Source organism: Oncorhynchus mykiss, chromosome 16, assembly GCF_057628025.1.
Source record: "Oncorhynchus mykiss isolate SJ-2025 chromosome 16, ASM5762802v1, whole genome shotgun sequence".
NCBI classification, from domain to species: domain Eukaryota; kingdom Metazoa; phylum Chordata; class Actinopteri; order Salmoniformes; family Salmonidae; genus Oncorhynchus; species Oncorhynchus mykiss.
In genome coordinates, this window is record NC_143037.1 from 1,534,590 (window position 1) to 1,606,335 (window position 71,746).

General features: G+C 44.7%; 3 protein-coding genes across 4 annotated transcripts in view; 2 read left to right on the top strand and 1 right to left on the bottom strand.

The window, feature by feature from the left end:
* gng4 (G protein subunit gamma 4) overlaps positions 1-2,749 on the top strand; it is an 18,738-nt gene extending 15,989 nt beyond the window's left edge. Inside the window, exon 3 of the mRNA XM_036945921.2 lies at positions 2,369-2,749. Coding sequence (XP_036801816.1) covers positions 2,369-2,497 — 129 coding nt within the window. The 3' untranslated portion in view covers positions 2,498-2,749. The remainder of the gene's footprint in view (positions 1-2,368) is intronic.
* Positions 2,750-12,448: 9,699 nt separating this feature from the next.
* On the top strand, positions 12,449-39,475 carry b3galnt2 (beta-1,3-N-acetylgalactosaminyltransferase 2). Its single transcript, XM_090201718.1, has 12 exons — positions 12,449-12,742; positions 16,597-16,732; positions 19,400-19,500; positions 22,658-22,857; positions 26,668-26,763; positions 26,854-26,964; positions 27,285-27,363; positions 28,323-28,506; positions 32,167-32,292; positions 35,195-35,354; positions 36,144-36,200; positions 37,821-39,475. The coding sequence occupies exons 1-12, from the start codon at positions 12,640-12,642 to the stop codon at positions 37,959-37,961; spliced, it is 1,494 nt and encodes a 497-aa protein (XP_090057844.1). The 5' UTR covers positions 12,449-12,639; the 3' UTR covers positions 37,962-39,475.
* A 17,737-nt stretch (positions 39,476-57,212) lies between these two features.
* ggps1 (geranylgeranyl diphosphate synthase 1) overlaps positions 57,213-71,746 on the bottom strand; it is a 37,573-nt gene continuing 23,039 nt past the window's right edge. For both annotated transcript variants that reach the window (XM_021564559.3, XM_036945926.2), the window contains 3 exons: positions 60,979-61,143; positions 60,600-60,815; positions 57,213-58,285 (listed from right to left, as the gene is read on the bottom strand). In XM_021564559.3, coding sequence (XP_021420234.1) covers positions 57,884-58,285; positions 60,600-60,815; positions 60,979-61,143 — 783 coding nt within the window. In that variant the 3' untranslated portion in view covers positions 57,213-57,883. The remainder of the gene's footprint in view (positions 58,286-60,599; positions 60,816-60,978; positions 61,144-71,746) is intronic.

Below are 71,746 nucleotides of genomic sequence, written 5' to 3' on the forward strand. Positions count from 1 at the left end.
TGAACTATAACCTCTAACCTCCAGTCCAGTGGACTATAACCCTCCTCTAACCTCCAGTCCAGTGGACTATAACCCTCCTCTAACCTCCTGTCCAGTGGTCTATAACCCTCCTCTAACCTCCTGTCCAGTGGTCTATAACCCTCCTCTAACCTCCTGTCCAGTGGACTATAACCTCTAACCTCCAGTCCAGTGGACTATAACCCTCCTCTAACCTCCTGTCCAGTGGTCTATAACCCTCCTCTAACCTCATGTCCAGTGGACTATAACCTCTAACCTCCAGTCCAGTGGACTATAACCCTCCTCTAACCTCATGTCCAGTGGACTATAACCTCTAACCTCCAGTCCAGTGGACTATAACCCTCCTCTAACCTCCTGTCCAGTGGACTATAACCTCTAACCTCCAGTCCAGTGGACTATAACCCTCCTCTAACCTCATGTCCAGTGGACTATAACCTCTAACCTCCAGTCCAGTGGCAGTGTGAGGTTCCAAGGCCGTGATTCAAAGCAGTTTGATGTTTATTGTCATGAATCTTTCCCTGGAGGCATAACTGAGTGATTTCCGCTAGATGGGCCAGCTGCAAAGTTAAAATTGGCTGTATTTTATGTATGAAAACAAAAATGAGCTTTTTGGTCTTAATTTAAGGTTATGCATTAAGGTTAGCAGTGTGGTTAGACATTAGGGTTAGCAATGTGGTTAAGGTTAGGCGTTAAGGCTAGGTGTTGGGGTTAGCAGTGTGGTTAAGGTTAGGTTTTAGGGTTAACAGTGTGGTTAAGGTTAGTTATTATGGTTAGCAGTGTGGTTAAGGTTAGTTATTAGGGTTAGCCGTGTGGTTAATGTTAGGTTTTAGGGTTAGCAGTGTGGTTAAGGTTAGCAGTGTGGTTAAGGTTAGTTATTATGGTTAGCAATGTGGTTAAGGTTAGTTATTAGGGTTAGCAATGTGGTTAAGGTTAGTTATTAGGGTTAGCCGTGTGGTTAATGTTAGGCGTTAGGGTTAGCAGTGTGGTTAAGGTTAGTTATTAGTGTTAGCAGTGTGGTTAAGGTTAAGGTTAGCAGTGTGGTTAAGGTTAGGTGTTAGGGTTAGGGTTAGCAGTGTGGTTAAGGTTAGCAGTGTGGTTAAGGTTAGTTATTATGGTTAGCAGTGTGGTTAATGTTAGTTATTAGGATTAGCAGTGTGGTTAAGGTTAGTTATTAGGGTTAGCCGTGTGGTTAAGGTTAGGCGTTAGGGTTAGCAGTGTGGTTAAGGTTAGTTATTAGGGTTAGCAGTGTGGTTAAGGTTAGTTATTAGGGTTAGCAGTGTGGTTAAGGTTAGGCGTTAGGGTTAGCATTGTGGTTAAGGTTAGGCGTTAGGGTTAGCAGTGTGGTTAAGGTTACGGTTAAGGTTAGCAGTGTGGTTAAGGTTAGTTATTATGGTTAGCAGTGTGGTTAAGGTTAGGCGTTAAGGTTAGCAGTGTGGTTAAGGTTAGCAGTGTGGTTAAGGTTAGTTATTAAGGTTAGCAGTGTGGTTAATGTTAGTTATTAGGGTTAGCAGTGTGGTTAAGGTTAGTTATTAGGGTTAGCAGTGTGGTTAAGGTTAGTTATTAGGGTTAGCAGTGTGGTTAAGGTTAGTTATTAGGGTTAGCAGTGTGGTTAAGGTTAGGCGTTAGGGTTAGCAGTGTGGTTAAGGTTAGTTATTAGGGTTAGCAGTGTGGTTAAGGTTAGTTATTAGGGTTAGCAGTGTGGTTAAGGTTAGTTATTAGGGTTAGCAGTGTGGTTAAGGTTAGTTATTAGGGTTAGCAGTGTGGTCAAGGTTAGTTATAAGGGTTAGCAGTGTGGTTAAGGTTAGTTGTTAGGGTTAGCAGTGTGGTTAAGGTTAGGCGTTAGGTTTAGCAGTGTGGTTAAGGTTAGGCGTTAGGGTTAGCAGTGTGGTTAAGGTTAGTTGTTAGGGTTAGCAGTGTGGTTAAGTTTAGTTATTAGGGTTATCAGTGTGGTTAAGGTTAGGTGTTAGAGTTAGCAGTGTGGTTAAGGTTAGTTATTAGGGTTAGCAGTGTGGTTAAGGTTAGGCGTTAGGGTTAGCAGTGTGGTTAAGGTTAGGCGTTAGGGTTAGCAGTGTGGTTAAGGTTAGTTATTAGGGTTAGCAGTGTGGTTTAGTTTAGTTATTAGGGTTATCAGTGTGGTTAATGTTAGGCGTTAGAGTTAGCAGTGTGGTTAAGGTTAGTTATTAGGGTTAGCAGTGTGGTTAAGGTTAGGCGTTAAGGTTAGCAGTGTGGTTAAGGTTAGGCGTTAGGGTTAGCAGTGTGGTTAAGGTTAGGGTTATCACACCTGTTCCTTGCTATATCTTTAGCTATGGTATTTTACCATGGCAGATTCCTAACCATAATCCCTCCCCAGGTGTCCAAAGCAGCAGCGGACCTGATGGCGTATTGCGACGCCCACATACGTGAGGACCCCCTCATCGTGCCCGTGCCCGCCTCGGAGAACCCCTTCCGGGAGAAGAAGTTATTCTGCACCATCCTCTGATGCCCAGTAGGGGGCAGACCAGCCTTAGGCCGGGCCCTGGTTCAGGCATGGAATAACGCCTGGCGTCTCCTCTTCTGTCTTCACCGTACCTGAAGCTAACAACACGCTGTGAACGTAACCAGGAAGTGACTGCCCTTTCAGCCTTGTAGTTTTTCAACTTTTAGAGATTTTTTTTTCTTTTTTCTAATGGTCTTCAAGTGCAAATAAAAACCATGTGAAAATATTCTTCATTAAAATGTTCATGAAAAGGCATCTGATAGAAGTTTTTTGTTTTTGTTTTACACAATTGCAAAATTCAAGATGGTCTGATGCTGCACTCTGTTATCAGCCTGTCCCCTTGCTTGAGGAAACGATAGAGCAGTAATTGAGGACAAAAGAGAGCCGCCCCCCTACTGTCATGAGAATACCTGAAGCACCTTTCGAGATGTACCTTTTGTTAAGTAAATCATGTGATAAATGAGGTTCTAGGGAGGCTGGAGTCTTTAACGTCTTCTGTATCTTTGATAGGTTGGTTATTAGTGTTTTGGTTTGTAAAAGTCTGGTAGCTGTTCTCAAAATGTGCAGGTTTTCCAGAAATCCTGGTTGGAAGATTCCTGGAATTATGAGGGGAAAACAGGAAATCAATAGTGCTCCAACAACGATTCCTGGAATTATGAGGGGAAATCAGTAATGCTCCAACAATGATTCTTGGAATTTTGAGGGGAAAACGCAGGAAATCAGTAATGCTCCAACAATGATTCCTGGAATTATGAGGGGAAATCAGTAATGCTCCAACAATGATTCCTGGAATTATGAGGGGAAATCAGTAATGCTCCAACAATGATTCCTGGAATTATGAGGGGAAAACAGGAAATCAGTAATGCTCCAACAATGATTCCTGGAATTATGAGGGGAAATCAGTAATGCTCCAACAATGATTCCTGGAATTATGAGGGGAAATCAGTAATGCTCCAACAATGATTCCTGGAATTATGAGGGGAAAACAGGAAATCAGTAATGCTCCAACAATGATTCCTGGAATTATGAGGGGAAAACAGGAAATCAATAGTGCTCCAACAACGATTCCTGGAATTATGAGGGGAAAACAGGAAATCAGTAATGCTCCAACAATGATTCCTGGAATTATGAGGGGAAAACAGGAAATCAATAGTGCTCCAACAACGATTCCTGGAATTATGAGGGGAAAACAGGAAATCAGTAATGCTCCAACAATGATTCCTGGAATTATGAGGGGAAAACAGGAAATCAGTAATGCTCCAACAATGATTCCTGGAATTATGAGGGGAAAACAGGAAATCAATAGTGCTCCAACAACGATTCCTGGAATTATGAGTGGAAATCAGTAATGCTCCAACAATGATTTGTGGTAAACCAGCGAATTTGGGGAAAGTTTCCAGAATTTTGCAACCTTATTTGTTGGTTGTTAGAGAACAGCCTTAATTAGTGCTTTATGATGAGATGTTTTTATTATCAATGTGTATTTTCTGCTTATTATGCTAGATTATTTTATTTACATGCCTCAGGAAACAAACAAACGGTGGTATTCTTTATTTGATATAGTCTTTAAACTTAAATGCTCTTTGAGTGTATACCCATGATGTGCATAAAGCAGGTTAGTTCCCACTGACCATTCCCCCCCCCCCCCCCCCCACCTACCAATCTAACTACCGTTTCCCCCCCACCTACCAATCTAACTACCGCCCCCCCCCACCTACCAATCTAACTACCGTTTCCCCCCCCCCACCTACCAATCTAACTACCGTTTCCCCCCCCCCACCTACCAATCTAACTACCGTTCCCCCCCCCCCACCTACCAATCTAACTACCGCCCCCCCCCCACCTACCAATCTAACTACCGTTTCCCCCCCCCCACCTACCAATCTAACCACCGTTTCCCCCCCCACCTACCAATCTAACTACCGTTTCCCCCCCCACCTACCAATCTAACTACCATTTCCCCCCCCACCTACCAATCTAACTACCGTTTCCCCCCCCACCTACCAATCTAACTACCGTTTCCCCCCCCCACCTACCAATCTAACCACCGTTTCCCCCCCCACCTACCAATCTAACTACCGTTTCCCCCCCCACCTACCAATCTAACTACCATTTCCCCCCCCACCTACCAATCTAACTACCGTTTCCCCCCCCACCTACCAATCTAACTACCGTTTCCCCCCCCCACCTACCAATCTAACTACAGTTTCCCCCCACCTACCAATCTAACTACCGTTTACCCCCCCACCTACCAATCTAACTACCGTTTCCCCCCCCCCACCTACCAATCTAACTACCGTTCCCCCCCCCACCTACCAATCTAACTACCGTCCCCCCCCCCACCTACCAATCTAACTACCGTTTCCCCCCCCCACCTACCAATCTAACTACCGCCCCCCCCCCCCCACCTACCAATCTAACTACCGTTTCCCCCCCCCACCTACCAATCTAACTACCGTTTCCCCCCCCCCACCTACCAATCTAACTACCGTTCCCCCCCCCCCCCCACCTACCAATCTAACTACCGTTCCCCCCCCCCCCCACCTACCAATCTAACTACCGTCCCCCCCCCCACCTACCAATCTAACTACCGTCCCCCCCCCCACCTACCAATCTAACTACCGTTTCCCCCCCCACCTACCAATCTAACTACCGTCCCCCCCCCCCCACCTACCAATCTAACTACCGTTTCCCCCCCCCACCTACCAATCTAACTACCGTTTCCCCCCCCCCCACCTACCAATCTAACTACCGTTCCCCCCCCCCCCCACCTACCAATCTAACTACCGTTTCCCCCCCCCCCACCTACCAATCTAACTACCGTTCCCCCCCCCCCCCACCTACCAATCTAACTACCGTTTCCCCCCCCCCCACCTACCAATCTAACTACCGTTCCCCCCCCCCCCCACCTACCAATCTAACTACCGTTTCCCCCCCCCCCACCTACCAATCTAACTACCGTTCCCCCCCCCCCCCACCTACCAATCTAACTACCGTTCCCCCCCCCCCCACCTACCAATCTAACTACCGTTTACCGTATTAAACATCCTGCCATTTGACAGGTTGATTAAAGTCAGACAGGTTTATAACCTTTTGCCATATTATCTTTCTCTCAACACTCTGTTCTATTTTACTATTTTCTGAATACATACTCAATACTCTAAACAAGTGTGTGCTTTGACATTTAGGAAAAGTGTGGATGTTGTGAACGCGTCTGCATATTTATTCTGTTTTCGGGCTACAGGAACCCTGTGCTTGAGTCCCATCTGTTGATATAGTGTACCACACATCCCTTTCATATACAGACAAATCCCCCTATTTTAACAGCTTTTTATACCAGCTCTTTTGTATATCTGAAAGGGGTAGTGGGTAAAAAAAAACAAGGAGAAATAAAACCCACCTAAAGACCTAGTTGCGATTCCTGCATTTTCACAGACCCTGTAACCAACATGCAGGTATCAGGTCTGTGCGAATGCTTCTCTGCTTTTTTTGTAGGTAAATTCATTAACACTTCCATTGTTTAACACCTCCCTAACTTGAAAAGCAACCAGCCCCCATGGTTTAACAACTGCCCACCCCTCCCAGTTTGCCAGTTACCCACTGATCTGTATTAAAGGGGTGTACCTGAAGGAAAGTGGTCAATAAGGGGCTCATATAAACATTACCTTTTCTTTTTTACAGGCAATATACCACGTCTTCTGTCTGAAATGGATAGAATAGATGGAATAGTTGTTTCTCTATAGAGTTCACTATGGACAGCTGTCAACTCTGGGCCAACCCCTCTCATACACACCTGAGCCCCGGTTCACTATGTATGGTTAGACTCAGGTGTAACATCCAACGAGCAGTAATTCTAACCAGGCAACTAAAAATTAAGACACGTTTTAAAGACATTACACAGGATACAGTTATTATACTATATACATATTACATCTCACCCTTACTTACTCCTCATCATATAGGATCTTACTACTGGTGTCCCCCAGGACTATGTACTAGGTCCTCTAATATCTCACTACTGGTGTCCCCCAGGGCTCAGTACTAGGTCCTCTTTAATGTCTCATTACTGGTGTCCCCCAGGGCTCAGTACTAGGTCCTCTTTAATGTCTCATTACTGGTGTCCCCCAGGGCTCAGTACTAGGTCCTCTTTAATGTCTCATTACTGGTGTCCCCCAGGACTATGTACTAGGTCCTCTAATATCTTACTACTGGTGTCCCCCAGGGCTCTGTACTAGGTCCTCTAATATCTCACTACTGGTGTCCCCCAGGGCTCAGTACTAGGTCCTCTAATATCTCACTACTGGTGTCCCCCAGGGCTCAGTACTAGGTCCTCTTTAATGTCTCATTACTGGTGTCCCCCAGGACTATGTACTAGGTCCTCTAATATCTCACTACTGGTGTCCCCCAGGGCTCAGTACTAGGTCCTCTTTAATGTCTCATTACTGGTGTCCCCCAGGGCTCAGTACTAGGTCCTCTTTAATGTCTCATTACTGGTGTCCCCCAGGGCTCAGTACTAGGTCCTTTTTAATCGATCCTACATCAATCTGATGCCAAACCAGTCTATCCTGCTTTAACTGCAGAACATAAACATTTTGCCCAAATCTGTCTGATAATATTGACCTTTACTATTTTTGACATAACTTTTCTATGTTTCTTATTCCTTCGTTTTATTATAAAAACCGCTTCATTTGTTTCCTGAGCCTGTTTCTTTTTCCTATCTATTTGTTGCCTGTTGTGTCCTGAGTGAATGGTTGAATGGCAAGTTTTTATACCTTACAGCCAACCAACCCAAGGCCTGCATGTTTCTCTCTATGCTCCATCCAGGTCTAGGATTGGTCAATTACGGAAACTTCGCCAGGATTCCAGATTTCCTGCTGATTTCTTCCAACTGGGATTTCTGGGAAAAACCTGGGAATTTTGGGAAGGTTACCGGAAATGTCTTACAGTCTCCTCTTTTGCCGACAGGGTTCAAAGTGTTTTAGAGGGTGCGTCCGAAATGGCCCCCTATTTCCTATATTAGTGCACTACTTTAGACCAGGGCTCTGGTCAAAATAAGGGCACTATATAGGGAATGTGTGCAGAGTGTACAGTCAGTGTGTGGGTCATCAGTGGATGTCGGAGGCCTATTCTCTACGACACTGGCAACCCAAAGGCTTTTATTTTGTTTTCAAAAAACACAAGGTGTCAAAGTGTTTCCTGTTCGTGGTGGTAGATATCTATTTAGCACATTTTTTCAAAAACAAATACAAAAAATATTATTGGTATTATTAGTTGTATTTATTATTATTATTATTATTGTAATATATCTGTGGCACAGCACTGACGATGACAACACCATGGTGTGTAGTGCTACTGATTTGAGATTGTATGATGCTTAGGTTTAAACCATTTATAAAATGTGTGATTGATACTCCTGAGTATTTTTTTAACAAAAACTAATATAAGGGTCTGTTTACATGTTATATGATCCCTTTTTATGCTTCAGGTTTCATCTGCTTCAAACACTTTACATTCTGTAAAAAAGGTTATCTGCTTCAAACACTTTACATTCTGTAAAAAGGTTTCATCTGCTTCAAACACTTCACATTCTGTAAAAAAGGTTATCTGCTTCAAACACTTTACATTCTGTAAAAAGGTTTCATCTGCTTCAAACACTTTACATTCTGTAAAAAGGTTTCATCTGCTTCAAACACTTTACATTCTGTAAAAAGGTTTCATCTGCTTCAAACACTTTACATTCTGTAAAAAAGGTTATCTGCTTCAAACACTTTACATTCTGTAAAAAGGTTTAATCTGCTTCAAACACTTTACATTCTGTAAAAAGGTTTCATCTGCTTCAAACACTTTACATTCTGTAAAAAGGTTTCATCTGCTTCAAACACTTTACATTCTGTAAAAAGGTTTCATCTGCTTCAAACACTTTACATTCTGTAAAAAGGTTTAATCTGCTTCAAACACTTTACATTCTGTAAAGAATCAAATTAAAATGGTTTTGTTTAGGCTTGCAAAATTCAAATAACTTTTTTCATAATTCTCACGTTTTCCAGAAGTACCGTTGTAAAATGTACAAAAGTAGGAGGGAATACGCAGCAAATACAGACTTCACAAGGATTTCAGGAAAATCTGGGAATTTTTGGAAAGTTACCAGAATTTTGCAACCCTGTCTTTTGTTGTTGTCGTTGTTCTTGGTACTTGGTACAGTAGTAGCCTAGTGGTTCCTCATTAGGTATCATGCATCTTTCCTAGCCTGCGTACCAGTCTGTTTGTGCCATCCTGCCACTCTTTGATACCCAAGCTACACAATTCCTTGAACTGTCCTAGAACAGTCACTGAAACCAGATATTGGACTTAACTCAGACTTCCGTTTGTGTTTGTGTGAACTCTTCAGGGTCTCAAATCCAACAGACCTCAGTTAAAGGGTGGTGCCAAATCTGAACATGAAACATGGGCTACATCCCAAATGGCACCCTATTCCCTATATAGTGCACTACTTTAGACCAGAGCCCTATGTAATGCCCTATGTGTCCTGGTCAAAATAGTGCACTACTTTAGACCAGAGCCCTATGTAATGCCCTATGGGTCCTGGTCAAACTAGTGCACTACTTTAGACCAGAGCCCTATGGCACCATATTCCCTACATAGTGCACTACTTTAGACCAGAGCCCTATGTAATGCCCTAAGTGTCCTGGTCAAAATAGTGCACTACTTTAGACCAGAGCCCTATGTAATGCCCCATGTGTCCTGGTCAAAATAGTGCACTATTAAGGGAATCGGGTGCCATTTGGGACATATCCATGGATTTCATGTCTCAAACATTAACTTTGCACAAATTTATTTCTGACTGAAGAATCTTATGATGAGAAATATTGCCTATTTTAATGTCTTTGTTCCATATGGCACCTTATTCCCTATGGGCCCTGGTCAAAATAGTGCACTACTTTAGACCAGAGCCCTATGTAATGCCCTATGGGCCCTGGTCAAAAGCAGAGGACTATAAAGGGAATGGAGTGCCATTTGGGATCCAACAATGTATAGATTATGGGTGCTTTACTTAATGCACATATTGTGTAGAGGTTTGGTTGCTTTAGACGCGCAGCTGTGCAAATCAATGGAATTACTTATTTTAAAAATAAAATGTAGAAATTAATTGCAGGCTTTGTATTTACCCCGTAGCTGGATCAACATGAATTAAATGAAATGGCAACCCAAGTGGCTTGTGGTCCCTTTTTCTATCATCTTTTGTAGTATTTCAATTCATGCACAGTACCAGTCAAAAGTCTGGACACACCTACTCATTCAAGGGTTTCTTTATTATTATTATTATTGTTTTTACTATTTTCTACGTTGTTGAATAGTGAAGACATCACAACTATGAAATAGGGAATCATTGTTTACAAAAATATATATATTTCACCTTTATTTAACCAGGTAGGCTAGTTGAGAACAAGTTCTCATTTGCAACTGCGACCTGGCCAAGATAAAGCAAAGCAGTGTGAACAGACAACACAGAGTTACACATGGAATAAACAAAACATACAATACAGTATAAAAATATATATACAGTATTTGCAAATGAGGTAGGATAAGAGAGATAAGGAAATAAATAGGCCGTGGTGGCGAAATAATTACAATATAGCAATTAAACACTGGAATGGTAGGATGTACAGAAGATAAATGTGCAAGTAGAGATACTGGGGTGCAAAGGAGCAAGATAAATAAATAAATACAGTATGGGGATGAGGTAGTTGGATGGGCTATTTACAGATGAGCTATGTACAGGTGCAGTGATCTGTGAGCTGCTCTGACAGCTGGTGCTTAAAGCTAGTGAGGTAGCTAAGAATCTCCAGCTTCAGAGATCTTTGCAGTTCATTCCAGTCATTGGCAGCAGAGAACTGGAAGGCGAGGCGGCCAAAGGAGGAATTGGCTTTGGGGGTGACCAGAGAGATATACCTGCTGGAGCGCGTGCTACGGGAGGGTGCTGCGATGGTGACCAGTGAGCTGAGATAAGGGGGGACTTTACCTAGCAGAGACTTGTAGATGACCTGGAGCCAGTGTGTTTGGCAACGAATATGAAGCGATGGCCACCCAACGAGAGCGTACAGGTCGCAGTGGTGGGTAATATATGGGGCTTTGGTGACAAATGGATGGCACTGTGATAAACTGCATCCAATTTGTTTAGTAGAGTGATGGAGGCTATTTTATAGATGACATCGTCGAGGATCGGTTGGACGGTCAGTTTTACGAGGGTAGTAACCAAAAAAAGTGTTAAACAAATCAAAATATATTTTATATTTGAGATTTTTCAAAGTAGCCACCCTTTGCCTTGATGACAGCTTTGCACACTCTTGGCATTCTCTCAACCAGCTTCATGAGGTAGTCACTTGGAATGCATTTCAATTAACAGGTGTGCCTTGTTAATTTGTGGAATGTCTTTCCTTCTTAATGTGTTTGAGCCAATCAGTTGTGTTGTGACAAGGTAGGGGTGGTATACAGAAGATAGCCCTATTTGGTAAAAGACCAAGTCCATATTATGGCAAGAACAGCTTAAATAAGCAAAGTGAAACGACAGCCCATCATTACTTTAAGACATGAAGGTCAGTCAATGTGTAAAATTTCAATAACCTTGAACGTTACTTCAAGTGCAGTCACAAAAACCATCAAGCACTATGATGAAACTCTCATGAGGACCACCACAGGAAAGGAAGACCCAGAGTTACCTCTGCTGCAGAGGTAAGTTCATTAGAATTAACTGCACCTGTAAATGAGAACTTGTTCTCAACTTGCCTACCTGGTTAAATAAAGGTGAAATAAATAAAATAAATGATTGCAGCCCAAATAAATGCCTCAGAGTTCAAGTAACAGAGACATCTCAACATCATCTGTTCAGAGGAGACTGTGTGAATCAGGCCTTCATGGTCAAATTGCTGCAAAGAAACCACTACTAAAGGACACCAATAAGAAGAAGAGACTTGCTTGGGCCAAGAAACATGAGTAATGGACATTAGACCTGTGGAAATCTGTCCTTTGGTCTGATGAGTCCAAATGTTAGATATTTGGTTCCAACGGCCGTGTCTTTGTGAGATGCAGAGTAGGTGAACGGATGATCTCCACATGTGTGGTGCCCAGCGTGAAACATGGAGGAAGAGGTGTGATGGTGTGGGGGTGCTTTGCTGGTGACACTGTCTGTGATTTATTTAAAATTCAAGGCACACAACCAGCATTGTTACCACAGCATTCTGCAGCAATACGCCATCCCATTTGGTTTGGGCTTAGTGGGACTATCATTACTATCATTTGTTTTTCAACAGGACAATGACCCAACACACCTCCATGCTGTGTAAGGGCTATTTTACCAAGAAGGAGAGTGATGGAGTGCTGCATCAGATGACCTGGCCTCCACAATCACCCGACCTCAACCCAATTGAGATTTTTTGGGATGAGTTGGACCCCAGATTGAAGGAAAAGCAGCCAAGAAGTGCTCAGCATATGTGGGAGTTCCTTCAAGACTGTTGGGAAAGCATTCCAGGTGAAGCTGGTTGAGAGAATGCCAAGAATGTGCAAAGCTGACATCAAGGCAAAGGGTGGCTACTTTGAAGAATCTAAAATATATTTAGATTTGTTTAACACTTGTTTTGGTTAATACATGATTCCATATGTGTCATTTCGTAGTTTTGATGTCTTCACTATTATTCTACAATGTAGAAAATAGTACAAATAAATAAAAACCCTGGAATGAGTAGGTGTGTCCAAACTGTTGACTGGTCCTGTATATACATGTAACAATACTAGCAACGCTTAAATATCAGTAATAGCCTACTACTGTATGTTGAAATCTCAATGATAAAATAAGATCACAGGACAGCTCCCAGTTGTACAAATATTTTTTGTTTTAGCGACCTGTGGCGTGATGACTACAGTACTTCATATCCCAGAGAACATAGCGGTTCGATGTCTGCACTTCCATTGGTTGAATGACCATCATCATCATCATCTTCAGAACAGGAGCGGAGGCAGACATGAGACATTTAGCACAGAAATGTACAGGAGGCACATACCGTTTTATGCTACACACAGATAACACCACTACCGGATCCAGTTTATAGCCTACCCGTTAACCGTTGGAATCTCCACCAAGCGATCCGTCCATGCGAAGCCTAGCCTTGCTTCTAGTTCCGTGTGTTGTCGCGGTAGTGGTGCACTTCTGGTCGTGGACAAACAGAGCGACCATCTCGTTGGAGAAAGATTCTGGTACAGTAATGTTTTCTTCAGTCAACTTTTTATCTAGCTGTGTTGAAACCGCTCATTGGAATATACATGGTTTTGTTGGACTAGAAAAGTATAAAACTATACTGAAATTTTTTATACTGTATTTAGTCTCGTGGGTTTCGAGACCACGTCTTTATAACAATTTTAAATAGCGATGAGACCAGAATCACACTCACAAAATAAAAGGTTCATGGAGTTTTCTTTAGGGGTTCTGGGTGGGACACAAGTTCTACAAATAACCCCTTTTAATGGATCCTCGAAGAACCTTTTGGGGTTAACTACCCCCCCCCCCCCCTCCCCCCTCGCCTATTATAGTTCTTAATAATAATACGCACAACACCATATTTTAGTTCTCCGTTTTTATTATGATTTTAGTGGCAAAGCAGAATTAAAACAATGGCAATATGAGGTAGACTCCCAGCAGAGCCTGAAGTCCAATGGGTATATCCTCTGCCGTGTTTGATGTTAATGTTCTCCGTATCCACAGCCAGAATGATTTTGCGGTGCATGGTAATCGAACAGGTTTCCTGTTTATATTCATCAGAGGTGTAGGGAGGGTGAAGTCTGAATTCTAAAAATAGTAGTTGTACAGATGATTAACAAAACATGCACACAACAGTATTCATACCTTGGTTTTTGTGGTGAATGTGAAACTGTTTTGCTAATGGTTTTCATACACTTACCTCGTCCATAATGTAGAGGCCTATGGGATATTAATTGAAGAGGTGAGGGAGGAGGATGGTACATGTGATCTGCATTGCATACCAATAGACACACCTTTGTATACCTCCTCGTCTGTATACCTACAGACACAAAAGTGAGTAGTTCAGTCATCTGCACCCAATACAGCTAACCTTCAACATATTCGTGTAGCCTACATTTTCTTAACTCTTTGTTGATTGATATCCATTGAATTGTGTCCATTTGACTGTTTTTAGAAAGATACAGTGCCTTGCGAAAGTATTCGGCCCCCTTGAACTTTGCGACCTTTTGCCACATTTCAGGCTTCAAACATAAAGATATAAAAGTGTATTTTTTTGTGAAGAATCAACAACAAGTGGGACACAATCATAAAGTGGAACCACATTTATTGTATATTTCAAACTTTAACAAATCAAAAACTGAAAAATTGGGGGTGCAAAATTATTCAGCCCCCTTAAGTTAATACTTTGTAGCGCCACCTTTTTCTGCGATTACAGCTGTAAGTCGCTTGGGGTATGTCTCTATCAGTTTTGCACATCGAGAGACTGACATTTTTTCCCATTCCTCCTTGCAAAACAGCTCGAGCTCAGTGAGGTTGGATGGAGAGCACTTGTGAACAGCAGTTTTCAGGTCTTTCCACAGATTCTCGATTGGATTCAGGTCTGGACTTTGACTTGGCCATTCTAACACCTGGATATGTTTATTTTTGAACCATTCCATTGTAGATTTTGCTTTATGTTTTGGATCATTGTCTTGTTGGAAGACAAATCTCCGTCCCAGTCTCAGGTCTTTTGCAGACTCCATCAGGTTTTCTTCCAGAATGGTCCTGTATTTGGCTCCATCCATCTTCCCATCAATTCTAACCATCGTCCCTGTCCCTGCTGAAGAAAAGCAGGCCCAAACCATGATGCTGCCACCACCATGTTTGACAGTGGGGATGGTGTGTTCAGCTGTGTTGCTTTTACGCCAAACATAACGTTTTGCATTGTTGCCAAAAAGTTCAATTTTGGTTTCATCTGACCAGAGCACCTTCTTCCACATGTTTGGTGTGTCTCCCAGGTGGCTTGTGGCAAACTTTAAACAACACTTTTTATGGATATCTTTAAGAAATGGCTTTCTTCTTGCCACTCTTCCATAAAGGCCAGATTTGTGCAATATACGACTGACTGATTGTTGTCCTATGGACAGAGTCTCCCACCTCAGCTGTAGATCTCTGCAGTTCATCCAGAGTGATCATGGGCCTCTTGGCTGCATCTCTGATCAGTCTTCTCCTTGTATGAACTGAAAGTTTAGAGGGACGGCCAGGTCTTGGTAGATTTGCAGTGGTCTGATACTCCTTCCATTTCAATATTATTGCTTGCACAGTGCTCCTTGGGATGTTTAAAGCTTGGGAAATCTTTTTGTATCCAAATCCGGCTTTAAACTTTTAACGGACCTCTGAGACTATCACAGTGCAGGTGTATTTATACGGAGACTTGATTACACACAGGTGGATTGTATTTATCATCATTAGTCATTTAGGTCAACATTGGATCATTCAGAGATCCTCACTGAACTTCTGGAGAGAGTTTGCTGCACTGAAAGTAAAGGGGCTGAATAATTTTGCACGCCCAATTTTTCAGTTTTTGATTTGTTAAAAAAGTTTGAAATATCCAATAAATGTCGTTCCACTTCATGATTGTGTCCCACTTGTTGTTGATTCTTCACAAAAAAATAGTTTTATATTTTTATGTTTGAAGCCTGAAATGTGGCAAAAAGTCGCAAAGTTCAAGGGGGCCGAATACTTTCGCAAGGCACTGTAGATGGTGTCATCACAAAACAATATTGATTTAAGTCACACCTTACCTTAAATTGAGGAGATCTTTACATTTTTCATTTAAGTTACTGCACCTGCTGTCAATCCAAATGTTTGTTGGGCAGTTAGGTTCCTGCAAGAACCCCCCAACACAGAGTTACACATGGAGTAAACAATTAATAAGTCAATAACTCAGTAGAAAAAAAAGAGAGTCTATATACATTGTGTGCAAAAGGCATGAGGAGGTAGGCGAATAATTACAATTTTGCAGATTAACACTGGAGTGATAAATGATCAGATGGTCATGTACAGGTAGAGATATTGGTGTGCAAAAGAGCAGAAAAGTGAATAAATAAAAACAGTATGGGGATGAGGTAGGTAAATTGGGTGGGTTATTTACCGATGGACTATGTACAGCTGCAGCGATCGGTTAGCTGCTCAGATAGCAGATGTTTGAAGTTGGTGAGGGAGATAAGTCTCCAACTTCAGCGATTTTTGCAATTCGTTCCAGTCACAGGCAGCAGGAAACTGGAAGGAAAGGCGGCCAAATGAGGTGTTGGCTTTAGGGATGATCAATATTGTCCTCAAACACCGCAAGATTTTCCTCCGTCACGTGATCTTCATTCACTTCACTCGCTGACGTTTCACCAAGTTCGCGCATTTAGCAGTTTTTAATTCCCAAGTTTGTTTAATCACGTTGTTTTCTTGCTTTGATGTCCGTCTCAAATCATTTTCTTCCGCCCGTGACGATGCTAACTCTCTCTTAACTAGCTTGATTATGTATTTACCTCTGTTAGCAATACACTGTGCTATCAATAGCCTAGAGACTATACCACGGAAAACCAACTTCTTCCGGACAGAATTGTTCCAGTAGGTTCAGAATTACTCGTCGCCAATCTTTTGTGACGTCTCATGGGTTTCATAACCACGTCTTTATAATAATTTAATAATGTTGAGGCAGGAATCAGTTCAACCGTTTCCCAGTTAGCCACGAGCTATTGGCATGCAGGCGACCCTCCAAAGTGATAATGGTTCCCCGTCAGGAGACTAGCTCGGTGGACTTGCTGGACAGCTTTTAAGTCCAATTTGCCCCATTTTAGTTGCAAATCGACCCATTAGAGATGCAGATCTTGTCATAAGCGGCAAACTCTCCTCTCCCGCTGGTGGTAGGACTTCATAGCCATCTGCTTTAGGAATTTATTTTCCAGGTTTGAATATAATGTAGACTATGTGAAGTTTTAAAATGGACTGTCTATACATGGTTCACATTTTACATAAATCCCCCCCCCCTTCCCTTTCCCATTCATTTACCTGTATGGTGATGATTTTAACTTAACAGATGAGGACTCGGCAGCATCTCCCTGTGGTGAGGTGCTGGTGGGGGTGTTGTCTGCCAGACATCACTACGATCTCAGACAGGCTATAAGAGAGACGTGGTTGGGATACCTCCGGGACCACACACACTACCAACGCAGGTATGGACCATAGACACCATAGTACCATAGTACACTACATGTGTGTTTATATACATTGGTCTGAGTGGGGATACTGGTCAAAAGTAGTCCACTAATATAAGGGACAGGGTCCCATTTGGGATACAGGCAGAATTATCTATACATGTGTGATACAGAGGGAGTGAGATGACCTTTTAGCAAACCATAGTAACCATGGTAACTGAAGAGAAGTACCTTGGGAAATGACTGTGTCTGAAATGGCACCCTATTCCCTACATAGTGCACTACTTTAGAACAGAGCCCTATGGCACCCTATGCCCTATATAGTGCACTACTTTAGACCAGAGACCTATGGCACCATATTCCCTACATAGGGCTCTGGTCTAAAGTAGTACACTATGGCACCATATTCCCTACATAGTGCACTACTTTAGACCAGAGCCCTATGGCACCATATTCCCTACATAGGGCTCTGGTCTAAAGTAGTACACTATGGCACCATATTCCCTACATAGTGCACTACTTTAGACCAGAGCCCTATATAGTGCACTACTTTAGACCATAGCCCTATGGAACCCTATTCCCTATATAGTGCACTACTTTAGACCAGAGCCCTATGGCACCCTATGCCCTATATAGTGCACTACTTTAGACCAGAGCCCTATGGCACCATATTCCCTACATAGTGCACTACTTTAGACCAGAGTCCTATGGCACCCTATTCCCTACATAGTGCACTATTAGGGTCTCTGGCCAAAAGTTGTGTAATATACAGAGCATTCAGAAAGTATTCAGACCCCTTGACTTTTTCCACATTTTGTTACGTTTTAGGCTTATTCTAAAATTGATTAAATTATTATTTTTTCATCATTTATCTACACACGATACCCCATAATGACATCACGATACCCCATAATGACATCACGATACCCCATAATGACAAAGCAAAAACATGTTTTTAGACATTTTGGCAAATGTATTAATAATAAAAAACGGATATCTTATTTACATAAGTACTCAGACACTTTGCTATGAGACTCTAAATTGAGCTCAGGTGCATCCTGTTACCATTGATCATCCTTGAGATGTTTCTACAATTTGATTTTTTTATTTTTATTTTACCTTTATTTAACTAGGCAAGTCAGTTAAGAACAAATTCTTATTTTCAATGATGGCCTAGGAACAGTGGGGTTAACTACCTAGTCAGGGGCAGAACGACAGATTTGTACCTTGTCAGCTCGGGGGTTTGAACTTGCAACCTTCCAGTTACTAATCCAACGCTCTAACCACTAGGCTACCCTGCCGCCCCATTGGAGTCCACCTGTGGTAAATTAAATTGATTGGACATGATTTGGAAAGGCACACCTGTCTATATAAGGTCCCACAGTTGACAGTGCATGTCAGAGTAAAAACCAAGCCATGAGGTTGAATAAATTATCCGTAGAGCTCAGAGACAGGATTGTGTCGAGGCACAGATCTGGGGAAGGGTACCAAAAACATTTCTGCAGCGTTAAATGTCCCCAAGAACACAGTGGCCTCCATCATTCTTAAATGGAAGAAGTTTGGAACCACCAAGACTCTTCCTAGAGCTGGCCGCCCAGCCAAACTGAGCAACCGGGGGGACGGGACCAAGAACTCAATGGTCCCTCTGACAGCGCCCCAGAGTTCCTCTGTGAAGATGGATGAACCTTCCAGAAGGACAACCATCTCTGCAGCACTCCACCAATCAGGCCTTTATGGTAGAGTGGCCAGACGGAAGCCACTCTTCAGTAAAAGGCAGATGACCGCCTGCTTGGAGTTTGCCAAAAGTCACCTAAAGACTCTGACCATGAGAAACAAGATTCTCTGGTCTGATGAAACCAAGATTAAACTCTTTGGCCTGAATGCCAAGCATCACGTCTGGAGGAAACCTGGCACAATCCCTATGGTGGTGGCAGCAGCATCATGCTGTGGGGATGTTTTTCAGTGGCAGAGACTGGGAGACTAGTCTGGATTGAGGGAAAGATGAATGGAGCGAAGTACAGAGAGATCCTTGATGAAAACCTGCTCCAGAGTGCTCAGGACCTCAGACTGGGGTGAAGGTTCACCTTCCAACAGGACAACGGACCCTAAGCACACAGTCAAGACAACACAGGAGTGCCTTCAGGATAAGTCTCTGAATGTCCTTGAGTGGCCCAGCCAGAGCCCGGACTTGAACCCGATCTAACATCTCTGGAGAGACCTGAAAATAGCTGTGCAGCAACGCTCCCCATCCAACCTGACAGAGCTTGAGAGGATCTGCAGAGAAGAATGGGAGAAACTCCCCAAATACAGGTGTGCCAAGCTTGTAGCATCATACACAAGAAGACTCGAGGCTGTAATTACTGCCAAAGGTGCTTCAACAAAGTATTATTTATGTAAATGTGATATTTTGTTATTTATTTTATACATTTCCCAAAATGTCATTATGGGGTATTATGTGTAGATTGAGATGTTTTATTTTCTTTGTCAATTTTAGAATGAGGCTGTAACATAAAAGAAAAGGCTGAATACTTTCTGAATGCTCTGTACCATTTGGAAGCCTGTAACTCATCAGAGGAGCCAGAATAAGTGGAGGGATGACTGTTTTATATGGTGTTATGTTACAGGTATAGTGTTGTGGTGGTAATAGTGTTGTGTTTTACTGTGGTGGTGTTGTTTTTGTTTCAGGGTGCAAGTGAAGTTTATCATTGGGAAACATGGCTGTCCCATTCCAGAGGAGGACAGAGAGGATCCCTACTCATGTTCCCTCTTGAACCTCACAGACCCAGGTAGGACCTCACAAACCCCCCCCCCCAGGTAGGATCTCACAACCCCCCCCCCCCCCCCCCCCAGGTAGGATCTTGCAGACCCCCCAGGTAGGACCTCACAAACCCCCCCACAGGTAGGACCTACACCAGTACAGCTTTTAGCTACACCAGTACAGTAGATGACAAAACAGCTTGGATGAATATGTGTTATATAAACAGAGACTGACATCCTTTGCTCTGTCTGTCTAACCAGGTTTCCATCCACAGTAAAATCTCTTACCCTATAAAATAAAACAGGAAGTTTCCTTACCATTACATAAATGCTGACGGATCATTTGTTCGTTAGACATGGTGGGATCTTTTTGTGGTGGAAATGTCTTTATGCTCGAATGTTGATATAATACCCATCATACTGAAGTAACCTTGGGAGTCACGTGATGATGTGTTGTGTGGTCGTCCCACTAGGACTCAGGAAACCACGCAGTTTATTAGACTACAGATGAAACAAGTTCTGATGAACTTCACAGGGGGGTGAAAAGAGCCTGGTGATGATCTAGATGCTCCTTTATAATAAATATCTGGGGTCTTATTCTGGGGACATGATGATCTAGATGCTCCTTTATAATAAATATCTGGGGACATGATGATCTAGATGCTCCTTTATAATAAATATCTGGGGTCTTATTCTGGTGACATGATGATCTAGATGCTCCTTTATAATAAATATCTGGGGTCTTATTCTGGGGACATGATGATCTAGATGCTCCTTTATAATAAATATCTGGGGTCTTATTCTGGGGACATGATGATCTAGATGCTCCTTTATAATAAATATCTGGGGTCTTATTCAGGTGACATGATGATCTAGATGCTCCTTTATAATAAATATCTGGGGTCTTATTCTGGTGACATGATGATCTAGATGCTCCTTTATAATAAATATCTGGGGTCTTATTCAGGTGACATGATGATCTAGATGCTCCTTTATAATAAATATCTGGGGTCTTATTCTGGTGACATGATGATCTAGATGCTCCTTTATAATAAATATCTGGGGTCTTATTCTGGTGACATGATGATCTAGATGCTCCTTTATAATAAATATCTGGGGTCTTATTCAGGTGACATGATGATCTAGATGCTCCTTTATAATAAATATCTGGGGTCTTATTCAGGTGACATGATGATCTAGATGCTCCTTTATAATACATATCTGGGGTCTTATTCAGGTGACATGATGATCGACTGCTGTTGGACAAATACAAATATTATCTCTCTCGTCTATAATAATAGTCTTACAGGGGACTGATGAACATCACGGCTTTTAGAGATACTTTTGTAACCCTTTCCTGCTTTTTCAACAATTATTAATCTTAGGTCTTCTGAGATATATTTTTGTTCGAGGCCTGGTTCCCATCAGGCAATGCCTCTTGTGAATAACAAACTCACATTTTGTGAGGTTTTTTTTATTTTTATAGGGCAATGCAGCTCTAACCAACATCTCCAATCTCGTCTCATTGATTGGACTCCAGGTTACCTGACTCCTGACTCCAATTAGCTTTGGGATAAGTCATTAGACTAGGGGGGTGCACATACTGTTTCCAACCTACACTGTGAATGTTTTAAATGATGTATTCAATTATAGACAAGAAAGAAGTTAAAGCAGATTATGTTTGTCTATTGTTGTGACTTAGATGAAGATCAGATTCAACATGTTTATGTTCCTGTGATATTCAACATGATATTCAACACAATTTGAAACCAGTTTGCTACAGGAAATGTGGATTATAATTCATGGACATTTTACAGAGCATTCGGAAAGTATTCAGACCCCTTTCTTTCTTCCACATTCTGTTACGTTACAGCCTTATTCTACAATGGAATAAATGAAATGTTTTCCTCATCAATCTACACACAATACCCCATAATGACATCACAATACCCCATAATGACATCACAATACCCCATAATGACATCACAATACCCCATAATGACATCACAATACCCCATAATGACATCACAATACCCCATAATGACATCACAATACCCCATAATGACATCACAATACCCCATTAATGACATCACAATACCCCATTCATGTGCAAATAAACATCTTATTACATCAGTATTCAGCCCCTTTGTTATGAGACTTGAAAATGGGCTCCGGTGCTTCCTGTATCCATTGATCATCCTTGAGATGTTTCAACAACGTGATGGGAATCCGCCGGTGGTAAATTCAATTGATTGGACATGATTTGGAAAGGCACACACCTGTCTATATAAACTCCAAGCCTCGAGGGCAAAAGGATTGTTCAGTAGAGCTCAGAGACAGGATTGTGTTGCTTATGTTTGCATAAAACTATATCCCATAATGACAAAACAAAAACGGGTTTTTAGAAATGTAAACTGAAATATCACATTTAACATAAGTATTCAGACTCTTTACTCAACATAAGTATTCAGACCCTCTACTCAGTACTTTGTTGAAGCACCTTTGGCAGCGATTACAGCCTGGAGTCTTCTTGGGTATGACGCTACAAGCTTGGCACACCTGTATTTGGGAAGCTGTCAGGTTGGATGGGGAGCGTTGCTGCAGATATTTCCCCCAGATCTGTGCCTCGACACAATCCTGTCTCTGAGCTCTACGGATAATTTCTTCAACCTCATGGGCTGGTTTTTACTCTGACATGCACTGTCAACTGTGGGACCTTTATATAGACAGGTGTGTGCCTTTCCAAATCATGTCTAATCAATTGAATTTACCACAGGTGGACTCCAAATCAAGTTGTAGAAACGTCTCAAGGATGATCAATGGAAACAGGAGGCACCTGAGCTCAATTTCGAGTCTCATAGCAGTGTCTGAGTACTTAAGTAAATAAGGTATCTGTTTTTTATGTTTAATACATTTGCCAAAATTTCTAAAAACGTGTTTTCGCTGTTGTGTGTAGATTGATGAGGAACATTATTGATTTAATCTATTTTAGAATAAGGCTGTAACGTAACAAAGTCAAGGGGTCTGAATACTTTCCGAATGCCCTGTATAATAAACTTGCTCCCTTTCAGTGTTTTTGGGTGTGGGGTTGGGCTGTTCCTTATCTTCTCTGGGGGGAGTAGAGACAATACTTTAGATTCACCCTGTCTCTCTCCCTCCGTGTCTCTCTTTGTCTCTCTTTCTCAGCTCCAGGACAGGATAAGGAGATGGAGCTGGTGGAGGTGTCTGACCCGTCTGTCCTTGTCCCTGGGGAGGTCTCCTCTGTGGCCCTGGACTTTAAGGTCCTCCACCCCCTAGTCATCACCAGGTTGGGGGTGTTCCCTACTGGACCTCACATGGAGATAGAGGGGAATGTCACAGTCAGGCTGCTGCAGCTGGAACAACAGGTAGTGTGGAGGCTAGCAGCAGAACCCGACAGTAGAACACCAGAACCCGACAGCAGAACCCGACAGCAGAACCCGACAGCAGAAGAGTAGCACCCAACAGTAGAAGAGTAGCACCCGAGAACAGTAGAAGAGTAGAACCCAACAGAAGAGTAGAACCCAACAGAAGAGTAGAACCCAACAGAAGAGTAGAACCCAACAGAAGAGTAGAACCCAACAGAAGAGTAGACCACAGATCAAGGAGAATGTCACCATCAGGCTGTGAGTGAAGTCATACTGCATAAATCCTAATCACAACAGTTGTGATGGATACGGGTAGTTTCCGTACAATTTTATAAATGCCGACAGACAATTTGTTCGTTCGACATGTTGGGATCTTTTTGTGTTTAAATTAATTATGTTTTCGCTTTGTCATTATGGGGTTTTGTGTGTGTGTGTGTGTGTGTGTGTGTGTGTGTGTCTGTGTGTGTGTGTGTGTCTGTGTGTGTGTGTGTGTAGATTGCTGAGGATTTTATTATCCATTGTAGAATAAGTCAATGTTACAATGAGGGAAAAAGTCCAGAGGTCTGAATACCTACCGAAGGCACTGTACATACAGCATTGTACATGGTTTATATGCAGCATTGTACATAGCTAGTGAACTTGAGGTGGTTGACGGAGTGGCTTTTATTGGTAGACAGGAAGAGTTTGTATTGCCTTAAATCTAGTATTAAATCCATGGCAGAATAGTTCATATCTCCATGTTTGTTGATTAGTAATGTTGTGTTTCCAGGTCTAATTTAGCATGTCTGGTAAAGGCTCAAGCCTCTTCCAACTAAAATGAGCTCCAAAAAAAGTGAATTATGACAAAAACATTTGTTTGTGTGACTACCAATAAAACGTCAAAATATAGACCCGTTCCAATTCAGCGAGTTGTCAAAGGGGACAACCCGGTGTCGGTTGGGTCATTATAATGCAAAACAATGCATCCTAAAATATTAAACACACCTCTTGCACGCTCGCCTTTGGTGAGTTAAGGCCATTCTACTCCGTCGGTTTTTAGACAGAATGTCGCAGCCACACCCACCTTGTATTGCTTGTTATTACTACATTTTAGAAAGTACAGTATGTCTAAGGATGACTTTTAAACATTGGTTGCTGAGCATTCTCAGTAGAAACGTAATACTGTAGGGCTTCCCTCGTGACGGTGCTGGCGCCCAGGTCTTCCCTCGTGACTGCGCTATCAGCCAGGGCTTCCCTCGTGACGGTGCTAGCGCCCAGGGCTTCCCTCGTGACGGTGCTGGCGCCCAGGGCTTCCCTCGTGACGGTGCTGGCGCCCAGGGCTTCCCTCGTGACGGTGCTAGCGCCCAGGGCTTCCCTCGTGACGGTGCTAGCGCCCAGGGCTTCCCTCGTGACGGTGCTAGCGCCCAGGGCTTCCCTCGTGACGGTGCTGGCGCCCAGGGCTTCCCTCGTGACGGTGCTGGCGCCCAGGGCTTCCCTCGTGACGGTGCTAGCGCCCAGGGCTTCCCTCGTGACGGTGCTGGTGGCCAGGGCTTCCCTCGTGACGGTGCTGGTGGCCAGGGCTTCCCTCGTGACGGTGCTGGCGCCCAGGGCTTCCCTCGTGACGGTGCTAGCGCCCAGGGCTTCCCTCGTGACGGTGCTGGCGCCCAGGGCTTCCCTCGTGACGGTGCTGGCGCCCAGGGCTTCCCTCGTGACGGTGCTAGCGCCCAGGGCTTCCCTCGTGACGGTGCTGGTGGCCAGGGCTTCCCTCGTGACGGTGCTGGTGGCCAGGGCTTCCCTCGTGACGGTGCTGGTGGCCAGGGCTTCCCTCGTGACGGTGCTGGTGGCCAGGGCTTCCCTCGTGACGGTGCTGGTGGCCAGGGCTTCCCTCGTGACGGTGCTGGTGGCCAGGGCTTCCCTCGTGACGGTGCTAGTGCCCAGGGCTTCCCTCGTGACGGTGCTAGCGCCCAGGGCTTCCCTCGTGACGGTGCTAGCGCCCAGGGCTTCCCTCGTGACGGTGCTAGCGCCCAGGGCTTCCCTCGTGACGGTGCTGGCGCCCAGGGCTTCCCTCGTGACGGTGCTGGCGCCCAGGGCTTCCCTCGTGACGGTGCTAGCGCCCAGGGCTTCCCTCGTGACGGTGCTAGCGCCCAGGGCTTCCCTCGTGACGGTGCTAGCGCCCAGGGCTTCCCTCGTGACGGTGCTGGCGCCCAGGGCTTCCCTCGTGACGGTGCTAGCGCCCAGGGCTTCCCTCGTGACGGTGCTAGCGCCCAGGGCTTCCCTCGTGACGGTGCTGGTGGCCAGGGCTCTCCACTGCCGCCAGCGGAGCGTGTTTTGTTCCCTTGTTGAAATGTTTGTTGTTGCTTTCACAAGTTAAAATGGGTATTTGTTAAATCCATATTAGTTGCTAGCGTTTCACCATCCCTTACCTTTTGTATTTCAACGTTAAAATACATTTCATTTCTTACCTTCAGTGGGTTCAATGCTTATAGTGCACATGAGCGTTCGCAGCACTCACGACGTAGAAGGTCAGATTTTTATTTCGGGAACACGTAGGCCTATTTGTGTGCTGTTTAGTCCTGAGAACTTCTCCGTGTTCACTGAACGCAGGCGCGTAGATGTACCTGGTGAGGCCAAATGTTTCTAAGTTCCCATTTTGGGAAGTTCTGGTCAGTTCTGGTCAGTTCATGTTTGGTAACTCATTGGGAAGGCTGTGTTTGGGCCTAAGAGACCCCACCTTTGCCTTTATGGTTAGGACAGGTTTTTCCTTAATAAGAGGCCTTTTCTTTTGATTGCTGACATTTTAAAGTCAGAAATATAATATACTTTTATCACGAGCGCTGTGGAATTAAAGCCACCCACGTGTTGAACCTGGTCCCCTCCTGAATCGTTGTCCTTGGGACTGCTGTAAGGCCCCTGTTTTACAATTGGAAAGAATGTTTGTTTTTCCCATTTATGGGCGTGGTGGAGAAGAATTCCTTATGACGTGGATATGGACTCGGAGTGTAGCCGTCCGTGGACTCGGAGTGTAGCCGTCCGTGGACTCGGAGTGTAGCCGTCCGTGGGCTCGGAGTGTAGCCGTCCGTGGACTCGGAGTGTAGCCGTCCGTGGACTCGGAGTGTAGCTGTTCTCTGAGTTGAGGCTGTCCGCCAGATCACTTATTGAACTCCTGCTGGTGGAACTTATAGAGCTGAGGGATAGCAAAACATATCAAGCAGAGGAATAGTTTTGTGTACTGAGCAGTAGACCAGCAGAAGTAGATCACCAGCAGTAGACCAGCAGCAGTAGACCAGCAGCAGCAGACCAGCAGTAAACCAGCAGCAGTAGCAGACCAGCAGTAGACCAGCAGCAGTAGTAGACCAGCAGTAGACCAGCAGCAGCAGACCAGCAGTAGACCAGCAGCAGCAAACCAGCAGCAGCAGCAGACCAGCAGCAGTAGCAGACCAGCAGCAGTAGCAGACCAGCAGCAGTAGCAGACCAGCAGCAGTAGCAGACCAGCAGCAGTAGTAGACCAGCAGCAGTAGTAGACCAGCAGCAGTAGTAGACCAGCAGCAGCAGTAGACCAGCAGCAGCAGTAGACCAGCAGCAGTAGACCAGCAGCAGCAGTAGACCAGCAGCAGTAGTAGACCAGCAGCAGTAGTAGACCAGCAGTAGACCAGCAGCAGCAGTAGACCAGCAGCAGCAGTAGACCAGCAGCAGCAGTAGACCAGCAGCAGCAGTAGACCAGCAGTAGACCAGCAGCAGTAAGGCTCTAGAATAGTAGAGCGTACTGGATACAGAAGGTGAATCTCCAGAGTATGTTGTTGATTCCTCAACCACCTCCTCTGTGTGTGGCAGGAGGCAGTGGTGACAGCCTGCTTCAGCCCGCTCAGTCCTGGGACAAGTCTGAACGGTGTGTGGTACAAACCAGTGGAGTGGTTCATTCTGCCCAAGGTGAGGTTTATGTCATGGTAAAGTCTCTAAACAGAGAATACTAATAGGGAATTGTCTGACTGGACTGTCATGTCCTTCTCTCCTGTCCAGGGCTTTGAGGGGACTCTGGTCTGGGAGAGTCCTGACTTAGCTGGTCTGACTACGGCCAACACGTCCCGGGTGAAGCTGAACAACGGGGGAGGAGTCCTCAAGTTTTCCTCTGTACCTAATAGCTTCCCATTCTTTTTCACAGATATGCTACACTTTGTGTTTGTTCAATAGTCTTTAAAATATGACAATAGCTAAATCTAGCATTATTCCACAGTTAAATCTCCTGCAAATGTTCATGTGACAAATGTATCGTCTCCAATATATCTCTCTCTCTCTCTCTCCTGTGTGTGTCGACAATCTCTCTCTCTCTCTCTCCTGTGTGTGTCGACAATCTCTCTCTCTCTCTCTCTCCTGTGTGTGTCGACAATCTCTCTCTCTCTCTCCTGTGTGTGTCGACAATCTCTCTCTCTCTCCTGTGTGTGATGTTACAGATCGATGAGGGGACGTTGCCTCACAGGAGTGCTCTGGGCTTCCCAGGGTTGGCTGGAGGGTTCACCTTCAAAATCCATGGTGAGTCCAGTCCAATGGCATGTGACTTCAGAACCAAACAATATACCCATTCATGGTCTTTGTGTTTTAGACCAATCAATATATGAGCCACGGTGAGAAGCAGAAGAGTTCATGCAGAAAATAAACAGACATTGTTGGCCTTTGTCAAAAGTAGTGCACTATATAGGGAATAGGGTGCCATAGGGCTCTGGTCTAAAGTAGTGCACTATATAGGGAATAGGGTGCCATAGGGCTCTGGTCTAAAGTAGTGCACTATATAGGGCATAGGGTGCCATAGGGCTCTGGTCTAAAGTAGTGCACTATATAGGGCATAGGGTGCCATAGGGCTCTGGTCTAAAGTAGTGGACTATATAGGGCATAGGGTGTCAAAGGGCTCTGGTCTAAAGTAGTGGACTATATAGGGAATATGGTGCCACAGGGCTCTGGTCTAAAGTAGTGCACTATATAGGGAATATGGTGCCATAGGGCTCTGGTCTAAAGTAGTGCACTATATAGGGAATATGGTGCCATAGGGCTCTGGTCTAAAGTAGTGCACTATATAGGGAATATGGTGCCACAGGGCTCTGGTCTAAAGTAGTGCACTATATAGGGAATATGGTGCCACAGGGCTCTGGTCTAAAGTAGTGCACTATATAGGGAATATGGTGCCATAGGGCTCTGGTCTAAAGTAGTGCACTATATAGGGAATATGGTGCCACAGGGCTCTGGTCTAAAGTAGTGCACTATATAGGGAATATGGTGCCACAGGGCTCTGGTCTAAAGTAGTGCACTATATAGGGAATATGGTGCCACAGGGCTCTGGTCTAAAGCAGTGCACTATATAGGGAATAGGGTGCCATAGGGCTCTGGTCTAAAGTAGTGCACTATGTAGGGAATAGGGTGCCATTTTGGACGTATCCCAGACATGGCCTGTCTGTCTGTCGGTATGTCTTCTATCCTCTCATTGTTTCTCCTCCTAGACATGGCCTCCCTGTGGGAAGTGCTGCATGGCCGACAGGGGCGGATCCAGAGTCATGGCACCAGACTGCAGATGGAGGACAGGTCTCTGGAGCAGGAGGGTCTGCGATATGGAGACATAGTGTTTGTGGATGTAGTAGATACATACAGGAACGTGCCTTCTAAACTACTGCAGTTCTACAAGTGGTAAGTACCCAGTGTGACTGGTCTAACCTCGCAACTACACTGCGAGAGTCGCGGTTTCCCTCTGTTAGCGTGGTTTTTGGTCTGCTACACAAGTAACATGAAAATGGACACAAATCTTATAGTTTGGCTCTGCTGCTCGGGGCTGCTCGGGGCTGCTCGGGGCTACTCGGGGCTACTCGGGGCTGCTCTGGACTACTCGGGGCTGCTCTGGGCTGCTGTACATCTATTCTTAAGCCCCTTGCACACCAAGGACGATTTTCTCTTCCAAAAATATTTGCATGAACTTAGTGAGGATTTATTTTTTATGATGGTCCATCTCTGGAAGACAGTTTCTCAATTTCACCATTGATGTAAAGCAGGAAACAGAGTCCTTCTGGAGCGACACCATTGATGTAAAAGCAGGAAACAGAGTCCTTCTGGAGCGGCACCATTGATGTAAAAGCAGGAAACAGAGTCCTTCTGGAGCGACACCATTGATGTAAAAGCAGGAAACAGAGTCCTTCTGGAGCGGCACCATTGATGTAAAAGCAGGAAACAGAGTCCTTCTGGAGCGGCACCATTGATGTAAAAGCAGGAAACAGAGTCCTTCTGGAGCGACACCATTGATGTAAAAGCAGGAAACAGAGTCCTTCTGGAGCGACACCATTGATGTAAAAGCAGGAAACAGAGTCCTTCTGGAGCGACACCATTGATGTAAAAGCAGGAAACAGAGTCCTTCTGGAGCGACACCATTGATGTAAAAGCAGGAAACAGAGTCCTCCTGGAGCGGCACCATTGATGTAAATCAGGAAACAGAGTCCTTCTGGAGCGACACCATTGATGTAAAAGCAGGAAACAGAGTCCTTCTGGAGCGACACTATTGATGTAAATCAGGAAACAGAGTCCTTCTGGAGCGGCACCATTGATGTAAAAGCAGGAAACAGAGTCCTTCTGGAGCGACACCATTGATGTAAAAGCAGGAAACAGAGTCCTCCTGGAGCGGCACCATTGATGTAAATCAGGAAACAGAGTCCTTCTGGAGCGGCACCATTGATGTAAATCAGGAAACAGAGTCCTTCTGGAGCGACACCATTGATGTAAAAGCAGGAAACAGAGTCCTTCTGGAGCGGCACCATTGATGTAAAAGCAGGAAACAGAGTCCTTCTGGAGCGACACCATTGATGTAAATCAGGAAACAGAGTCCTTCTGGAGCGGCACCATTGATGTAAAAGCAGGAAACAGAGTCCTTCTGGAGCGGCACCATTGATGTAAATCAGGAAACAGAGTCCTTCTGGAGCGACACCATTGATGTAAAAGCAGGAAACAGAGTCCTTCTGGAGCGGCACCATTGATGTAAATCAGGAAACAGAGTCCTTCTGGAGCGACACCATTGATGTAAAAGCAGGAAACAGAGTCCTTCTGGAGCGGCACCATTGATGTAAATCAGGAAACAGAGTCCTTCTGGAGCGACACCATTGATGTAAAAGCAGGAAACCGAGTCCTTCTGGAGCGACACCATTGATGTAAATCAGGAAACAGAGTCCTTCTGGAGCGGCACCATTGATGTAAAAGCAGGAAACAGAGTCCTTCTGGAGCGACACCATTGATGTAAAAGCCTCCATAAAGGAAGTCTTTGTGTAAATAATTGATAGGAAACAGAGTCCTCCTGGAGCGGCACCATTGAGGCCCTATAGTCCACTACTGTAGTTAGCTGAAAGGAATCAATTATGACATTAAGTTCATACGACAAAATCAGACTTGGTTTAAAAAGCTCTTTACTGGCTCTGCTATTCAGTGAATGTGTAAATTATCAAATAGAAATGATACGTACCATGCTACTATCCCCAGCCTGACGCTGCTATCCCCAGCCTGACGCTGCTATCCCCAGCCTGACGCTGCTATCCCCAGCCTGACGCTACTATCCCCAGCCTGACGCTACTATCCCCAGCCTGACGCTACTATCCCCAGCCTGACGCTACTATCCCCAGCCTGACGCTACTATCCCCAGCCTGACGCTGCTATCCCCAGCCTGACGCTGCTATCCCCAGCCTGACGCTGCTATCCCCAGCCTGACGCTGCTATCCCCAGCCTGACGCTGCTATCCCCAGCCTGATGCTACTATCCCCAGCCTGACGCTACTATCCCCAGCCTGACGCTACTATCCCCAGCCTGACGCTACTATCCCCAGCCTGACGCTACTATCCCCAGCCTGACGCTACTATCCCCAGCCTGACGCTACTATCCCCAGCCTGACGCTACTATCCCCAGCCTGACGCTACAGCTGAAAACTGTTGTTCTGATTAAAGAAGCAATAAAATTGGCCTTCTTTAGACTACTTGCGTATCTGGAGTATCAGCATTTGTGGGTTCGATTACAGGCTCAAAATGGCCAGAAACAAAGCACTTTCTTCTGAAACTCGTCAGTCTATTCATGTTCTGAGAAATTAAGACTACTCTATGGGAGAAATTGCCAAGAAACTGAAGATCTCGTCCAACGCTGTGTACTACTCCCGTCACAGAACAGAGCAAACTGGCTCTAACCAGAATAGAAAGAGGAGTGGGACGCCCCGGTGCACAATTGAGCAAGAGGACAAGTTCATTAGAGTGTCTAGTTTGAGAAACAGACATCTCACAAGTCCTCAACTGGCAGATTTATTAAATAGTACCCGCAAAACACCAGTCTCAACGTCAACAGTGAAGAGGCGACTCCGGGATGCTGGCCTGCTAGGCAGAGTTGCAATGAAAAAGCTAAATAACAGGAAGATTGGAAAAAAAGTGTTATGGACAGACAAATCTAAGTTTTTGAGGTGTTCGGATCACAAAGAAGAACATTCGTGAGACGCAGAAAAGATGCTGGAGGAGTGCTCCAGACGCAATCTGTCAATCATGGTGGAGGCAATGTGATGGTCTGGGGGTGGTAAAGTGGGAGATTTGTACAGGGTCAAAGCCTTCCTTCATCAAGGTCTCTATCACTCCATTTTGCAACGCCATGCCATAGCCTCTGGACTGCGCTTAATTGGAGCCAATTTCTTCCTACAACAGGACAATGACCCAAAGCACAGCTCCAAACTATGCAAGAACTATTTAGGGAAGAAGCAGTCAGCTGGTATTCTGTCTGTGCTTGCCACTCCATTATAGTCACCGGATCTTAACCCTATTGAGCTGTTGTGGGAGCAGCTTGACTGTATGGTACGTAAGAAGTGCTCATCAAGCCAATCCAACTTGTGGGAGGGAGGTGCTTCAGGAAGCATGGGGTGAAATCTCTTCAGATTACCTCAACAAATTGACAACTAGAAGGCCAAAGGTCTGCAAGGCTGTAATTGCTGCAAATGGAGGATTCTTTTACGAAAGAGAAGGTTGAAGGACACACAAATTATTTCATGTATTATTATTTATAACCTTGTCAACGTCTTGACTATATTTCTTATTCGTTTTGCAACTCATTTCATGTATGTTTTCATGGATAACAAGGACATTTCGAAGTGACCCCAAACTTTTGAATGGTAGTGTGATTATGTTGTCTGATAGGTGGGTTAATTCATGATCTGTTGTCTGATAGGTGGGTTAATTCATGATCTGTTGTCTGATAGGTGGGTTAATTCATGATCTGTTGTCTGATAGGTGGGTTAATTCGTTATCTGTTGTCTGATAGGTGGGTTGATAACTCCCTGCTGTTTTATAGGTCGGTGGGAAACGCTGCGTTTGATCTGCTCCTGAAGACGGATGATGATTGTTATATTGACGTGGACAAGGTTTTAATGAAGATCGACCACAAGGGCCTGAAGAGACACAACTTCTGGTGGGGGAAGTGAGTACTGTACAGATACAGTGTGGTAGACAGTGTCTGGATACATTATTCAGTGTGGTAGACAGTCTGGATACATGATACAGTGTGGTAGACAGTCTGGATACATGATTCAGTGTGGTAGACGGTGTCTGGATACATGATTCAGTGTGGTAGACAGTCTGGATACATGATTCAGTGTGGTAGACGGTGTCTGGATACATGATTCAGTGTGGTAGACGGTGTCTGGATACATGATTCAGTGTGGTAGACGGTGTCTGGATACATGATTCAGTGTGGTAGACGGTGTCTGGATACATGATTCAGTGTGGTAGACGGTGTCTGGATACAGACTCAGCGTGGTAGACGGCGTCTGGATACAGACACAGCGTGGTAGACGGCGTCTGGATACAGACACAGCGTGGTAGACAGCGTCTGGATACAGACACAGCGTGGTAGACGGCGTCTGGATACAGACACAGCGTGGTAGACGGCGTCTGGATACAGACACAGCGTGGTAGACGGCGTCTGGATACAGACACAGCGTGGTAGACGGCGTCTGGATACAGACACAGCGTGGTAGACGGCGTCTGGATATGTTGCCTGTTTTCAGTAGGAGTGCTGATCTAGGATCCTTTGAAGTTTATTTGGATGGGAAATCTGTTCCTAGATCAGCACTCCCCTGGTCCGTCCTGTAGTAGCTGAGTATATATTGGAGCGGCAGGTAGCCTAGTGGTTAGAGTGTAGAGGCGGTAGATAGCCTAGTGGTTAGAGTGTAGAGGTGGCAGGTATCCTAGTGGTTAGAGTGTAGAGGTGGCAGGTATCCTAGTGGTTAGAGTGTAGAGGCGGTAGGTAGCCTAGTGGTTAGAGTGTAGGGGCGGCAGGTAGCCTAGCGGTTAGAGTGTAGGGACGGCAGGTATCCTAGTGGTTAGAGTGTAGGGACGGCAGGTAGCCTAGTGGTTAGAGTGTAGAGGCGGTAGATAGCCTAGTGGTTAGAGTGTAGAGGCGGTAGATAGCCTAGTGGTTAGAGTGTAGAGGTGGCAGGTAGCCTAGTGGTTAGAGTGTAGAGGAGGCAGGTAGCCTAGTGGTTAGAGTGTTGGGCGGCAGGTGGCCTAGTGGTTAGAGCGTTGGGCGGCAGGTGGCCTAGTGGTTAGAGCGTTGGGCGGCAGGTGGCCTAGTGGTTAGAGCGTTGGGCGGCAGGTGGCCTAGTGGTTAGAGCGTTGGGCGGCAGGTGGCCTAGTGGTTAGAGCGTTGGGCGGCAGGTGGCCTAGTGGTTAGAGCGTTGGGCGACAGGTGGCCTAGTGGTTAGAGCGTTGGGCGGCAGGTGGCCTAGTGGTTAGAGCGTTGGGCGGCAGGTGGCCTAGTGGTTAGAGCGTTGGGCGGCAGGTGGCCTAGTGGTTAGAGCGTTGGGCGGCAGGTGGCCTAGTGGTTAGAGCGTTGGGCGGCAGGTGGCCTAGTGGTTAGAGCGTTGGGCGGCAGGTGGCCTAGTGGTTAGAGCGTTGGGCGGCAGGTGGCCTAGTGGTTAGAGCGTTGGGCGGCAGGTGGCCTAGTGGTTAGAGCGTTGGGCGACAGGTGGCCTAGTGGTTAGAGCGTTGGGCGGCAGGTGGCCTAGTGGTTAGAGCGTTGGGCGGCAGGTGGCCTAGTGGTTAGAGCGTTGGGCGGCAGGTGGCCTAGTGGTTAGAGCGTTGGGCGGCAGGTGGCCTAGTGGTTAGAGCGTTGGGCGGCAGGTGGCCTAGTGGTTAGAGCGTTGGGCGGCAGGTGGCCTAGTGGTTAGAGCGTTGGGCGGCAGGTGGCCTAGTGGTTAGAGCGTTGGGCGGCAGGAGGCCTAGTGGTTAGAGCGTTGGGCGGCAGGAGGCCTAGTGGTTAGAGCTTTGGGCGGCAGGAGACCTAGTGGTTAGAGCGTTGGGCGGCAGGAGGCCTAGTGGTTAGAGCGTTGGGCGGCAGGAGGCCTAGTGGTTAGAGCGTTGGGCGGCAGGTGGCCTAGTGGTTAGAGCGTTGGGCGGCAGGAGGCCTAGTGGATAGAGCGTTGGGCGGCAGGTGGCCTAGTGGTTAGAGCGTTGGGCGGCAGGTGGCCTAGTGGTTAGAGCGTTGGGCGGCAGGTGGCCTAGTGTTTAGAGCGTTGGGCGGCAGGTGGCCTAGTGGTTAGAGCGTTGGGCGGCAGGTGGCCTAGTGGTTAGAGCGTTGGGCGGCAGGTGGCCTAGTGGTTAGAGCGTTGGGCCAGTAACCGAAAGGTTGCTGGATTGAATCCCCGACATGACAAGGTAAAAATCTGTCGTTCTGCCCCTGAACAAGGCAGTTAACCCACTGTTCCCCGGTACGCCGTCATTGTAAATAGGAGTTTGTTCTTAACTGACTTGCCTAGTTAAATGAAGGTTTAAACCAGGGGAAAACTGCCTACAGCCTAGACAGTTCTCCAGACTCATTTTGCTCAGAGCAGCTCCTACTTAGATAAATTCATATTCCAGCCTAATCATATGGAGGTAGTTCTGGTGAGTAAGATCTGATGCAGCTGTTGGTCTGTTGTTCTTCCTACTGTTAGACAGCTAGGTGGTGGACCGCATTGGGTAGTGTCGGTCTGTCTGTCTGCCTGCCTGCCTGTCTGTTGGTCTGTTGTTCTTCCTACTGTTAGACAGCTAGGTGGTGGCCCGCATTGGGAAGTGTGTCTGTCTGCCTGTTGGTCTGTTGTTCTTCCTACTGTTAGACAGCTAGGTGGTGGACCGCATTGGGAAGTGTGTCTGTCTGTCTGTCTGTCTGCCTGCCTGCCTGTCTGTTGTTCTTCCTACTGTTAGACAGCTAGGTGGTGGACCGCATTGGGTAGTGTCTGCCTGCCTGCCTGCCTGTTGGTCTGTTGTTCTTCCTACTGTTAGACAGCTAGGTGGTAGACCGCATTGGGCAGTGTGTCTGTCTGATGTTCTTTCTTTCCCAGTTTCCGTCAGAGCTGGGCGGTGGACCGCATTGGGAAGTGGCAGGAGCTAGAATACGCCAGTCCAGCCTACCCGGCCTTCGCCTGCGGCTCGGGTTACGTGGCCTCCAGGGACCTCGTCCAATGGCTGGCCAGCAATGCAGAGCAACTCAAGGCCTACCAGGTACCGGGACCACACGGCACCAAACACTTTTTCAAAAAGAAAGGAGGACCAAGGCACTCTTCATATAATTAGTTAAAATGCCTTTATTAGTATGGCATGTTCAATAGAAACAAGGTTTTAGAAATCTGGGGGGGGATTTCTCCCCCTTCCTGTAGGGTCGTGATTGGTCCATTTGCTGTCATCTAGTGGACATTTTGCTCAATTGCCCTCAGCTATGTTTAGACTGTTGTTGTTCATGTTTTGCTGTGTTCTAGTGTACTATGGAATATTTAGCTTTCTTATTCTTGACACTTCTCCCAGTCATATTTAAGGTTAGAACTACCTTTCTAAGTGTTCTCATACTTCTAGCTTGGAGTTGTATTTTTATGATCACATAGCTACAGTATTTCACTTTTTAATGTGTAAAATATTGTTTACTAGTTGTGTCAAATCAATTGTGTAACCACTCCCTCTTCTAATTAGGGCTGATTGAAAAAGCTGTTCAAAAGAGGACATTGTATTATTTCTTTGTACTCCCTGACGAAGGCCATGCAGCTGAAACGCGTCAGATTTTTAAAACCTTGTTTCTATTGAACATGCCATACTAATAGAGGCATTTTAATTAATTATATGAAGAGTGCCTTGGTCCTCCTTTCTTTTTGATGACCAATTCACCCCTTTTACCAAAGAGCACCTTCTGTCTACCAAAATGTACTATTGTGTACCTTAGTAGCGCTTCCCTCCCTCCTCTTTCTACCAGAAAAGCAAGGCACCATTGGAGACTCTTTAATGTGTTACGTGTTGTTTCAGGGGGAAGATGTGAGCATGGGGATCTGGATGGCTGCTGTTGGACCACAGAAATACCAGGTAAAGAACCAGATGACACAACTATAGTAGACATACCAGGTAAATAACCAGATGACACGACTATAGTAGACATACCAGGTAAAGAACCAGATGACACTAGTATAGTAGCCATACCAGGTGAAGAACCAGATGACACGACTATAGTAGACATACCAGGCGAAGAACCAGATGACACTAGTATAGTAGACATACCAGGTGAAGAACCAGATGACACGACTATAGTAGACATACCAGGTAAATAACCAGATGACACGACTATAGTAGACATACCAGGTAAATAACCAGATGACACTAGTATAGTAGAAATACCAGGTAAAGAACCAGATGACACTAGTATAGTAGACATATCAGGTAAAGAACCAGATGACACGACTGTAGTAGACATACCAGGTAAAGAACCAGATGACACGACTGTAGTAGACATATCAGGTAAAGAACCAGATGACACGACTGTAGTAGACATATCAGGTAAAGAACCAGATGACACGACTGTAGTAGACATATCAGGTAAATAACCAGATGACACGACTATAGTAGACATACCAGGTAAAGAACCAGATGACACTAGTATAGTAGACATATCAGGTAAATAACCAGATGACACGACTATAGTAGACATACCAGGTAAAGAACCAGATGACACTAGTATAGTAGACATACCAGGTAAATAACCAGATGACACGACTGTAGTAGACATATCAGGTAAATAACCAGATGACACTAGTATAGTAGACATACCAGGTAAATAACCAGATGACACGACTATAGTAGACATATCAGGTAAAGAACCAGATGACACTAGTATAGTAGAAATACCAGGTAAATAACCAGATGACACGACTATAGTAGACATACCAGGTAAATAACCAGATGACACTAGTATAGTAGACATACCAGGTAAATAACCAGATGACACGACTGTAGTAGACATACCAGGTAAATAACCAGATGACACTAGTATAGTAGACATACCAGGTAAAGAACCAGATGACACGACTGTAGTAGACATACCAGGTAAATAACCAGATGACACTAGTATAGTAGAAATAGCAGGTAAATAACCAGATGACATGACTGTAGTAGACATACCAGGTAAATAACCAGATGACACTAGTATAGTAGACATACCAGGTAAAGAACCAGATGACACGACTATAGTAGACATATCAGGTAAAGAACCAGATGACACTAGTATAGTAGACATACCAGGTAAATAACCAGATGACACTAGTATAGTAGAAATAGCAGGTAAAGAACCAGATGACACTAGTATAGTAGAAATACCAGGTAAAGAACCAGATGACACTAGTATAGTAGAAATACCAGGTAAAGAACCAGATGACACTAGTATAGTAGAAATATCAGGTAAAGAACCAGATGACACTAGTATAGTAGACATATTAGGTAAAGAACCAGATGACATGACTATAGTAGAAATAGCAGGTAACATAGTATGGTAGCCTACCTGAAAACAGCCACCCTAACCAACAAGCTCATGTTATTCTTGTCTTTCACCTTGGTTGTTAACACGAATGCCAGTTAGCATTGTTAGACCTTAATAAACCTAACCCTAATTGTCTGACTGTTGTCTGATGGTTGTTGTTGTTGTCCTCTCCCCAGGATGCAGGCTGGCTGTGTGAGAAGGACTGCTACCAGGACATGCTGTCGTCGCCCCAACACTCCCCCGAGGAGCTCCGCTCGCTCTGGGCTAGGAAGAGGGCCTGCGGGGACCCCTGTGGATGTCCCTGGGGACACAGTTAACGTTAGCTAACAGTCTGGGCAGGTAGTTAGCTAACAGTCTGGGCAGGTAGTTAGCTAACAGTCTGAGAAGGTGGTTAGCTAACAGTCTGAGAAGGAAGTTAGCTAACAGTCTGAGAAGGAAGTTAGCTAACAGTCTGAGAAGGAAGTTAGCTAACAGTCTGAGAAGGAAGTTAGCTAACAGTCTGAAAGTAGTTAGCTAACAGTCTGGGCAGGTAGTTGGCTAACAGTCTGGGCAGGTAGTTAGCTAACAGTCTGAGCAGGTGGCACTAGTCTGGGCAGGTAGTTAGCTAACAGTCTGGGCAGGTAGTTAGCTGACAGTCTGGGCAGGTAGTTAGCTGACAGTCTGGGCAGGTAGTTAACTGACAGTCTGGGCAGGTAGTTAGCTGACAGTCTGGGCAGGTAGTTAGCTAACAGTCTGGGCAGGTAGTTAGCTAACAGTCTGGGCAGGTAGTTAGCTAACAGTCTGAGAAGGTGGTTAGCTAACAGTCTGAGAAGGAAGTTAGCTAACAGTCTGAGAAGGAAGTTAGCTAACAGTCTGAGAAGGAAGTTAGCTAACAGTCTGAGAAGGAAGTTAGCTAACAGTCTGAAAGTAGTTAGCTAACAGTCTGGGCAGGTAGTTGGCTAACAGTCTGGGCAGGTAGTTAGCTAACAGTCTGAGCAGGTGACACTAGTCTGGGCAGGTAGTTAGCTAACAGTCTGGGCAGGTAGTTAGCTGACAGTCTGGGCAGGTAGTTAGCTGACAGTCTGGGCAGGTAGTTAGCTAACAGTCTGGGCAGGTAGTTAGCTAACAGTCTGAGCAGGTGACACTAGTCTGGGCAGGTAGTTAGCTAACAGTCTGGGCAGGTAGTTAGCTGACAGTCTGGGCAGGTAGTTAGCTGACAGTCTGGGCAGGTAGTTAGCTGACAGTCTGGGCAGGTAGTTAGCTGACAGTCTGGGCAGGTAGTTAGCTGACAGTCTGGGCAGGTAGTTAGCTGACAGTCTGGGCAGGTAGTTAGCTGACAGTCTGGGAAGGTAGTTAGCTGACAGTCTGGGCAGGTAGTTAGCTAACCGTCTGGGCAGGTAGTTAGCTAACCGTCTGGGCAGGTAGTTAGTTAACCGTCTGGGCAGGTAGTTAGCTAACCGTCTGGGCAGGTAGTTAGCTAACCGTCTGGGCAGGTAGTTAGCTAACCGTCTGGGCAGGTAGTAAGTAACCTGTTCACTGCAAACAAGAGCCTTGTTGAACACAACTCTAGGTATCATCGTCTCAGTAGGATTGCTGATCTAGGAACAGGTCCCTCCTGTCCGTGTTAACTTATTAATTATGATCTAAAAGGCTAAGCTGATCCTAGACCAGCACTCCGAGACGCTTGACACGTACAGCCCTAGGTCTCTACAGTGTACAAAACATTAGGAACACCTTCCTAATATTGAGTTGCACCTGTTCAAAAGCACCTAAATATTTTGTCTTGCCCATTCACCCTCTGAATTGCACACATACGCAATCCATGTCTCAAATATATCACGGCTTAAAAATCCTTCTTTAACCTGTCTCCTCTCCTTCATCTACATTGATTGAAGTGGATTTAACAAGTGACATCAATAAGGGATCATAGCTTTCACCTGTTTAGCCTGTCAAGGTAAGAGCAGGTATTCCTAATGTTTTGTACACTGTGTATACTTCAACGCTGAGGACTTCAGTGATTAACGGGGACAATGGATACTGGTTTCTGGTTTCTGAACAGTGACATTTCCTGTCAAAAGGCAGGATGCCGGCGTAACCAAATGTAAAGTGCTGAATGATGTGGGAGAGACATGGATGACCATGTTACGGCTCATTCTACTTGTGTTATTTAGTCAATTATTCTCCCAAGCTACTCGTCATCGTCAAGCCTCGTCAGTTTTTTGTAGATTACAAACCAACACCGGGTTTGTCCCACATGACCCCCTATATTACCCATCTAGTGCACTAGTTTAGACCAGAGCCCCCTATATTACCCATCTAGTGCACTAGTTTAGACCAGAGCCCCCTATATTACCCATCTAGTGCACTAGTTTAGACCAGAGCCCTCTATATTACCCATCTAGTGCACTAGTTTAGACCAGAGCCCTCTATATTACCCATCTAGTGCACTAGTTTAGATGTATTTGGGACACGGTCAGGGTTTGTGAAACGATGTACAGTACTATACCAACCCATTGGTGGTGTTATTGCATTGTCAGGCACCACATACAAACCACTGTAATCCAAAAGGGTTTTTATCTAAACCTTTTTTTTGTTCACCTGAGAATGATCTCAATGAATTTGTTCAACACATTTTTATAGATATGTGGAAGAACTCTGGATGAATGTAATGAGCTGTCCCAAATGGCACAAAAGCTAGTGCACTACTTTTGACCAGAGCCCTACTTAATAGAGGGACTATGGTCCCATGTGGGACAGCGATACAGGATCAATTGAGCACATTCCAGATTGGTCAATAAAAAAACATCACCTCTCAGAAACAACGGTTTTCTTTGTTCATTCATTTCATGAATGGATATTTGTTTTAAATTACAGGGCCAGTAATCAAGTAGCACTGGTGACTGGTGATTGGTGATTGGTGACTGGTGACTGGTGATTGGTGATTGGTGACTGGTGATTGGTGACTGGTGATTGGTGACTGGTGACTGGTGATTGGTGATTGGTGATTGGTGACTGGTGATTGGTGATTGGTGACTGGTGATTGGTGACTGGTGATTGGTGACTGGTGACTGGTGATTGGTGATTGGTGACTGGTGATTTTGGGGCTGGATCCAAATAGTACCCTATTTCCTATATAGTGCACTACTTTGTTTCTTTTTTTACCAGAGTTGTATGGGGCCTAGTAGTGTACAATATAGGGAATAGGGTGCCATTTGGCTTCTTTGCCTTGCTTAAGGGCTGATGGACTGATTTTTCACCTAGTCGGCTCGGGGATTCGAACCAGCGGCCCTTGGGTTTCACCGTGTGTATTAGCCTCTTCTCTCCACCAGCCAACAGAGTAAACCCCATGCCGAGAGTCTCTCAGATGATGGGGGTAGTCCGTATTGTCAGGCTACCACAACCCCACCAGCACACCATTGGGGTCACAATGCCTGACTTCCAGGACACCATCGGTGTCACACTGCCTGACTTCCAGGACACCATCGGTGTCACACTGCCTGACTTCCAGGACGCCATTGGGGTCACGCTGCCTGACTTCCAGGACGCCATTGGGGTCACGCTGCCTGACTTCCAGGACGCCATTGGGGTCACACTGCCTGACTTCCAGGACGCCATTGGGGTCACACTGCCTGACTTCCAGGACGCCATTGGGGTCACACTGCCTGACTTCCAGGACGCCATTGGGGTCACGCTGCCTGACTTCCAGGACACCATTGGGGTCACACTGCCTGACATCCAGGACACCATTGGGGTCACACTGCCTGACTTCCAGGACACCATTGGGGTCACACTGCCTGACACCTACAACACCAGTTGCCGCAGGAAGGGCCAAGAAGATCATCAAGGACCTCAGCCACCTGAGCCAACGCCGCTTCCATCACTCTGACGCCAGCAGTACAGGAACATCATGGCTAAAACTAACAGACTGGTCAATAGCTTCTACCCCCAGACCACCAGGTTGCTGAATAGACACTACTAGCTTCTACCCCCAGACCACCAGGTTGCTGAATAGATACTACTAGCTTCTACCCCCAGACCATCAGGTTGCTGAATAGATACTACTAGCTTCTACCCCCAGACCATCAGGTTGCTGAATAGATACTACTAGCTTCTACCCCCAGACCATCAGGTTGCTGAATAGATACTACTAGCTTCTACCCCCAGACCACCAGGTTGCTGAATAGATACTACTAGCTTCTACCCCCAGACCATCAGGTCGGCCACCAATTGTGCAAGTTCTCCCACTTAAAAAGATGAGAGGCCTGTAATTTTCATCATAGGTACACTTCAACTATGACAGACAAAAAGAGAAAAAAAATATCCAGAAAATCACGTTGTAGGATTTTTAATTTATTTATTTGCAAATTATGGTGGAAAATAAGTATTTGGTCACCTACAAACAAGCAAGAATTCTGGTTCTCACAGACCTGTAACTTCTTCTTTAAGAGGCTCATCTGTCCTCCACTCGTTACCTGTATTAATGGCACCTGTTTGAACTTGTTATCAGTATAAAAGACACCTGTCCACAAACTCAAACAGTCACACTCCAAACTCCACTATGGCCAAGATCAAAGAACTGTCAAAGGACACCAGAAACAAAATTGTAGACCTGCACCAGGCTGTGAAGACTGAATCTGCAATAGGTAAGCAGCTTGGTTTGAAGAAATCAACTATGGGAGCAATTATTTGGAAATGGAAGACATACAAGACCACTGATAATCTCCCTCGATCTGGGGCTTCACGCAATATCTCACCCCGTGGGGTCAAAATGATCACAAGAACGGTGAGCAAAAATCCCAGAACCACACGGGGGGACCTAGTGAATGACCTGCAGAGAGCTGGGACCAAAGTAACAACGCCTACCATCAGTAACACACTACGCCGCCAGGGACTCAAATCCTGCAGTGCCAGGCGTGTCCCCCTGCTTAAGACAGTACATGTCCAGGCCCATCTGAAGTTTGCTAGAGAGCATTTGGATAATCCAGAAGAAGATTGGGAGAATGTCATATGGTCAGATGAAACCAAAATATAACTTTTTGGTAAAACTCAACTCGTCGTGTTTGGAGGACAAAGAATGCTGAGTTGCATCCAAAGAACACCATACCTACTGTGAAGCATGGGGGTGGAAACATCATGCTTTGGGGCTGTTTTTCTGCAAAGGGACCAGGACGACTGATCCGTGTAATGGAAAGAATGAATGGGGCCATGTCTCGTGAGATTTTGAGTGAAAACATCCTTCCATCAGCAAGGGCATTGAAGATGAAACGTGGCTGGGTCTTTCAGCATGACAATGATCCCAAAAACACCGCCCGGGCAACGAAGGAGTGGCTTCATAAGAAGCATTTCAAGGTCCTGTAGTGCCCTAGCCAGTCTCCAGATCTCAACCCCATAGAAAATATTTGGAGGAAGTTGAAAGTCCGTGTTGCCCAGCAACAGCCCCAAAACATCACTGCTCTAGAGGAGATCTGCATGGAGGAATGGGCCAAAATACCAGCAACAGTGTGTGAAAACCTTGTGAAGACTTACAGAAAACGTTTGACCTTCGTCATTGCCAACAAAGGGTATATAACAAAGTATTGAGAAACTTTTGTTATTGACCAAATACTTATTTTCCGCCATAATTTGCAAATAAATTCATAAAAAATCCTACAATGTGATTTTCTGGATTTTTTTTCTCATTTTGTCACAGTTGAAGTGTACCTATGAAAATTACAGGCCTCTCTCATCTTTTTAAGTGGGAGAACTTGCACAATTGGTGGCTGACTAAATACTTTGTGTGTGTGTGTGTGACTACCTGCCTTCACCCCCCTCAGACATATTACCCTTCCCCCACCCCAATGGATAGTACCACGCTGCATAGCTCAAGAATTTCACTCAACCCTGTAATTCCACCTGCAACCCTGTACATGTGACTATTAAACTCAGATCAAACATGCTATACATGTCAGAGCTCAGGCTCTGTGCTTCACTGTCTGCATGGGTTTTGACTGACAACTTTTCTGAACTTGAGTACTGCAAGCGACAAGAAGTTGCCCTCATCCCTCCTACTGATTGGTCAACATTTTGCAAATGTTTTGTTGTCTGAGTGAGGGAAATGCTGTAAATTAAGATGACTTCATGTATTTTGAAAGATGAGACGTTGAGAATGATAATAAATACCGCTTTGATGTCATACAAGCCAAACACCCGAGTCCAAATGTGCAATTCACAGTTCCAAATCCTATTGTAATAAACCGTGTTAGGATTATAGCCTGGGTTGTTCTGAACACAATGAGCCTGTTTGTCTATTGTGAACAAAATTTGACGCGGAACACCTGAATGAACTCGTGACTCCTTTCTGTGTGTACCTCTGTGTACCAAAATTGCACTGTCTGTTTCTCTGAATTTCCTTGTAAAAAACTTTATATATATATATATAAACTTAGTCGTGTTAGATGAAGCCTTCAAACGACGTCCACTTGACACAGATTGCGATTCATAATGGACCGTTTGTGGATTAAACTACAGAGTGTTTCAAGTTCCCCAATGGCCCAGCAAGGAGAGCTATGACCATACACCACTGAGGATCCTTATTGCTATGATAAACTGGTTCCCAACATTATAAACGGGTTACCAACATAAACCGGTTACCAACATTATAAACTGGTTCCCAACATTATAAACTGGTTACCAACATTATAAACCGGTTCCCAACATTATAAACTGGTTACCAACATTATTAGAACAGTAAACAAGTCATATTATAAACTGGTTACAAACATTATAAACTGGTTACCAACATTATAAACTGGTTACCAACATTAGAACAGTAAACAAGTAATTATATTATAAACTGGTTACCAACATTATAAACTGGTTACCAACATTATTAGAACAGTAGACAAGTAATTATATTATAAACTGGTTACCAACATTATAAACTGGTTACCAACATTATAAACTGGTTACCAACATTATTAGAACAGTAAACAAGTCATTCTATTATAAACTGGTTACCAACATTATAAACTGGTTACCAACATTATCAGAACAGTAAACAAGTAATTATAAACTGGTTACCAACATTATAAACTGGTTACCAACATTATCAGAACAGTAAACAAGTAATTATATTATAAACTGGTTACCAACATTATAAACTGGTTACCAACATTATAAACTGGTTCCCAACATTATAAACTGGTTACCAACATTATAAACTGGTTACCAACATTAGAACAGTAAACAAGTCATTATATTATAAACGGGTTATTTATTATGGATCCCCATTAGTTCCTTTCAAGACAGCAGCTACTCTTCCTGGGGTTTATTATGGATCCCCATTAGTTCCTTTCAAGACAGCAGCTACTCTTCCTGGGGTTTATTATGGATCTCCATTAGTTCCTGCCAAGGCAGCAGCTACTCTTCCTGGGGTTTATTATGGATCTCCATTAGTTCCTGCCAAGGCAGCAGCTACTCTTCCTGGGGTTTATTATGGATCCCCATTAGTTCCTGCCAAGGCAGCAGCTACTCTTCCTGGGGTTTATTATGGATCTCCATTAGTTCCTACCAAGGCAGCAGCTACTCTTCCTGGGGTTTATTATGGATCCCCATTAGTTCCTGTCAAGGCAGCAGCTACTCTTCCTGGGGTTTATTATGGATCCCCATTAGTTCCTGCCAAGGCAGCAGCTACTCTTCCTGGGGTTTATTATGGATCTCCATTAGTTCCTGCCAAGGCAGCAGCTACTCTTCCTGGGGTTTATTATGGATCCCCATTAGTTCCTGCCAAGGCAGCAGCTACTCTTCCTGGGGTTTATTATGGATCTCCATTAGTTCCTGCCAAGGCAGCAGCTACTCTTCCTGGGGTTTATTATGGATCCCCATTAGTTCCTGCCAAGGCAGCAGCTACTCTTCCTGGGGTTTATTATGGATCTCCATTAGTTCCTACCAAGGCAGCAGCTACTCTTCCTGGGGTTTATTATGGATCCCCATTAGTTCCTGTCAAGGCAGCAACTACTCTTCCTGGGTTTATTATGGATCCCCATTAGTTCCTGCCAAGGCAGCAGCTACTCTTCCTGGGGTTTATTATGGATCCCCATTAGTTCCTTTCAAGACAGCAGCTACTCTTCCTGGGGTTTATTATGGATCCCCATTAGTTCCTGCCAAGGCAGCAGCTACTCTTCCTGGGGTTTATTATGGATCCCCATTAGTTCCTTTCAAGACAGCAGCTACTCTTCCTGGGGTTTATTATGGATCCCCATTAGTTCCTGCCAAGGCAGCAGCTACTCTTCTTGGGGTTTATTATGGATCCCCATTAGTTCCTTTCAAGACAGCAGCTACTCTTCCTGGGGTTTATTATGGATCCCCATTAGTTCCTGCCAAGGCAGCAGCTACTCTTCCTGGGGTTTATTATGGATCCCCATTAGTTCCTTTCAAGACAGCAGCTACTCTTCCTGGGGTTTATTATGGATCCCCATTAGTTCCTGCCAAGGCAGCAGCTACTCTTCTTGGGGTTTATTATGGATCCCCATTAGTTCCTTTCAAGACAGCAGCTACTCTTCCTGGGGTTTATTATGGATCCCCATTAGTTCCTGCCATGGCAGCAGCTACTCTTCCTGGGGTTTATTATGGATCCCCATTAGTTCCTGCCAAGGCAGCAGCTACTCTTCCTGGGGTTTATTATGGATCCCCATTAGTTCCTTTCAAGACAGCAGCTACTCTTCCTGGGGTTTATTATGGATCCCCATTAGTTCCTGCCAAGGCAGCAGCTACTCTTCCTGGGGTTTATTATGGATCCCCATTAGTTCCTTTCAAGACAGCAGCTACTCTTCCTGGGGTTTATTATGGATCCCCATTAGTTCCTGCCAAGGCAGCAGCTACTCTTCCTGGGGTTTATTATGGATCCCCATTAGTTCCTGCCAAGGCAGCAGCTACTCTTCCTGGGGTTTATCATGGATCCCCATTAGTTCCTGCCAAGGCAGCAGCTACTCTTCCTGGGGTTTATTATGGATCCCCATTAGTTCCTGCCAAGGCAGCAGCTACTCTTCCTGGGGTTTATTATGGATCCCCATTAGTTCCTGCCAAGGCAGCAGCTACTCTTCCTGGGGTTTATTATGGATCCCCATTAGTTCCTGCCATGGCAGCAGCTACTCTTCCTGGGGTTTATTAAGGATCCCCATTAGTTCCTGCCAAGGCAGCAGCTACTCTTCCTGGGGTTTATTATGGATCCCCATTAGTTCCTGCCAAGGCAGCAGCTACTCTTCCTGGGGTTTATTATGGGTCCCCATTAGTTCCTGCCAAGGCAGCAGCTACTCTTCCTGGGGTTTATTATGGATCCCCATTAGTTCCTGCCAAGGCAGCAGCTACTCTTCCTGGGGTTTATTATGAATCCCCATTAGTTCCTGCCAAGGCAGCAGCTACTCTTCCTGGGGTTTATTATGGGTCCCCATTAGTTCCTGTTGCCAAGGCAGCAGCTACTCTTCCTGGGGTTTATTATGGATCCCCATTAGTTCCTGCCAAGGCAGCAGCTACTCTTCTTGGGATCCAGCAAAATGAAGGCAGTTTATACATTTAAAAAACATTCCAATACATTCACTGATTTTACACCACACTGTGTGCCCTCAGGCCCCTAATCCACCACTACCACATATCTACAGTACTGAATTCATGTGCACGTGTGTGTATAGTACGTATGTTATCGTGTGTGTGTGTGCATGTGTCTGTGTCTATGTTTGTGTCTCTTCACAGTCCCCGCTGTTCCATTAGGTGTATTTTATCTGTTTTTTAAATCTGATTCAACTGCTTGAATGTGGAATAGAGTTCGATGTGGTTATGGCTCTATGTAGTACTGTGGAATAGAGTTACATGTAGTCATGGCTCTATGTAGTACTGTGCACCTCCATTAGTCTGTTCAGGAATTGGGGACTGTGAAGAGACCTCTGGGGGCATGTCTTGTGGGGTATGCATGGGTGTCTGAGCTGTGTGCCAGTAGTTTAGACAGACAGCTCAGTGCATTCAACATGTCAACACCTCTCATAAATACAAGTAGTTATGAAGCCAATCTCTCCTCCACTTTGAGCCAGGAGAGATTTACATGTAAACTATTAATATTAGCTATCTGTGTACATCTAAGGGCCAGCCGTGCTGCCCTGTTCTGAGCCAATTGTAATCTTCCCTATTTGTGGCACCTGACCACATGACTGAACAGTAGTCCAGGTATGACAAAACAAGGGCCTGTAGGACCTGCCTTGTTGATAGTGTTGTTAAGAAGGTAGAAACTAGGGCCTGTAGGACCTGCCTTGTTGATAGTGTTGTTAAGAAGGTAGAAACTAGGGCCTGTAGGACCTGCCTTGTTGATAGTGATGTTACGAAGGTAGAAACTAGGGCCTGTAGGACCTGCCTTGTTGATAGTGCTGTTAAGAAGGTAGAAACTAGGGCCTGTAGGACCTGCCTTGTTGATAGTGATGTTACGAAGGTAGAAACTAGGGCCTGTAGGACCTGCCTTGTTGATAGTGCTGTTACGAAGGTAGAAACTAGGGCCTGTAGGACCTGCCTTGTTGATAGTGTTGTTAAGAAGGTAGAAACTAGGGCCTGTAGGACCTGCCTTGTTGATAGTGATGTTACGAAGGTAGAAACTAGGGCCTGTAGGACCTGCCTTGTTGATAGTGCTGTTAAGAAGGTAGAAACTAGGGCCTGTAGGACCTGCCTTGTTGATAGTGATGTTACGAAGGTAGAAACTAGGGCCTGTAGGACCTGCCTTGTTGATAGTGCTGTTACGAAGGTAGAAACTAGGGCCTGTAGGACCTGCCTTGTTGATAGTGATGTTACGAAGGTAGAAACTAGGGCCTGTAGGACCTGCCTTGTTGATAGTGATGTTACGAAGGTAGAAACTAGGGCCTGTAGGACCTGCCTTGTTGATAGTGTTGTTAAGAAGGTAGAAACTAGGGCCTGTAGGACCTGCCTTGTTGATAGTGTTGTTAAGAAGGTAGAAACAAGGGCTTGTAGGACCTGCCTTGTTGATAGTGTTGTTAAGAAGGTAGAAACTAGGGCCTGTAGGACCTGCCTTGTTGATAGTGCTGTTAAGAAGGTAGAAACTAGGGCCTGTAGGACCTGCCTTGTTGATAGTGCTGTTAAGAAGGTAAAAACTAGGGCCTGTAGGACCTGCCTTGTTGATAGTGTTGTTAAGAAGGTAGAAACTAGGGCCTGTAGGACCTGCCTTGTTGATAGTGTTGTTAAGAAGGTAGAAACAAGGGCCTGTAGGACCTGCCTTGTTGATAGTGCTGTTAAGAAGGTAAAAACTAGGGCCTGTAGGACCTGCCTTGTTGATAGTGTTGTTAAGAAGGTAGAAACTAGGGCCTGTAGGACCTGCCTTGTTGATAGTGTTGTTAAGAAGGTAGAAACAAGGGCCTGTAGGACCTGCCTTGTTGATAGTGTTGTTAAGAAAGTAGAAACTAGGGCCTGTAGGACCTGCCTTGTTGATAGTGTTGTTAAGAAGGTAGAAACTAGGGCCTGTAGGACCTGCCTTGTTGATAGTGCTGTTAAGAAGGTGGAAACTAGGGCCTGTAGGACCTGCCTTGTTGATAGTGTTGTTAAGAAGGTAGAAACTAGGGCCTGTAGGACCTGCCTTGTTGATAGTGTTGTTAAGAAGGTAGAAACTAGGGCCTGTAGGACCTGCCTTGTTGATAGTGCTGTTAAGAAGGTAGAAACTAGGGCCTGTAGGACCTGCCTTGTTGATAGTGCTGTTAAGGAGGTAGAAACTAGGGCCTGTAGGACCTGCCTTGTTGATAGTGCTGTTAAGAAGGTAAAAACTAGGGCCTGTAGGACCTGCCTTGTTGATAGTGCTGTTAAGAAGGTAGAAACTAGGGCCTGTAGGACCTGCCTTGTTGATAGTGCTGTTAAGAAGGTAGAAACTAGGGCCTGTAGGACCTGCCTTGTTGATAGTGCTGTTAAGAAGGTAGAAACTAGGGCCTGTAGGACCTGCCTTGTTGATAGTGATGTTACGAAGGTAGAAACTAGGGCCTGTAGGACCTGCCTTGTTGATAGTGCTGTTAAGAAGGTAGAAACTAGGGCCTGTAGGACCTGCCTTGTTGATAGTGATGTTACGAAGGTAGAAACTAGGGCCTGTAGGACCTGCCTTGTTGATAGTGCTGTTACGAAGGTAGAAACTAGGGCCTGTAGGACCTGCCTTGTTGATAGTGTTGTTAAGAAGGTAGAAACTAGGGCCTGTAGGACCTGCCTTGTTGATAGTGATGTTACGAAGGTAGAAACTAGGGCCTGTAGGACCTGCCTTGTTGATAGTGCTGTTAAGAAGGTAGAAACTAGGGCCTGTAGGACCTGCCTTGTTGATAGTGATGTTACGAAGGTAGAAACTAGGGCCTGTAGGACCTGCCTTGTTGATAGTGCTGTTACGAAGGTAGAAACTAGGGCCTGTAGGACCTGCCTTGTTGATAGTGATGTTACGAAGGTAGAAACTAGGGCCTGTAGGACCTGCCTTGTTGATAGTGATGTTACGAAGGTAGAAACTAGGGCCTGTAGGACCTGCCTTGTTGATAGTGTTGTTAAGAAGGTAGAAACTAGGGCCTGTAGGACCTGCCTTGTTGATAGTGTTGTTAAGAAGGTAGAAACAAGGGCTTGTAGGACCTGCCTTGTTGATAGTGTTGTTAAGAAGGTAGAAACTAGGGCCTGTAGGACCTGCCTTGTTGATAGTGCTGTTAAGAAGGTAGAAACTAGGGCCTGTAGGACCTGCCTTGTTGATAGTGCTGTTAAGAAGGTAAAAACTAGGGCCTGTAGGACCTGCCTTGTTGATAGTGTTGTTAAGAAGGTAGAAACTAGGGCCTGTAGGACCTGCCTTGTTGATAGTGTTGTTAAGAAGGTAGAAACAAGGGCCTGTAGGACCTGCCTTGTTGATAGTGCTGTTAAGAAGGTAAAAACTAGGGCCTGTAGGACCTGCCTTGTTGATAGTGTTGTTAAGAAGGTAGAAACTAGGGCCTGTAGGACCTGCCTTGTTGATAGTGTTGTTAAGAAGGTAGAAACAAGGGCCTGTAGGACCTGCCTTGTTGATAGTGTTGTTAAGAAGGTAGAAACTAGGGCCTGTAGGACCTGCCTTGTTGATAGTGTTGTTAAGAAGGTAGAAACTAGGGCCTGTAGGACCTGCCTTGTTGATAGTGCTGTTAAGAAGGTGGAAACTAGGGCCTGTAGGACCTGCCTTGTTGATAGTGTTGTTAAGAAGGTAGAAACTAGGGCCTGTAGGACCTGCCTTGTTGATAGTGTTGTTAAGAAGGTAGAAACTAGGGCCTGTAGGACCTGCCTTGTTGATAGTGCTGTTAAGAAGGTAGAAACTAGGGCCTGTAGGACCTGCCTTGTTGATAGTGCTGTTAAGGAGGTAGAAACTAGGGCCTGTAGGACCTGCCTTGTTGATAGTGCTGTTAAGAAGGTAAAAACTAGGGCCTGTAGGACCTGCCTTGTTGATAGTGCTGTTAAGAAGGTAGAAACTAGGGCCTGTAGGACCTGCCTTGTTGATAGTGTTGTTAAGAAGGTAGAAACTAGGGCCTGTAGGACCTGCCTTGTTGATAGTGCTGTTAAGAAGGTAGAAACTAGGGCCTGTAGGACCTGCCTTGTTGATAGTGCTGTTAAGGAGGTAGAAACTAGGGCCTGTAGGACCTGCCTTGTTGATAGTGCTGTTAAGAAGGTAAAAACTAGGGCCTGTAGGACCTGCCTTGTTGATAGTGCTGTTAAGAAGGTAGAAACAAGGGCCTGTAGGACCTGCCTTGTTGATAGTGTTGTTAAGAAGGTAGAAACTAGGGCCTGTAGGACCTGCCTTGTTGATAGTGTTGTTAAGAAGGTAGAAACTAGGGCCTGTAGGACCTGCCTTGTTGATAGTGCTGTTAAGAAGGTGGAAACTAGGGCCTGTAGGACCTGCCTTGTTGATAGTGTTGTTAAGAAGGTAGAAACTAGGGCCTGTAGGACCTGCCTTGTTGATAGTGTTGTTAAGAAGGTAGAAACTAGGGCCTGTAGGACCTGCCTTGTTGATAGTGCTGTTAAGAAGGTAGAAACTAGGGCCTGTAGGACCTGCCTTGTTGATAGTGCTGTTAAGGAGGTAGAAACTAGGGCCTGTAGGACCTGCCTTGTTGATAGTGCTGTTAAGAAGGTAAAAACTAGGGCCTGTAGGACCTGCCTTGTTGATAGTGCTGTTAAGAAGGTAGAAACTAGGGCCTGTAGGACCTGCCTTGTTGATAGTGCTGTTAAGAAGGTAAAAACTAGGGCCTGTAGGACCTGCCTTGTTGATAGTGTCATTAAGAAGGTAGAAACTAGGGCCTGTAGGACCTGCCTTGTTGATAGGGTTGCTAAGAAGGTAGAAACTAGAGCCTGTAGGACCTGCCTTGTTGATAGTGCTGTTAAGAAGGTAGAAACTAGGGCCTGTAGGTCCTGCCTTGTTGATAGTGCTGTTAAGAAGGTAGAAACTAGGGCCTGTAGGACCTGCCTTGTTCATAGTGCGGTTAAGGTAGAAACTAGGGCCTGTAGGACCTGCCTTGTTGATAGTGTTGTTAAGAAGGTAGAAACTAGGGCCTGTAGGACCTGCCTTGTTGATAGTGCTGTTAAGAAGGTAGAAACTAGGGCCTGTAGGACCTGCCTTGTTGATAGTGTTATTAAGAAGGTAGAAACTAGGGCATGTAGGACCTGTCTTGTTGATAGTGTTGTTAAGAAGGTAGAAACTAGGGCCTGTAGGACCTGCCTTGTTGATAGTGTTGTTAAGAAGGTAGAAATTAGGGACTGTAGGACCTGCCTTGTTGATAGTGTTGTTAAGAAGGTAGAAACTAGAGCCTGTAGGACCTGCCTTGTTGATAGTGTTGTTAAGAAGGTAGAAACTAGAGCCTGTAGGACCTGCCTTGTTGATAGTGTTGTTAAGAAGGTAGAAAGTAGGGCCTGTAGGACCTGCCTTGTTGATAGTGTTATTAAGAAGGTAGAAACTAGGGCCTGTAGGACCTGCCTTGTTGATAGTGTTAAGAAGGTAGAAACTAGGGCCTGTAGGACCTGCCTTGTTGATAGTGTTGTTAAGAAGGTAGAAACTAGGGACTGTAGGACCTGCCTTGTTAAGAAGATAGAAACTAGGGCCCGTAGGACCTGCCTTGTTAAGAAGGTAGAAACTAGGGCCTGTAGGACCTGCCTTGTTGATAGTGTTGTTAAGAAGGTAGAAACTAGAGCCTGTTGGACCTGCCTTGTTAAGAAGGTAGAAACTAGGGCCTGTAGGACCTGCCTTGTTGATAGTGTTGTTAAGAAGGTAGAAACTAGGAACTGTAGGACCTGCCTTGTTAAGAAGATAGAAACTAGGGCCTGTAGGACCTGCCTTGTTGATAGTGTTGTTAAGAAGGTAGAAACTAGAGCCTGTAGGACCTGCCTTGTTGATAGTGTTGTTAAGAAGGTAGAAACTAGAGCCTGTAGGACCTGCCTTGTTAAGAAGGTAGAAACTATGGCCTATAGGACCTGCCTTGTTAAGAAGGTAGAAACTAGGGCCTGTAGGACCTGCCTTGTTAAGAAGATAGAAACTAGGGCCTGTAGGACCTGCCTTGTTAAGAAGATAGAAACTAGGGCCTGTAGGACCTGCCTTGTTGATAGTGTTGTTAAGAAGGTAGAAACTAGAGCCTGTAGGACCTGCCTTGTTGATAGTGTTGTTAAGAAGGTAGAAACTAGAGCCTGTAGGACCTGCCTTGTTAAGAAGGTAGAAACTATGGCCTATAGGACCTGCCTTGTTAAGAAGGTAGAAACTAGGGCCTGTAGGACCTGCCTTGTTAAGAAGATAGAAACTAGGGCCTGTAGGACCTGCCTTGTTAAGAAGGTAGAAACTAGGACCTGTAGGACCTGCCTTGTTGATAGTGCTGTCTAGAAGGTAGAAACTAGGGCCTGTAGGACCTGCCTTGTTAATAGTGTTGTTAAGAAGGTAGAAACTAGGGCCTGTAGGACCTGCCTTGTTGATAGTGCTGTTAAGAAGGTAGAAACTAGGACCTGTAGGACCTGCCTTGTTGAGAAGGTAGAAACTAGGGCCTGTAGGACCTGCCTTGTTGATAGTGCTGTTAAGAAGGTAGAAACTAGGACCTGTAGGACCTGCCTTGTTAAGAAGATAGAAACTAGGGCCTGTAGGACCTGCCTTGTTGATAGTGTTGATAAGAAGGTAGAAACTAGGGCCTGTAGGACCTGCCTTGTTGATAGTGATGTTACGAAGGTAGAAACTAGGGCCTGTAGGACCTGCCTTGTTGATAGTGTTGTTAAGAAGGTGGAAACTAGGGCCTGTAGAACCTGCCTTGTTGATAGTGTTGTTAAGAAGGTAGAAACTAGGGCCTGTAGGACCTGCCTTGTTGATAGTGATGTTACGAAGGTAGAAACTAGGGCCTGTAGAACCTGCCTTGTTGATAGTGTTGTTAAGAAGGTAGAAACTAGGGCCTGTAGGACCTGCCTTGTTGATAGTGTTGTTAAGAAGGTAGAAACTAGAGCCTGTAGGACCTGCCATGTTGATAGTGTTGTTAAGAAGGTAGAAACTAGAGCCTGTAGGACCTGCCTTGTTAAGAAGGTAGAAACTATGGCCTGTAGGACCTGCCTTGTTAAGAAGGTAGAAACTAGGGCCTGTAGGACCTGCCTTGTTAAGAAGGTAGAAACTAGGGCCTGTAGGACCTGCCTTGTTAAGAAGGTAGAAACTTGGACCTGTAGGACCTGCCTTGTTGATAGTGCTGTCTAGAAGGTAGAAACTAGGGCCTGTAGGACCTGCCTTGTTAATAGTGTTGTTAAGAAGGTAGAAACTAGGGCCTGTAGGACCTGCCTTGTTGATAGTGCTGTTAAGAAGGTAGAAACTAGGACCTGTAGGACCTGCCTTGTTGAGAAGGTAGAAACTAGGGCCTGTAGGACCTGCCTTGTTGATAGTGCTGTTAAGAAGGTAGAAACTAGGACCTGTAGGACCTGCCTTGTTGAGAAGGTAGAAACTAGGGCCTGTAGGACCTGCCTTGTTGATAGTGCTGTTAAGAAGGTAGAAACTAGGACCTGTAGGACCTGCCTTGTTAAGGTAGAAACTAGGGCCTGTAGTACCTGCCTTGTTGATTGTGCTGTTAAGAGGGTAGAAACTAGGACCTGTAGGACCTGCCTTGTTAAGAAGGTAGAAACTAGGGCCTGTAGGACCTGCCTTGTTAAGAAGGTAGAAACTAGGGCCTGTAGGACCTACAGTGCCTTGCGAAAGTATTCGGCCCCCTTGAACTTTGCGACCTTTTGCCACATTTCAGGCTTCAAACATAAAGATATAAAACTGTATTTTTTTGTGAAGAATCAACAACAAGTGGGACACAATCATGAAGTGGAACGACATTTATTGGATATTTCAAACTTTTTTAACAAATCAAAAACTGAAAAATTGGGCGTGCAAAATTATTCAGCCCCCTTCAGTTAATACTTTGTAGCGCCACCTTTTGCTGCGATTACAGCTGTAAGTCGCTTGGGGTATGTCTCTATCAGTTTTGCACATCGAGAGACATCGAGAGATTCCTCCTTGCAAAACAGCTCGAGCTCAGTGAGGTTGGATGGAGAGCATTTGTGAACAGCAGTTTTCAGTTCTTTCCACAGATTCTCGATTGGATTCAGGTCTGGACTTTGACTTGGCCATTCTAACACCTGGATATGTTTATTTTTGAACCATTCCATTGTAGATTTTGCTTTATGTTTTGGATCATTGTCTTGTTGGAAGACAAATCTCCGTCCCAGTCTCAGGTCTTTTGCAGACTCCATCATGTTTTCTTCCAGAATGGTCCTGTATTTGGCTCCATCCATCTTCCCATCAATTTTAACCATCTTCCCTGTCCCTGCTGAAGAAAAGCAGGCCCAAACCATGATGCTGCCACCACCATGTTTGACAGTGGGGATGGTGTGTTCAGCTGTGTTGCTTTTACGCCAAACATAACGTTTTGCATTGTTGCCAAAAAGTTCAATTTTGGTTTCATCTGACCAGAGCACCTTCTTCCACATGTTTGGTGTGTCTCCCAGGTGGCTTGTGGCAAACTTTAAACAACACTTTTTATGGATATCTTTAAGAAATGGCTTTCTTTTTGCCACTCTTCCATAAAGGCCAGATTTGTGCAATATACGACTGATTGTTGTCCTATGGACAGAGTCTCCCACCTCAGCTGTAGATCTCTGCAGTTCATCCAGAGTGATCATGGGCCTCTTGGCTGCATCTCTGATCAGTCTTCTCCTTGTATGAGCTGAAAGTTTAGAGGGACGGCCAGGTCTTGGTAGATTTGCAGTGGTCTGATACTCCTTCCATTTCAATATTATCGCTTGCACAGTGCTCCTTGGGATGTTTAAAGCTTGGGAAATCTTTTTGTATCCAAATCCGGCTTTAAACTTCTTCACAACAGTATCTCGGACCTGCCTGGTGTGTTCCTTGTTCTTCATGATGCTCTCTGCGCTTTTGACGGACCTCTGAGACTATCACAGTGCAGGTGCATTTATACGGAGACTTGATTACACACAGGTGGATTGTATTTATCATCATTAGTCATTTAGGTCAACATTGGATCATTCAGAGATCCTCACTGAACTTCTGGAGAGAGTTTGCTGCACTGAAATTAAAGGGGCTGAATAATTTTGCACGCCCAATTTTTCAGTTTTTGATTTGTTAAAAAAAGTTTGAAATATCCAATAAATGTCGTTCCACTTCATGATTGTGTCCCACTTGTTGTTGATTCTTCACAAAAAAATACAGTTTTATATCTTTATGTTTGAAGCCTGAAATGTGGCAAAAGGTCGCAAAGTTCAAGGGGGCCGAATACTTTCGCAAGGCACTGTAATTGAACATTATGGTAAAGTTTAGATTTCTGCCTAAATAGACCAAATTGTAATTATTTTTCATGACCATTTATTTGTTTATATTTTTTTGAAAAGTCTGGAACTCACCTCTCTGGTGAACATAGTTATAAATTGCTGAGGTGTACTCACGTCTGAGGGCACAAGCTCAAATGCATGACAAATATAATGAAAATATGAAAAACCAAATGTTTTCCGATTCAACAAAAGTATAGAGCTTGAAATGACTGTTACTATATTGAGAAAGCATTTCAGTCACATTATAAAACAACTTATAATATTTCACATTATAACTTTCACATAACTAAAATAAATAATGGTCCTACTTAGTGATACACGAGAAAATATGTTGGCCATCAAGTGGAGAGGGTTTTCAGCAGTTGAATTCAAAATGATTCAGGGTGTATAAAAAGGGAACCACACCTGCATAAGGTAAGTCAATACCACCTACTGAGAAGTGTGTAGGAAAGGCTTACATTTCCCAAGTCTAAATCGGGCCCTTTGTGACTCGTCTCAGTCCCTTACGGTGTCACTTGGGACCCAGACCCCTAGCCTGGTGTAGCAGGGACCGGTCTGGTTGGGAGGATCCCAACAGTAGCAGGTGTTAGAGAGGACTATCCTGGCTAAGGGCTGGATTCAATTAGTATTTCTGATTAAGCCAACATGCCGAGTTTATCGCGTAGGCAGTCTCTGCATACGTGGGAACATTGATTCAAATGTTTTTTTAAAAGTGCCATGAGGATTTAATCCTGCCCAAAAAAAATGAAATGCCATTTGTCAAAAAAAAAGAGGTTTTATTCAATAAATTCATGTTTGTTACATATAAGCCATATGCACTGTACAGTATCAACGTAGACAAATTGAATAACGTGGAGAACGTGCCGCAGGGTGAATCTGGAGACACTAAGTGTTGAACCAGAAACACACTTCAACTTTAGGTGAAGCTAGCAGACAATAACCAAACACATTGATAGAACATTCATTCATCTAACACGCACCGAACACTACTCTGGTAGTACCTTCCTCAGAAAGCTGACCTCATTTTCTTCTACACCTCATTGACACTTGGCATTCACTAAAGCCGGGAAACTCATTTCCATTTAGTATTGAAATAAAAATAAAAAAAAAAATCTAAACTTTAAACTGCAAGTAACACTTACAATTTTTAAAGATTTTTGTAGAGACAGCGTTCTTCTGACAAGTCCATGTGACGAACATATCTCCTCTTCTCCATATGTATAATCATGTATATGTGTTGTGTTTGACATTTGTCTAGAGTACGACTAGAAAGACAAGGTTTGTGAAGCTGTGAGTTCTTGGTTTTGGTATAGTTGTCATGCTCAGGGGGACTCTGTATAATCCAGCCGTGTGACAGTGTGGTGAGCATGATGTCAGTGTTCTGTGTGGCTGAACTGCGGCTCTGACTCATGTCTGGTAGATGTGGTCAGTCCTCTTCAGGGACAGATTTTGTCTCAGGCTCCCTAAACATCTTACTGAGGTGTTTCACTAACCCCTCCAGCTCAGGGTTTCCCCCCAGATCAGTGATAAGGCGGTATGCCTCGACCTCCAGCCCTCTCAGGGTCTCTCTGGTGTAGGCAAAGGAGCCCGCTTTCTCCAGGTAGTCCACACAGTACCTCTTAATGTCAACGTTCTCCGTCCTCTGTCTCAGGATGTTCTGAACCTGAGTGCTCTCTGGACGGGACCAGATGGCATGGATGGTGGGGAAGGAGAATTTACCCTCGGTCAGATCCTCACAGAAGGACTTGTTCTCACTGTACTCTGTTGAGTTCAGGTTGGCGTAGTCGTCTCTGATCTGGAAGAAGAGTCCTAACGTATCCAGGAGAGGCTAGAGGGGTCAAAAGTCAAAATCAAATGAAAACGGTTTTCAGAAAGTTTTTAACCATTTTTTTTATAAAGCCGTTGTCACAAAGTGCTTAACAGATATCCCACCTATCCCTAACTAGTTTTTAACAGATATCCCACCTATCCCTAACTAGTTTTAACAGATATCCCACCTATCCCTAACTAGTTTCAACAGATATCCCTAACTAGTTTTTAACAGATATCCCACCTATCCCTAACTAGTTTTAACAGATATCCCACCTATCCCTAACTAGTTTCAACAGATATCCCTAACTAGTTTTTAACAGATATCCCACCTATCCCTAACTAGTTTTAACAGATATCCCACCTATCCCTAACTAGTTTTAACAGATATCCCACCTATCCCTAATTGGTTTCAGATATCCCGCCTATCCCTAACTAGTTTCAACAGATATCCCACCTATCCCTAACTAGTTTCAACAGATATCCCTAACTAGTTTTAACAGATATCCCACCTATCCCTAACTAGTTTCAACAGATATCCCTAACTAGTTTTAACAGATATCCCACCTATCCCTAACTAGTTTCAACAGATACCCCTAACTAGTTTCAACAGATATCCCACCTATCCCTAACTAGTTTTAACAGATATCCCACCTATCCCTAACTAGTTTCAACAGATATCCCACCTATCCCTAACTAGTTTCAACAGATATCCCTAACTAGTTTTTAACAGATATCCCACCTATCCCTAACTAGTTTTAACATATATCTAACTAGTTTCAACAGATATCCCGCCTAACCCTAACTAGTTTCAACAGATATCTCACCTATCCCTAACTAGTTTTAACAGATATCCCACCTATCCCTAACTAGTTTTAACAGATATCCCACCTATCCCTAACTAGTTTCAACAGATATCCCTAACTAGTTTTAACAGATATCCCACCTATCCCTAACTAGTTTCAACAGATATCCCACCTATCCCTAACTAGTTTCAACAGATATCCCTAACTAGTTTCAACAGATATCCCACCTATCCCTAACTAGTTTCAACAGATATCCCTAACTAGTTTCAACAGATATCCCACCTATCCCTAATTGGTTTCAGATATCCCGCCTATCCCTAACTAGTTTCAACAGATATCCCACCTATCCCTAACTAGTTTCAACAGATATCCCACCTATCCCTAACTAGTTTCAACAGATATCCCACCTATCCCTAACTAGTTTCAACAGATATCCCTAACTAGTTTCAACAGATATCCCACCTATCCCTAACTAGTTTCAACAGATATCCCTAACTAGTTTCAACAGATATCCCACCTATCCCTAACTAGTTTCAACAGATATCCCACCTATCCCTAACTAGTTTCAACAGATATCCCGTCTATCCCTAACTAGTTTCAACAGATATCCCACCTATCCCTAACTAGTTTCAACATATATCCCACCTATCCCTAACTAGTTTCAACAGATATCCCTAACTAGTTTCAACAGATATCCCACCTATCCCTAACTCGTTTTAACAGATATCCCACCTATTCCTAACTAGTTTCAACATATATCTAACTAGTTTCAACAGATATCCCACCTATCCCTAACTAGTTTCAACAGATATCCCTAACTAGTTTCAACAGATATCCCACCTATCCCTAACTAGTTTCAACAGATATCCCACCTATCCCTAACTAGTTTCAACATATATCTAACTAGTTTCAACAGATATCCCACCTATCCCTAACTAGTTTCAACAGATATCCCTAACTAGTTTCAACAGATATCCCACCTATCCCTAACTAGTTTCAACAGATATCCCTAACTAGTTTCAACAGATATCCCGCCTATCCCTAACTAGTTTTAACAGATATCCCACCTATCCCTAACTAGTTTCAACAGATATCCCACCTATCCCTAACTAGTTTCAACAGATATCCCACCTAACCCTAACTAGTTTCAACAGATATCCCTAACTAGTTTCAACAGATATCCCGCCTAAAAACACCAAAGAGCAAGAAACAAAGATGCAAAACCCTACAAAACCCTATAGGAACCACCAGGCTCTGAGGAGTGGGCCTGTCAATCCAATATACACGGGAAAGAGCACACAGTGTGCTTAACTGCAATACAAAGCCGTCCTCACATCAATTTGCTATAAAAAAGTTCAAAAAGTAAAATAAAATGTGTGACTTGCTTCAGCTGTCCGAAACTATATATTTAAAAAAAAAATGGTTTAAATAAGTTTAGAAGATGAAGTTGCAGCATTAACAGCAACATAGAAAATAAATATGCAGGACATGAAATTTAAATAAAATAGTCAATATAATAAAATGTACCTTAAGGTCTCGTTTCCAGCCAGAGAACAGCTGCATGAGCCCCACGGCCAGGCCAAACAGACCCCCCGTCTTCTGGAGGACCATGGTACGGTACTGGCTCTCTGTGGGACAGGTGTAGGTGTCCCTCCAGTGGATGTCTAGGCCCTGGCCGCGATGCAGCTCCAACAGCTGTCTGGTGAACACATGCACTGCTTCGGGGTGATCCAGGGTTAGCACCTAATAGCACCAACAACACATGGGTTATAACGCTGTCTGGTGAACACATGCACTGCCTCGGGGTGATCCAGGGTTAGCACCTAATAGCACCAACAACACATGGGTTATAACAGCTGTCTGGTGAACACGCTGATCAAAAAAACAACCAATCAATGGCGCTCACCTTCTCCAGTCCCAGGAAGTAGACGTAGTTGGCAGAGTTGATAACAGAGGGGACTCCATAGATGCTGTGGGCGACAGGGAAACCTCTCCTCAGCGTAGAACTGTCCTCAATGTCATCTATCAGGAGACTGGCGTTGTGCAGCATCTCTGTCACTTGTATGATCACCTAGGCAAGAGACATTTTCATTTGGTTTCTCACAGCTGTTTAAACATGAGGAATCCTACAGGTTCATTTGGTTTCATACAGCTGTTTAAACATGAGGAATCCTACAGTTTCATTTGGTTTCATACAGCTGTTTAAACATGAGGAATCCTACAGGTTCATTTGGTTTCTCACAGCTGTTTAAACATGTGGAATCCTACAGTTTCATTTGGTTTCATACAGCTGTTTAAACATGAGGAATCCTTCAGTTTCATTTGGTTTCTCACAGCTGTTTAAACATGAGGAATCCTTCCGTTTCATTTGGTTTCATACAGCTGTTTAAACATGTGGAATCCTACAGGTTCATTTGGTTTCTCACAGCTGTTTAAACATGAGGAATCCTACAGGTTCATTTGGTTTCTCACAGCTGTTTAAACATGTGGAATCCTACAGTTTCATTTGGTTTCATACAGCTGTTTAAACATGAGGAATCCTTCCGTTTCATTTGGTTTCATACAGCTGTTTAAACATGAGGAATCCTACAGTTTCATTTGGTTTCTCACAGCTGTTTAAACATGAGGAATCCTACAGTTTCATTTGGTTTCATACAGCTGTTTAAACATGAGGAATCCTTCCGTTTCATTTGGTTTCATACAGCTGTTTAAACATGAGGAATCCTACAGTTTCATTTGGTTTCTCACAGCTGTTTAAACATGAGGAATCCTACAGTTTCATTTGGTTTCATACAGCTGTTTAAACATGAGGAATCCTACAGGTTCATTTGGTTTCATACAGCTGTTTAAACATGAGGAATCCTACAGTTTCATTTGGTTTCATACAGCTGTTTAAACATGAGGAATCCTACAGTTTCATTTGGTTTCATACAGCTGTTTAAACATGAGGAATCCTACAGTTTCATTTGGTTTCATACAGCTGTTTAAACATGAGGAATCCTACAGGTTCATTTGGTTTCATACAGCTGTTTAAACATGAGGAATCCTACAGGTTCATTTGGTTTCTCACAGCTGTTTAAACATGAGGAATCCTACAGGTTCATTTGGTTTCTCACAGCTGTTTAAACATGAGGAATCCTACAGGTTCATTTGGTTTCTCACAGCTGTTTAAACATGTGGAATCCTTCAGGTTCATTTGGTTTCATACAGCTGTTTAAACATGAGGAATCCTACAGGTTCATTTGGTTTCATACAGCTGTTTAAACATGAGGAATCCTTCAGTTTCATTTGGTTTCATACAGCTGTTTAAACATGAGGAATCCTACAGGTTCATTTGGTTTCATACAGCTGTTTAAACATGAGGAATCCTTCCGTTTCATTTGGTTTCTCACAGCTGTTTAAACATGAGGAATCCTTCCGTTTCATTTGGTTTCATACAGCTGTTTAAACATGAGGAATCCTACAGGTTCATTTGGTTTCATACAGCTGTTTAAACATGAGGAATCCTACAGGTTCATTTGGTTTCATACAGCTGTTTAAACATGTGGAATCCTACAGTTTCATTTGGTTTCTCACAGCTGTTTAAACATGAGGAATCCTACAGTTTCATTTGGTTTCATACAGCTGTTTAAACATGAGGAATCCTACAGTTTCATTTGGTTTCATACAGCTGTTTAAACATGAGGAATCCTACAGGTTCATTTGGTTTCTCACAGCTGTTTAAACATGAGGAATCCTACAGGTTCATTTGGTTTCTCACAGCTGTTTAAACATGAGGAATCCTACAGGTTCATTTGGTTTCATACAGCTGTTTAAACATGAGGAATCCTACAGTTTCATTTGGTTTCATACAGCTGTTTAAACATGAGGAATCCTACAGGTTCATTTGGTTTCATACAGCTGTTTAAACATGAGGAATCCTACAGGTTCATTTGGTTTCTCACAGCTGTTTAAACATGAGGAATCCTACAGGTTCATTTGGTTTCATACAGCTGTTTAAACATGAGGAATCCTACAGGTTCATTTGGTTTCATACAGCTGTTTAAACATGAGGAATCCTTCCGTTTCATTTGGTTTCATACAGCTGTTTAAACATGAGGAATCCTTCCGTTTCATTTGGTTTCATACAGCTGTTTAAACATAAGGAATCCTACAGGTTCATTTGGTTTCATACAGCTGTTTAAACATGAGGAATCCTTCCGTTTCATTTGGTTTCATACAGCTGTTTAAACATGAGGAATCCTTCCGTTTCATTTGGTTTCATACAGCTGTTTAAACATGAGGAATCCTTCCGTTTCATTTGGTTTCATACAGCTGTTTAAACATGAGGAATCCTTCCGTTTCATTTGGTTTCTCACAGCTGTTTAAACATGAGGAATCCTACAGGTTCATTTGGTTTCTCACAGCTGTTTAAACATGAGGAATCCTTCCGTTTCATTTGGTTTCATACAGCTGTTTAAACATGAGGAATCCTTCCGTTTCATTTGGTTTCATACAGCTGTTTAAACATGAGGAATCCTTCCGTTTCATTTGGTTTCATACAGCTGTTTAAACATGAGGAATCCTTCCGTTTCATTTGGTTTCTCACAGCTGTTTAAACATGAGGAATCCTACAGGTTCATTTGGTTTCTCACAGCTGTTTAAACATGAGGAATCCTTCCGTTTCATTTGGTTTCATACAGCTGTTTAAACATGAGGAATCCTACAGGTTCATTTGGTTTCATACAGCTGTTTAAACATGAGGAATCCTACAGGTTCATTTGGTTTCTCACAGCTGTTTAAACATGAGGAATCCTACAGGTTCATTTGGTTTCATACAGCTGTTTAAACATGAGGAATCCTTCCGTTTCATTTGGTTTCATACAGCTGTTTAAACATGAGGAATCCTACAGTTTCATTTGGTTTCATACAGCTGTTTAAACATGAGGAATCCTTCCGTTTCATTTGGTTTCATACAGCTGTTTAAACATGTGGAATCCTACAGGTTCATTTGGTTTCATACAGCTGTTTAAACATGTGGAATCCTACAGTTTCATTTGGTTTCATACAGCTGTTTAAACATGAGGAATCCTTCCGTTTCATTTGGTTTCATACAGCTGTTTAAACATGAGGAATCCTTCCGTTTCATTTCATAGTTTGTTTTGTATGTACAGTACCAGTCAACAGTTTGGACAAACCTCCTCATTCCAGGGTTTTCTTTATTTGATTATGTTCTACATTGTAGAAGAATAGTGAAGACATCAAAACTACGAAATGACACACATGGAATCATGTATTAACCAAAAAAAAAGTGTTAAACAAATTGCATTGAGATTCTGCAAAGTAGCCACCCTTTGCTTTGATGACAGCTTGTAAATAAAAAATCCTTGAATGAGTAGGTGTGCCCAAACTTTTGCCTGGTTCTGTGTATATATATTATTTATTCCCCCAGAGAAACAGGACACAAGCAGAAAACAAAACCATCCTCTATGGTTGATAGCATCTCAAGAGGTGTTCCCGTCTGGTCTATTCATATCAAGATATTATACATACAACTAGGCACATTGAGTTAATCACATTGGTTTTTATAAAAAACTTTTTTTTTACATCAGTAGTTTTCAAAGTGCTTTACAGATACCCAGACAACAACAACAACGAGCAAGCAATGCAGAGGCACAGTAGCTAGGAAAAACTCCCGAGAAGTTGTAGTCAGTCACAGGTCAGAAGGCCTCCACCGCAGAGTTACCGTCTAGCCATGCTCAGAGTCCTGCTGTGCTACAGCTATTCTCCAGTAGGGGAAGCTACCTGACAAGGCTGCACTGTGTGAGAGGGAATGTAATTTGGAGAGAGATTGAGATTCACCGAGTAGACAGGCAGACAGTGAATATGGAGCTCTGCTCTGTGTAGGGTGAAGCTAAGGACAACATAAATCTTGTGTTCGCTCTTCATCCTCCTAGATCTAGCTGTTGCCTTGGACACTGTGAACCAACAGATCCTCTTCTCCACCCTCTCAGGGCGGGGCGTCTCAGGCTCTATCAGATCCTCCTCTCCACCCTCTCAGGGTTGGGCGTCTCCGGCTCTATCAGATCCTCCTCTCCACCCTCTCAGGGCTGGGTGTCTCAGGCTCTATCAGACCCTCCTCTCCATCCTCTCAGGGCTGGGCATCTCCGGCTCTATCAGATCCTCCTCTCCACCCTCTCAGGGCTGGGTGTCTCAGGCTCTGCCTCCTCTCCACCCTCTCAGGGCTGGGAGTCTCAGGCTCTATCAGACCCTCCTCTCCACCCTCTCAGGGCTGGGCGTCTCCGGCTCTATCAGATCCTCCTCTCCACCCTCTCAGGGCTGGGCGTCTCAGGCTCTATCAGATCCTCTTCTCCACCCTCTCAGGGCTGGGCGTCTCAGGCTCTATCAGATCCTCCTCATCACCCTCTCGGGGCTGGGCGTCTCAGGCTCTATCAGATCTTCCTCATCACCCTCTCGGGGCTGGGCGTCTCAGGCTCCACCCTCTCGGGGCTGGGCGTCTCATCTTTTCCCCAAAAGCACCGACTTTGCTGATAAATACTTTTGAGGGAAAATGTGTCGTCGTCTCACCACCTAGCCATCTAAATGCGTCGTCGTCTCACCACCTAGCCATCTAAATGCGTCGTCGTCTCACCACCTAGCCATCTAAATGCGTCGTCGTCTCACCACCTAGCCATCTAAATGCGTCGTCGTCTCACCACCTAGCCATCTAAATGTGTCGTCGTCTCACCACCTAGCCATCTAAATGTGTCGTCGTCTCACCACCTAGCCATCTAAATGCGTCGTCGTCTCACCACCTAGCCATCTAAATGCGTCGTCGTCTCACCACCTAGCCATCTAAATGCGTCGTCGTCTCACCACCTAGCCATCTAAATGTGTCGTCGTCTCACCACCTAGCCATCTTAATGTGTCGTCGTCTCACCACCTAGCCATCTTAATGTGTCGTCTCACCACCTAGCCATCTAAATGTGTCGTCGTCTCACCACCTAGCCATCTAAAATGTGTCGTCGTCTCACCACCTAGCCATCTAAATGTGTCGTCGTCTCACCACCTAGCCATCTAAATGTGTCGTCGTCTCACCACCTAGCCATCTAAATGTGTCGTCGTCTCACCACCTAGCCATCTAAATGTGTCGTCGTCTCACCACCTAGCCATCTAAAATGTGTCGTCGTCTCACCACCTAGCCATCTAAATGTGTCGTCGTCTCACCACCTAGCCATCTAAATGTGTCGTCGTCTCACCACCTAGCCATCTAAATGTGTCGTCGTCTCATCACCTAGCCATCTAAATGTGTCGTCGTCTCACCACCTAGCCATCGAAATGTGTCGTCGTCTCACCACCTAGCCATCTAAATGTGTCGTCGTCTCACCACCTAGCCATCTAAAATGTGTCGTCGTCTCACCACCTAGCCATCTAAATGTGTCGTCGTCTCACCACCTAGCCATCTAAAATGTGTCGTCGTCTCACCACCTAGCCATCTAAATGTGTCGTCGTCTCACCACCTAGCCATCTAAATGTGTCGTCGTCTCACCACCTAGCCATCTAAAATGTGTCGTCGTCTCACCACCTAGCCATCTAAAATGTGTCGTCGTCTCACCACCTAGCCATCTAAATGTGTCGTCGTCTCACCACCTAGCCATCTTAAGAATGCACTAATTGTAAGTCGCGCTGGATAAGAGCATCTGCTAAATGACTTAAACGTGAAATGCAGTAAAAAGTCAACTATATATTATAATATGTGCCATTTAGCAGACACTTTTATCCAAAGCGACTGAGTCATGTGTGCATACATTTTCCACACGAGTGGCCCCAGCAGGAATCGAACCAACGGCCCTTTACTTTTGCTAGCGCCATGCTCTACCAACTGAGACTCACAGAACCACCTGGCTGGTGGGTCAGGGATGAGACGGACACTGTAGTGCTTTTGTAGGTTTCCCCATAACATATATAGTGCACTACTATTAAACAGTGCTTTAACCTTTGACCCTGTGAACCCTGGTCAAAAGTAGTGTACTTCATAGGGCGCCATTTTGTACCTGCATAGCTGTCGTTGGACATAAAGTGCTCATCTTGTTAGATTTGTTGTTTAGGAACTTAGTCTGTTGAATACAATAAGTGTTTGTTAGAGAGGAATTTCATTTAAAACGGGGGAGGGGCGGGCAACACCAGTCCTCGAGGGCCTGATTGGTAGAACACCTTTTCTCCATCTCTATCAAACACAGCTGATTAATCCAGAATCCTCCATGTCCCCCCCTGGTTTAAAACATCTTGTACTGTATAGATCAGGGACGGGCAACGCCAGTCCTCCAGGGCCTGATTGGTAGAACACCTTTTCTCCATCTCTATCAAACACAGCTGATTAATCCAGAATCCTCCATGTCCCCCCCCTGGTTTAAAACATCTTGTACTGTATAGATCAGGGACGGGCAACGCCAGTCCTCCAGGGCCTGATTGGTAGAACACCTTTTCTCCATCTCTATCAAACACAGCTGATTAATCCAGAATCCTCCATGTCCCCCCCCTGGTTTAAAACATCTTGTACTGTATAGATCAGGGACGGGCAACGCCAGTCCTCCAGGGCCTGATTGGTAGAACACCTTTTCTCCATCTCTATCAAACACAGCTGATTAATCACATTGCATTCCAAACGGAAGATCCTGTTTAGGTGATTATTAGAGTCAGGTGTGTGAGCTGGGGCATGGTGGGCAAAACTGTGACACCAAATCAGGCCCCCGAGGACTGGTTTTTCATTAACCCTAACCCCAGTCCTCCTAACCTCAACCCCAGTCCTCCTAACCTCAACCCCAGTCCTCCTAACCTCAACCCCAGTCCTCCTAACCTCAACCCCAGTCCTCCTAACCTCAACCCCAGTCCTCCTAACCTCAGTCCTCCTAACCTCAACCTCAGTCCTCCTAACCTCAACCTCAGTCCTCCTAACCTCAACCTCAGTCCTCCTAACCTCAACCTCAGTCCTCCTAACCTCAACCTCAGTCCTCCTAACCTCAACCTCAGTCCTCCTAACCTCAACCTCAGTCCTCCTAACCTGGTACGTACAATTTTTTTATGAGGTCTTGGCTGATGTCAAGCAAAGAGGCACTGAGTTTGAAGGTAGGCCTTGAAATACATCCACAGGTAAACCTCCAATTGACTCAAATTATGTTAATTAGCCTATCAGAAGCTTCTAAAGCCATGACATCATTTTCTGGAATTTTCCAAGCTGTTTAAAGGCACAAGTCAACTTAGTGTATGTAAACTTCTGACCCACTAGAATTGTGATACAGTGAATTTTAAGTGAAATAATCTGTCTGTAAACAATTGTTGGAAAAATGAGTTGTGTCATGCACAAAGTAGATGTCCTAACCGACTTGCTAAAACTGTTGACCCCTACACTACTAGTCTACAGAGCTCCCCTGACCCCTACACTACAGAGCTCCCCTGACCCCTACACCACTAGCCTAGAGCTCCCCTGACCCCTACACTACTAGTCTACAGAGTTCCCCTGACCCCTACACTTGTGCTCCCCTGACCCCTACACTACAGAGCTCCCCTGACCCCTACACTACAGAGCTCCCCTGACCCCTACACTACTAGTCTACAGAGCTCCCCTGACCCCTACACCACTAGCCTAGAGCTCCCCTGACCCCTACACTACTAGTCTACAGAGCTCCCCTGACCACTAGACTACAGAGCTCCCCTGACCTCTACACTACTAGTCTACAGAGCTCCCCTGACCCCTACACTACAGAGCTCTCCTGACCCCTACACTACTAGCCTACAGAGCTCTCCTGACCCCTACACTAATAGCCTACAGAGCTCTCCTGACCCCTACACTACTAGCCTACAGAGCTCCCCTGACTCACTGTATACCCACAGACCACTAGGCAGAGCAAGAGGCAACTACTGTACTAATTACTAGCTGCAGTTCCCAGACAGGGCCACAGTACAGAGAACCTCAAGACAGTCAAAATTGTATTGCCAGGTCTAGGCTGGAGGCTGCTAGAGAGGCTGTAGCTGGTCAAGGGGTTTCAGGAGTCAGACGCCTACAGATGGAAGCTCTGGATCATAGAAATAGTACCATGTAAAGAGGTGTGTGTTTCCTGATGGAGAATAAATAAACAGCTGGACAGATGACAGAGACATGGGTGAACCAGTCACTGGCTGGCTGTATCTGTGCTGTTTCCATGGTGTTGAGGCGACTGACTACAGTGCCTGACAGACCGCTTGTTAATGATGGCGGCAAGCACACTCAGTCTGTTGGCCGGGTTCAGGGAGAGTTTACTGCCAAATAAACCACGCTGCCGCACAGAGATGAAGAGAGAGGGGGAGATGAAGCAGAGAGCGAGCGCAGAGAGCGAGCGTAGAGAGAGAGAGAAAGGAGAGCGAGCGGAGAGAGAGAGAGAGAAAGGAGAGCGAGCGGAGAGAGAGAGAAAGGAGAGCGAGCGGAGAGAGAGAGAGAAAGGAGAGCGAGCGGAGAGAGAGAGAGAGAAAGGAGAGCGAGCGGAGAGAGAGAGAAGAGAAAGGAGAGTGAGCAGAGAGGAGAGAAAGAGAGAAAGAGAGAAAGAGAGAGGAAGAGAGAAAGAGAGAGAAAGAGAGAGAGAAAGGAGAGCGCACAGAGAGCGAGTGCGCAGAAAGAGGAGAGCGAGAATTAAATTGAAATTGAATTGATAGGGAGGAGAGCTGTGTAATCGCTGTGCTGTGACACAATAACAGATAGTGTATGAAGACAACATGTCACCCGTTGTTTAGGGAGCTCTTTGTACACGCACACTGAATCTGGTCACATGTTCTGCATTTAAAAATGGAGGCTGCCAACATGCCAGTCAAACAGAACAAATGCCTCTTCATTTGGCATCTCATATAAATACACCTTTAATTTTCTATTTACCTCAAGTCAGAGGGGCATAGGGCTCACTGGAATATCAAGAGCCCGGGAGCTGCCCGCGAGGGGACCGGAGTTGAGCTGCCCGCGAGGGGACCGGAGTTGAGCTGCCCGCGAGGGGACCGGAGTTGAGCTGCCCGCGAGGGGACCGGAGTTGAGCTGCCCGCGAGGGGACCGGAGTTGAGCTGCCCGCGAGGGGACCGGAGTTGAGCTGCCCGCGAGGGGACCGGAGTTGCGCTGCCCGCGAGGGGACCGGAGTTCAAATCAAATTGTATTGGTCAAATACACATATTTAGCAGCTGTTATTAACGGTGTAGCGAAATGCTTGTGTTCCTAGCTCCAACAGTGCAGTAGTATCTAACTAAATGCTTGTGTTTCTAGCTCCAACAGTGCAGTAGTATCTAACTAAATGCTTGTGTTCCTTGCTCCAACAGTGCAGTAGTATCTAACTAAATGCTTGTGTTCCTATCTCCAACAGTGCAGTAGAATCTAACTAAATGCTTGTGTTTCTAGCTCCAACAGTGCAGTAGAATCTAACTAAATGCTTGTGTTTCTAGCTCCAACAGTGCAGTAATATCTAACTAAATGCTTGTGTTCCTAGCTCCAACAGTGCAGTAATATCTAACTAAATGCTTGTGTTTCTAGCTCCAACAGTGCAGTAATATCTAACTAAATGCTTGTGTTCCTAGCTCCAACAGAGCAGTAGTATCTAACTAAATGCTTGGTTCCTAGCTCCAACAGTGCAGTAGTATCTAACTAAATGCTTGTGTTCCTATCTCCAACAGTGCAGTAGTATCTAACTAAATGCTTGTGTTCCCAGCTCCAACAGTGCAGTAATATCTAACTAAATGCTTGTGTTCCTAGCTCCAACAGTGCAGTAGTATCTAACTAAATGCTTGTGTTCCTAGCTCCAACAGTGCAGTAGTATCTAACTAAATGCTTGGTTCCTAGCTCCAACAGTGCAGTAGTATCTAACTAAATGCTTGGTTCCTAGCTCCAACAGTGCAGTAGTATCTAACTAAATGCTTGTGTTTCTAGCTCCAACAGTGCAGTAGTATCTAACTAAATGCTTGTGTTTCTAGCTCCAACAGTAGTATTTAACTAAATGCTTGTGTTTCTAGCTCCAACAGTGCAGTAGTATCTAACTAAATGCTTGTGTTCCTAGCTCCAACAGTAATATCTAACTAAATGCTTGTGTTCCTAGCTCCAACAGTGCAGTAATATCTAACTAAATGCTTGTGTTTCTAGCTCCAACAGTGCAGTAATATCTAACTAAATGCTTGTGTTTCTAGCTCCAACAGTGCAGTAATATCTAACTAAATGCTTGTGTTTCTAGCTCCAACAGTGCAGTAGTATCTAACTAAATGCTTGTGTTCCTAGCTCCAACAGTAATATCTAACTAAATGCTTGTGTTCCTAGCTCCAACAGTACAGTAATATTTAACTATTCATCATTTCACTGTAAGGTCTACTACACCTGTTGTATTCAGCATTTCACTGTAAGGTCTACTACACCTGTTGTATTCAGCATTTCACTGTGAGGTCTACTACAGTGCCTTGCGAAAGTATTCGGCCCCCTTGAACTTTGCGACCTTTTGCCACATTTCAGGCTTCAAACATAAAGATATAAAACTGTATTTTTTTGTGAAGAATCAACAACAAGTGGGACACAATCATGAAGTGGAACGACATTTATTGGATATTTCAAACTGTTTTAACAAATCAAAAACTGAAAAATTGGGCGTGCAAAATTATTCAGCCCCCTTAAGTTAATACTTTGTAGCGCCACCTTTTGCTGC

Excerpts from the sequence above, each read along its gene's own strand:
- b3galnt2 (XM_090201718.1), top strand. The coding sequence starts at position 12,640 with ATGCGAAGCCTAGCCTTGCTTCTAGTTCCGTGTGTTGTCGCGGTAGTG. Across the intron at positions 22,858-26,667 it reads TGCTGCAGCTGGAACAACAG|GAGGCAGTGGTGACAGCCTG; the intron begins GTAGTGTGGAGG and ends TGTGTGTGGCAG. Across the intron at positions 36,201-37,820 it reads TTGGACCACAGAAATACCAG|GATGCAGGCTGGCTGTGTGA; the intron begins GTAAAGAACCAG and ends TCCTCTCCCCAG.